This window comes from Amblyomma mixtum, chromosome 3 (assembly GCF_055824585.1).
Source record: "Amblyomma mixtum isolate Tamu chromosome 3, ASM5582458v1, whole genome shotgun sequence".
NCBI classification, from domain to species: Eukaryota; Metazoa; Arthropoda; class Arachnida; order Ixodida; family Ixodidae; genus Amblyomma; species Amblyomma mixtum.
Window position 1 is genome coordinate 179,250,010 of NC_143014.1, and position 72,072 is coordinate 179,322,081.

At 47.3% G+C, this 72,072-nt stretch overlaps 2 protein-coding genes, 1 long non-coding RNA gene and 1 pseudogene across 4 annotated transcripts; 1 reads left to right on the plus strand and 3 right to left on the minus strand.

Annotated features, from left to right (window-relative positions):
- Positions 1–434: 434 nt before the first annotated feature.
- LOC149352863 (putative RNA-binding protein 18) lies at positions 435–37,647 on the minus strand. Its single transcript, XM_089582076.1, has 6 exons — positions 37,605–37,647; positions 11,214–11,295; positions 10,977–11,068; positions 9,941–10,154; positions 8,751–8,821; positions 435–4,124 (listed from the first exon to the last, which is right to left on the minus strand). Exons 2-6 carry the CDS (start codon positions 11,214–11,216, stop codon positions 3,941–3,943), a joined length of 564 nt encoding a protein of 187 aa, XP_089438202.1. The 5' UTR covers positions 11,217–11,295; positions 37,605–37,647; the 3' UTR covers positions 435–3,940.
- Positions 21,154–29,115, plus strand: LOC149352864 (uncharacterized). Of its 2 annotated transcripts, XR_016290866.1 has the most exons (4): positions 21,154–21,714; positions 23,495–23,821; positions 25,660–25,745; positions 25,822–29,115. It is a non-coding gene; the product is annotated as an uncharacterized LOC149352864 (long non-coding RNA). The 2 variants fall into 2 exon arrangements; XR_016290865.1 differs by having other exon boundaries at positions 21,159–21,714; positions 25,660–29,115.
- A 4,021-nt stretch (positions 37,648–41,668) lies between the features above and the next one.
- LOC149352865 (uncharacterized) lies at positions 41,669–44,449 on the minus strand (annotated as a pseudogene).
- Positions 44,450–45,834: 1,385 nt separating this feature from the next.
- LOC149352866 (uncharacterized) lies at positions 45,835–51,200 on the minus strand. Its single transcript, XM_089577251.1, has 2 exons — positions 48,519–51,200; positions 45,835–46,530 (listed from the first exon to the last, which is right to left on the minus strand). Exons 1-2 carry the CDS (start codon positions 51,198–51,200, stop codon positions 45,835–45,837), a joined length of 3,378 nt encoding a protein of 1,125 aa, XP_089433377.1.
- Between the last annotated feature and the right edge of the window lie 20,872 nt (positions 51,201–72,072).

The window sequence follows — 72,072 nt, forward strand, 5'->3', positions numbered from 1 at the left end:
AGCCATGTGTTTTTGCATTTCCTCTCCAACGAAACATGGCTGCCGCAGCTGGGACTTCTTCCTGCATCCTCGAGCTCAGAAGCTGAACACCATAGCTACTAAGCCACTGCAGAGGATACTTTGCTGAATTTCCTGAAATCCATTCAATTTTTTCTTAAAATGGCGGGCAAGGGCCTCAGCATGTTTTCACTGCTTGACATGATTTTTATTCTCCTTTGCACAAGTGCATTGTAACCAGTGCTTTAAATCTCTGAATGATTTTACACCACTGATAGCTTCCTGGATAGTTCACAGTACGAGCAGTGTGTTCTGAATGTGGGGAGGGACTTTGGAAATGGGAGTAATAAATGTGTTGCAGCAATTGTGTAGTCAATGCATTGCTAACGAAAGTTTGCACGAATGCTGCCTTGGAACAGGAACAAAAAAGTGCAAAATTTGCAAGTCTTCAAAAATTTATTTGAAAAATTTTTTACACCCATCCTCCTTTGTAAAAACAGCGTCTTGCAAAAAACTGAACTTTTTTTTAATTGGGTGTAACGCCCCAAAGTGATTCAGGCTGTGAGAGACGACGTAGTGGAGGGCTCCAGATAATTTCTACCACCTGTGGTTCTTTAACATGCACCGACACCGCACAGTACACGGGCCTCTAGTATTTCACCTCCATTAAAATGCAACCACCGCAGATGGGATCGAACTCGCAGCCAGGATCGAACTTGCGGCCTTTGGGTCAGCAGCAGAGTACCATAACCACTGAGCCACCGCAGCGGCAAATCTTAAATTTGGAGTACAGGAAGTTGCACTTGTCTTACATATTGTCAAGTAGAATTACAAGCATGTAACAGTAAATAAATATTTTTGTTTTTAATTCACTTTATTGAGTCAAATCTCCAAGTTTCAACAATTTATGTTTTCAATAAATACACAACAAAATTATGTAAACTATTTGCTATAGATACAATCTTGTACTGCAGCTAAAAAAAATCAGTGAAAAAGGGCACATACTTCTGGAGAAAATGGTACAGGCACACACAAAGAAAAGCATGATTTGAAAAAAAAAAAAAAGTTTGAATTTTTTGGAAAGTGAATACCACAGCAGAAGTTTCTAAGGTTAGTCCTCCTTATTTTCTGCTGAAGCGTAGCCTCCGCTCGTCATGCCTTTTTGAGCTAGTTTCGCTCAATCTACAAGTTTAGCCATATTTTAGATTCCACTGTGCATATATATAGGCATTGGGGAAGTGGCGCAGAGAGGTCCAGGGGTGATCCCCAACCCATTGAGCAATCAGATCCTTCCCGCATTTTGATCACTAATGCATACAATGGCAACATCCCAGATGTCCGAACAGTCCTCACACTTTCAAAAATTCTTTTTGGGCGCCTGCCTTAAATCGCTTGGTTCAGTGCTTCAAATGGTACTTTCTGTCTGGCAGTAAACAAAAGCTACAAGGAGACATCCAACATCTTGCAAAGGTATGAGCTCTAATGAGCAATCACAAAATCAAAATTCGAACATTGCGTTTTGAAACAACACAATTTTCAGCAAGAGGCAAATTCGCGAAAGTTCAGTGTAATCACATCAGGCCAAGCCCACTTGCCTGCCGCATGCTATGAAAGAAAGCGTTTAAAAAGCATTCTGCACGAGACAATTCTCAACATATCTAATAATATTTGAAAGCTAATGAAACACGTTATCACATGTGCTTAAAATTTGAAAAGTGCTCTTTTTTTAACGACATCTCACATCCTACTTTGAGCACGTAATGGTTTTAGCTCCCATTCCTAGCAATCTCAGTTGAACATTGTCCTGAAACCAAGGTGAAGTTGATGCTGAAATTTAAGCCAAAACCAAAGTGAATTTCTGTCTGAAGAGCATTTATATATGACAGAAAAGAAAAAAAAATCTCACAGGACAATTACAAGTGCATAACGTGAATGTTTTAGTGTTAGCTGTGGTGTGAGAGCAAAGAATATTTATTGTGTTCTGGCCTCAACTACTAGGCTCCCTCCAATGCTCGAGTGCGTGTATTGCAACACACACTGTTCGCCTTGTGCACCATGTCCATTCCGCAGTCTCGCTGGCTTTCTTCTACTTTCAGTACCACAGACAACTGCAGAAGCGTCCTGGCGCACTGCCAAGTTTGTCGAGTGTGCCACTGCTGCTGGTCCTCCCATCTAAACACTAACACGGCGTGCGGTTATTGGTGCGCACCACCTTGTCACAATGCCAAGGCCTTTGCTGCAGACAGCACTGACGGCGACAGCACAAGATCTGAGGAATAAGCTAAAAAAAGCTAGGGAACTGAAAACATTCTATTTGAATAGGTGATTTCCTGATGATGAAGAGACCACAAGCACATGGAGCAGCTAAGGCAGATTGGGCAGGAACCACCAACGGGTGTGGAACGCTCAAGCAGGGGACTCATGCGCGAGCAATCAGCGATGACGAAGCAGCGCCGGCTGGCGCTTCGCCTTTACAGTCTAACTTACAATGTCCGCTGCACATGCCACCGCCGCCGGCACGAGACCTAGGAACAAGCTAAGAGATAATGCCTTAAAAAGATTTGTTCCGAGCTAGATTTGATCCCAAGGTGGTGTGGAGCTACCTAGCAGCACGGATGACAGACATTTTATCCCACTTGTCCATCACTGTTACTGTTTTAATGTTATTGGAAGCAACTGCATGAAAGAACAGGTAGTGGGATCGACTGCAGTGGCACAATGAGGAGGAGATAAGTGATTATCACCCTCAAAGGGCTACCCTTCCTCTTGTTCCATGTTCTACATGTTCCACGATTGTTTTGTGTGTCCACGTGCTGTGTGGCAGTAGTGCTACAGCCGGTTGATGAGGCTCAATAAACATCCAAGAAACACACTCAGAACTTGGACTGCTGCGATTTTGATGCTGAAGCAGAAAGGCACTCGACTGATCGGCAACAGCAGGATTATGTGGCTGCATGCAAACAGATGGCAGCAGCAAGTGGCTGAAGAAGAGGCTGAAGAAAACTGGGAAAACATTGCCTTCAACTGGTCGAGACGGATGCAGAGAGTGCGGCTAGCAGCATCCGAGAGCTACTCGAAAATTTCTATGCCGATCCCACAAAGCATTTCATGCTGGCACCTATTCTTGGTGACAAGGCAGACTGTTTTTCACTTTGCTGCTGCAAGCTTCTGATATGGCGGGGATGTACAGTAGGGCCACAATAAAATGGAGCATGTTTTGGCGTTCTCACTCTTTTCGAGTGTTACATAGTGAAGGCAGCAAAGTTTCTTCCACTTATGAATGAGAGGACCAGTGGCATTTGCCAGAACATGTATTAAGCGCTACCTAGTAATTTTTAGCTATGCAAGGTGAAAGAACAGTCTGATCGCCGAAGCGTGCTCCATATTATTATGGCCATGACTGTGCACATGTACAACTCAAAAATAAACCAGCTGCAATTTGGTGCCAGTCTTATGTTTCTGTATGCCTGTTGTGTCCTTGTTCTTGTCATGCCGTACTCTGTTCTCAATGACATCACACCAGTTGAGCCTGCCTAGTAGACAGTTGCAATAAACACCTGCATTTTGCAGATTAATCACAGAAGAGACAGTGAGACACGGCTGCTTTCAGGAAATGAGAAACTGGTGTAAGACTTGGCAGGTTCCAGCTTGAGTTATCTGCACTGATGACATATGTAAAGGCCTTCTTTTCTATTCAGTCACTTGTTTTCAATGCATCTTCAACATGTCATAATTTCACAGCAAGAGGCAAAGTGAGCACTGGAGCAGATGAGCACATATTCAGGGCAAGTTTATGACAGGCCACACTGTCAAAGGTTACAAAGGCTTAGTATACAATAATTTTGACAATGGAATGGAAAAGAAAAAGTGCCCAGTGAAGTGAGAACTGGGAGAGACTTGGTACAGTTCTGTGATGCTATGTGAGTGGCATAGTGAGATAATGTCATCTAGACATCCTCTGGGTTTGCCTGTAGGGTTTAGCCTGATGCTGAGCCACCGTTGGCTTCACTGCAACAACTTGTGATGGAGCAGCAGTAGTGGCGAGCAAGCAATGGCCCAGGTCCCTTTCTTTGTCTCTCTCCATGGCACGCAGCTTGGCCTCAATGGCATGAATCTGGCTGTTCACACTGCATGGGAATGTGATCCCACATGTAATTCAGCAATGCAGGACTTAATGTCACAAGGCAACAACACTAAACAGAAACCTGCAGGAGGGAGTGGGGTCACCGAGAGTCAAAATTTGCACCACAGTGGAATATCCCTTAACAGACATGAACATATCAGAGCATAAGTGCACATAACATGTGCCTTGTCATATATGTCGCAAAGGCAGCAGAATGCAAAAGCCAAGCATACATGAAGCATGAACACTGCCAGTATGCAGATATGAAGCAACAGATATTTTAATGAGAAATCAAGAAGTGCAATTAAGCGAAGGAACAGAGTATCTAAACTTTCATTTAAGAGGATATGGAGATCAGTACTCATGGCCTTCACCAAGACTGCCAAGACAATGACACCTGTGCCTCTGAATGAAGCAAATTATTAAATTTACCAAACAAGATCATTGGTGACAACTGGAGGTAACTCCAAAGAATCCCAGTGGCACTTTCTTGCACTGCACCACCTTGTGGAGCCATGACTCATATACTGTGCTGCATGCGGTTGCAGATTCTTTGCCTAAGAATGCAGGGTGTACGAATAGATCATCCACTGATTAATACTTTTACACAGGAGACTGCTGAATGCATTGTCTTCATTTCTCTACCAGTGGCTCAACCATATGACAAGGCTGAGAGCTGGGGCAGTGCACTGTTCTTTTCACAAGCATACCCAACATGTGCAACACATTGATGTAGCATGTAGTTCAATGGTACTAATGCAATGCAATAAAGTACTTCAGCTCAGTGCCTTTCGAAAAGCTTTATCCACTTGCCAATGAAGCAAGAACTGAAGTACCAGAAGCCAGCACTTGGGAAGCCTCCAGCATTTCCAAGAAAACAGCTTAAAACTATAGCCTCCTGTGTTACAAATGCAAGTCTGATCACTGCCCCTGCTTTTGCCTGACACCACCTTTGAGGTAGCACAGGCTGGTGCATTACAGAGCTCTAAGCTCGGAAGTTGGTTTATGGGGATTTATTGTCCCAAAGCGACTCAGGCTATGAGAGACACTTTAGTAAAGGGCTTCGTATATTTCGACCACCTAGGGTTCTTTAAGCTGCACTGACATCGCACAGTACATGGGCCTCTAGAATTTTGCCTCCATCGAAATGCGACCACTGCGGCTGGGATCAAAACAGAGCCTTTCAGGTAAGCAGCCGAGTGCCATAACCACTGAGCCACCGTGACAGCACTAAGCTCTGAAGTGATGCCAGGACTAGTGTCTGGGGAAAAGAATTATTTAATTTCTATGAGGGGAGGGGGCAGCTAACACAGTCTCAGAACCTTAGATGCATAAGAATAAACTTCATGGGTGGACAGTCTCCCATCACACTGCAATATTGCGGAAACTCTTGGGGAAGCTGCCTTGCAAGGCTTTCAAAAGTGAAAGGTAATAGATCGTTATACACGGGGGACAATGTTATTAGGTAGAATGCTAAGCCAACAGCACAGACTAAAATGATTTCTTATGTACTAAAACTTGCTGCTATGAATGCAATGATGATGTGTTTAGCTTTATAGTGCATAAGCGAAAAAGACTACTATGCACCACACACAGGGTTAGAAATGTCTGTCTGCTGTGCAGAGGAGCTGTTTACCAAGAGCTACAGTTTGTTTCAAACATTGCCTATTCAGGAATGGAACAGCTCTCAACAAATCATTAAATACATTTTCTTCTAAGAACAAGCTATGGTGAAAAAATAACATAACGAATAAGGTTGCCTATAGCACTCAATGCTTAATCTTCTGACACCAAACGTGCCAATCCTTTTATGATGAAAGTAACTGTTTTCAGAGTTTCCTCACTGGTTTCACATCAAACAAATTTCACAGCCTTCCAACATTCTTCAAAAGAGGAGAGAGTGCACATCTTGTCCACCTTGCAGCAGTGTACACCCTTTCTTGAAACAGAATTGTACCATTTTTTGGAGTAAATGCAGAGTTTAAGCAGAAAGACAACCCTGCCAATTTTTAAACAAAATCACATTTGCACATGGTGCAGAGGTCACAGACGGGCACAGGGAAAAGTTCAGCAATGAGCAAACTGGCCTTCATGTGCTTGTTTGTACATCACATGTCTAAACACAGAACAGCCAGAGCCACAATGCAGAATAAGAACTTGGTTTTTTGGGATAACACTGATATGGCGTCATTTCCTAGTGATGTATATATATAAAAAAAGTGACATGCAAACTGAAACTATGCACATTAGGTACTCCTAGCAATGCCTACGTGCAGAGGCCATGCTGATAAGTGGCAGTTGTGCAAATATTAAATATAATGGGGGCGCTGCTTTGACTTGTTAGGCAGAGGCATGCCAGAGATCTGTTCCATACAACACAGTCCCAAATGTTTGCAACTGTCAAATGCAGTGTGTACAATAAAGCTACAGACTATTTGGCCTCACTACTACTGAAAACACAATGTTATAGAGATATCACAATATAATAAACTGTAAAGAGGAAGATGGGCAGTGGCGGCAGCTGCACCTCTAGCGCACGGCAAGAGACCGTGGGGTTGATGACTGGAGCTCGGACTGCCATTCTGACTAGCTTTCCTTAGGCTGCTTCCCTGGAAATCCTGTTACAATTTGATGGAGGTGCTGGGTACAGCCTTTGGCCTATGCCCTGAAGCTTCCAGCAGAATCATCACGTCAACTATGTCCACCGATGCAAACCAGTCATCTGCCCCTTCGCCTACGCCCGTCGTTTGCTCTGGCGCTCTCCGACAACGGGGGCCTAGCCATCTTTAGCGGGTCTGATGACCATGACGTGGAGGACTGGCTTGCCTCCTACAAGCAGGTAAGTGGCCACAGCCGATGGGACAATGCCATGAAGCTGAACAACGTGGTGTTTTACTTGTCGGACATGGCCAGCCTATGGCCCAGAAACCACGAAGCACACTTTACCACCTGGTCGGCCTTTAAACGCGCCTTTTCTGATATCTTTGGGCACCCAGCAGTATGCAAGCTGCGCGCTGAACAGCGCCTGCGAGTGAGAGCCCAGCTGCAGGATGAATCGCTCACCAGCTACATCGAGGATGTCATCAACCTCAGTACAAGGGTGCACTTGTCTATGTCCGAGGCGGACCGGGTCAAGCACTTCCTGAAAGGCATCGAAACTGAAGCATTTCAAATGCTTATCGCCTGGAGCCCTACCACCGTTGCCAACGTATTCACCCTGTGTCAGAGCTACGATGACCTCCGCAAGCAGCGCATTTTGGTGCCATCACCTTCCGTGCAGCCTGACTCGCTTTCCAGCCTCACTGTGCCGACATCTCACAGCTTGACCAGATCAAAGACTTTATGCGTGAGGAGGTGGCTCGACAGCTGTCACTTCTTCACGGCGTTCAGGGACCTCCCTCCAACCTGGCTCCGACCCCCCTACAAACTGTGATTCGTGAGCAAGTGTCCGAAGCGCTACCACCTGTTTTTCATCCACCGGCTCCTGCTACAGCGCTGCTCACATACGGCGACGCCGTCCGAAGACCAAGGGCCAATGCCTTTGTCCTGTTCTATCCTCCGACAACGCTGCCTGCCTTTCCAACCCGGCTGCCCCCTGCTCGTGTTAACCCTGGGCGCACCCGTGACAACCTTCCAATTTGTTATGCATGTGGTGTCCCTGGTCACGTGACGCGTCTCTATCGTCGCCGTGTGCTACCACCCATGGATGACCCCCGAACCGATGTCTAGGTACCACAGCCCCCGCCATGTCCATCTTCTGCCGAACAGCTTGATGCATCCGATCGCCGCCTGTATACTTGCCGCCATTCGCCATTCCCGCGGGCAGCTCGGTTCTACCACTGTGTCAGGAAAATTAGTTGCCGCAGTTCCCGAGGCACAAAAGTTATACAAAAGTTCCTGAACTCGCGATGTACAGTTTCGCTCAAAGTGACAACAACAGAATCATTAATTTAATTCTGACTGCCACTCAGCAAGTACAGTGATAGGGAGAATGGAAGAAAAGGCAACATAAACATAGCATAAAACTTCATGAGTACATTAATGCAAAATGGCCTTCAAGGCAGAAGGCATTCGTTTCCAAGAGAAAGCCTAAACACAGCAAAAAGTTTATTATAACTATCGCAATACATGTTATTGAAACTGACAGGATGTCAAAGAGACATATGTTTGGTTTATTGGGGTTTAACGTTCCAAAGCAACTCGGGCTATGAGGGACGCTGCAGTGAAGGGCTCCGGAAATTTTGACCACCTGGGGTTCTTTAACACGCACTCACATCGCACAGTACATGGGCCTCTAGAATTTCGCTTCATTGAAATTCGGCCGCTGCGGCCGGGACAGAACCCGCGTCTTTCGGGTCAGGAGCCGAGCGCCGTAACCACTGCGGCACTGCCGCGGGGCAAAGAGACATATGTAGAGCAGGAAATACTGTACAGTACAAGACACAAATAAAAGTGATAATAATAGACACCAAGCGGCTAAGCTGTTTCATTTTGGGTGCCTATTTCAGCAACAGTACTAATTATTCCAGCTTCAACCTGAAAGGCAGGTGTGACGAGAAGCTAGGGTTCAACAGTCTCACTAAGCAACCGAAAAAAAAAAAAAAAAATATCAACATGTCAAAATGCCAACCTCAGAACTGGCTTTTGCTCCTTCTTTGTGATGCCAAAACCCGATCCTTGCCTGCGTGCTGACAGGTCATCCTGGAGGGTAAAAACGCACTGAATAAAGAGGCCAATGATGTATAACCATTTCATATGCATTATTCACTATAAACAATTTCATGCCTTAACCAAAAAGTTTCTAGTCCATTTGTGACTCTCACTTTCTAGAATGCCTTCTAAAAAATGTCACACTGAGGTCTAAGAGACTGTTGTAAAGGTGTGATAAATGACCTTTCTATAGCCTTTAAAGGGTAACTCAGGGGCTTTTTTGAACATTTTAGGTTGACAGTCACATGAAGTTCCTTAAACTCCTCTCTCCCCACATCAACAAACCATTTTCCAGAATATTGTGTGGAATCATTTTAAAACAGTGAGAGCAGCAAAATGAAACCGAAAATGAGCCCGTGGTCAGGGCAGATGCTTTGCGTGACACAGTGATGACATTAGTGACACTACAAAAAAACAAAAAACACTTCTGTGCATGTTGAATGGCTAAAGAAGTGACTGAAAACGATGACTACTTTCATACAATGCCTGAGATGACCTCATACAAGCCTAAAAAGTTTGTTAGTGAAGCAGGGAGTGGGTATTAACATACGGGGAATGTTTGCAAACTGATACTGCAATGTTGCCTGTAGAAATCATCTCAACCGAGACCAAAAGGAATGGCAACCTTTAAGATGAATTTGTGCTCAAATGAAATGTCGCATGGCTGCTAAACTTGGTGGAGGTAATCAGAAATGAGAAAAAAACCTACAGCGTAAGTTTAATTACAATATGGTAACGTTGAAAAACTCCCGGAGCAGCCCTTTAAGCAACTAAGCTGATAAAGCACCACAAGTTAGATACAGAAGTTTAAGGCTGAGCCTATGCTTCGAGTGTAGGCTCAATCAGGCTGGCACTATGGGACACGAAGTGCTGCATGGACCCCCAACAGCGGTCACAGTGGCGAATAAGGAGCTCTTGGTTAATACCAATAGCAGAAAAGTGACGTCAAGCTCGCTACACACAACAAGGTCTCCTATTATGCTCTGGTAACTGCAACAAAGTTTTTCCCTGTGGGACACATTTAAGGACCCATTTAAGCAGAACTGATAGCAGTTTGGGCTTCTGGCATCATAAAGTCTGCTTTTTTTCCCTATTTGAATGCACACTTACATTTGGGACATTGTTGGCCCACTTTGCAACAAGTGTCTTTGAAAACACTAGTTTTCCATGCAAGCAGCTGAGAGCATGCTCAGCTTGACCTTTGGTCTCGTAGGTGACAAAGCAGTAGCCCCTTGGGTGGCCCTTCAAGGGACCAGCCTTGTGGAAAAGGAAGTCAAATTTTTTAACATTGCCATACTTCTTCAGTACTTTTATAAGCTGAAACCTGAAAAAGAAAACAGGGCAGGGGGTTGAAGTGTCTCCTTTGAATTTTTCTCAGTAGCAGTGCACAATAATGGCATGCTTACAATGATTCCACAATGAATTTGCAACACTTCAGTAATTCAATTAACACATTTACATTGTAGCTATTTATGAAAAGTCAAATTCTCAGTATCAAACAATGTTAATGCATTTTTAAGCAGCAGAGTTGCACATAATAGTGCTACTTAAAAATGTACCATAAAATAGCTACAAATGTATACCAAGTACAGCGTTTCTTTAGATTTTCACTGCTCCTTACTTTCACAGGCTCAATAAAAACTTTACACAGCATGTGTGTTACAGCCTCCCTGAGTGAATAGCACTCTTGATGCCCTTGCTTTCCCAGTTCGGCGGGCGCAAGGGGTAATGACATGACGATATTAGGTGACACGCTGGGCTGTATTGGATCCTCAACACATAGGACACCTGTGCACACTGCCTAATGCTGCACGGCGTCTCATCACTTTTTGCTGCAACAAATATCAAATCTAGATATTTTACATACGGAAAGCATAGATACGCACTGTCGACAAACACGACGCAAACTAAGCGCAAAACTATGACCCGCGGCGAAACTTTTCCATGACGGAAGCAGCAGCCAGCTAGGCTATACAAACGAAAGTTAAAGGTTGTCACCGTCATTCACTTATGTAAAACCAAGAATATTAGCTGCTTACGCTGCGGCTGCTACAGTAATAGTTACTAAGCTGGACTCGCGATACGAAGATTGTGGCAAACAAAAGCTAAAATACATAACAATGACGTAAAGTTCACTCGAACTCACTCAGTCAGGCGGCTGTCAAGGTTTCCAATCCATATACGTTTGTCTTCTGTCTCGTGAGGCAGTGGTTCCACAGGTAGAGGTATCCTGGCATCCTATGTCAAACGAAGACGCAAGACATACCATTGAAACAGAAACGAAGTGCAAACCGAAAAGACAAGAAAAGCTGCAGCGACAAGCAAGAGTGCAGGCTGACCAGCGATAAGGATAGACGCAATGATGATATGCTTTCAAACTTACCATGTCAATTAAAAGTTTCAGGCCCTAATAAAAGCATAACGCAACATAGTCGCGCAATCGGGCGCAAATGCTCGTGGGAGCAAATATAACAGAAGCGTTTGCGGGTAGGCAGGCTGGAAACGCTGATTGGTCGATGAGATGCGCTTCTCCGTGACGTTTTTTGACTTCGCCCTCGTTCTCAACCGGACGTGGCGTCAGCGCGCCTTTCTCGACCTCTCCCTAGAGCGCCTGGGGAATCGCTAGGTGCACCCGCCGCGCCGCGCGTGCGTGGTGAGCGGGCATTCGTTTCGTGATCCTCGGCGCGCTCGTTTCGAGGCGTGTGCAGCTATGGCGTTCGAGCGTGGTGCGCTCGTCGGCGACAGCCAGCTGAAATTTCTGTGCAGTTTTTGCTTGCGGCTTTCGCCGTTTCGCCAGGAGCACGTGGCTAGTGTCGTGCTCGTATTTAAAGTTTTTGCCGCGGCACTACAAGGATCCGCATCAGGCGCGCTTTGAGGACCGCCGTTTGACAGCTACGCTGACGCGCTTGTCGGGCGTGCGCATTCTCAACCCCGAGGTAAGGACTGAACTACATTGTCGCAAGTTTTCTCGTGCATTGAGGGCTCACCAAATTTCGGTGCTTGTAACGAAACTTTGTTTTTGCAGCATCGTTCCCTGGATATGCTTCTCGGAAGCCGATGTCATTGTTCGCCGCCGACGCTGGGCCTACTGCTCGCCGCCACGCCGCTGTAGGTTGACGTTGAAGAGCTGCTCCAAACGGCCTTTTCAGGGCCGCTTCATTGCTTCCTGGAAGATTGCGGGCATCCAATCTCGCGGCCGTGTTCCCTCTCTTTGTCGAAATCGGCGCCAGACATCAGAACCCGCGCTAGGCCTCGTTGCAGGGTTAAACGAGTGCAGTGTGGCTTTAGAGAAGTTATGACTTGCGCTTAGTCTAGCTATATCATTCACCCAGTGCAGTGTGCCTTTGCTTCTTTAGCGACTTCTCACGCCTTGTCGAAATCGGATTTAAAGCTCACGCCACGCCTCGTTGAATGGGTTAACCGAGTGCAACGCCTAGCTTTGTTTTTGTGTTCTAACCTGTAAGCAGTCACCATTCTTCGCTCCTTACTTTTGTTCTTTTCAGTCGTTTCCTGAATCCGTCGAAAGAGCCGGGCTTGCCGGATGGTTGTTCGCTGTGAATGGAACCACGAGGCGATCGCATCTGCATACACAGCACGACTTTGTTCCCTCGTGTTTTTTTTACCAAGGATTGCTTCGACAGCTGGGGCAAAACGAGGACTGCGCACGCCGTGTCGTCGCTGCTTAGTGAAGAGGCACAAAACGGATGTCGTCCTAACTAAAGGCCCTTCTCGGGGCCACCTCAGTGTTTCCTTGCAGACCACGCGCTTTCCGCCCTGTGCACATGTTCCCCTCATTACCAATCATTTGTAAGTTGCATATCAATGAATTAATAAATCAATCAATGCACTTTATTTACCAGAAAAATCTGGCTGGTCACCCTGGGCTAAAAGCTGTGCACACAGCTTGACAAGGCCCAGGGGACCATTAGATAACAGTTTTGAACGTAGGAAAAACAAGTTGGTACTTTAAAAGAACATGGAAAGTACACCAAACAGTATAAGAGATAAACATTGCAATCGCGCATTACGGTAAAGAAAAAGAAAACACTTTGACAGCAGACATACAGTATCAATTTGCACTATAATACATACAAAAATTACGACATTCAGCATTATGGCACGAAATATAAGAACAGCACATAAAGCAAAAAAGAGAATGCAAGTTACAATAGTACAGATAGATTAGCTATTTACATTTGCATATGCATAAAATTAGTCCTCGTCTCCTTGGGCCTCCTTCAAATCCTGCAGAAGGCTTGAATTTGCAACTGCTAATAGAAAGAAGATTTAGAAGAACTTCAGTTTGGGATACACGGTGCATAGTACTTGAGAAAACAAACAATAGCGCCTACAATGACACACACAGAAGAACTATGCAGCACAAGCGCTATCCTGCGCTCTACAGTATGGAACTGTGACTGAAAAATGAACCTTCCCGTCAGTGAAATATGAGCCTTTAGGCTGTCTACAAATCGTTATTACAGAAAGAAAGAAATATTAGTGAATGTTGTGTGAGAGGCTTGCATATTACTCTGTTTGTTTATTTATTTATTTACCCCTCAAGGCCAGTGGCATTACACAGGGGGAATGGTAAATATACGAAAACTGAGAGAAAAATACAGTTGATTACATGAATATTAAACAGCGCCTGAATATACAATGTTAGCTAGTGCTACGCGGAACTGCTCGTAATTTTCAGTGCCGGCAACTTCTGCGGTAAGGTGGTTCCAGTCGCATGAGGTTCGCGGCAGGAATGGCTGCGAGCAGCATTTTCTGTTGCATGACATACTTCCAACTTTGTGATCATGATCAATGCGGCGGGATACAGAAATTGTATGGGGGATGAGGTGATCACGAAGAGCGGGATGATGGTACAGCTTGTGGAACAGGGTGATACGAAACACTTTTCTACGCGATGTCAGTTATGGGAGGCAGATATTAGACTTCATAGTAGTTATACTCGATGTGCGGTTGTATAAACAAGGATTAAACGCACAGAGTTATTTTGCACCAGCTCAAGATCATTAATGAAGTTTTCATGAGCAGGGTGCCATACACGTGTTACATGCTCGAGTTTTTATCGTATTAGTGTTTGATAAAGCAGTAGTTTCAAATTGGAAGGAACGTTAAAGAAGTTGCGACGTAAGTAGCAAAGCATGCGATTAGCATTTTCAATTATGTTCTCGGTATGAAGAGACCAGTTAAGATAATAAGTAATGTGGACGCCGATGCACTTATGTGATGAGGCTGATTCCAACGAAATGTTGTCGATGTAGTAGTGAGGTGGGACGGAAGTTGTTCTATATACACGCATGACTTTGCATTTGTTCATATATAGCTGCATTCACCATTATTCGCACTGAAGTCAGTGGCGGTCTCGTCAAGTAGTCCCCTGGTTTGTACGTTCACCTGGTTAGCGGCTGTCTTATTTCACACAATTCCACGTTCAACACGTTGATAGGTATCGTGTTCCTGCCTTGCCGCCACCGTTGTCTTGCCATGCCGCCGGCGCGGCGGCGACGGCGGTGCCATTGACCTGCGGTTGCGGTGGCCAACAACCTCATCGGCGGGGGGGAGGGGGGGGGGGGGAGGGAGCCACCCATTCATGTCTTTATCCCACCATGGGACACAGCGACGCCAGCGAGGGGACCATCCCTTTCTGGCTTGACAAGGAGCGCCGACCAGCCGCCTTGAGGACTGAGGGCGGAACAAATTAAGCCACTTCCCAGAACTGAGAAATGAAGGCCCCTAACCCCACTGGTGAAATGTCCGGGCAGGTGCTTTGACCTTAGTGGACATGTCGTGGCGGAATATCTTTGACGTCGACTCGTTTCCCCTGGTATCGAAATGAATATTGCTCGCGTAAACGTTAACATTCAAAGATTGAGTAATGGTACAACGTCTATACCTTTCGCCATTTATTTTTCAATAACAAAGCGGAAAAAAATTTTTGTGCAAATAAAATGAAAAATCGTTGTTTCTATTTTTTTTCTTTTTTTTTTATATACAGCAGTCTGTCCGCTCCCCCTAAAACCACTCTCTGTGACCGCCACTGACTGAAGTAATGTAAGGTTGTTAGTGTTGGTTATTTCTCTAAAAATGACGCAAACATCAGCGAATAGGTGAATATGAGAATCCATAAGAGAGCGGGGATCATTAATGTTAAATCAGGAACAGTACCTAGGGTCCAAGAACTGAACCTTGTGGAACTCCGGAAGACACCTCTGTAAAACAAGTGTTATAACCGATAGCAAAAACTAATTGTGAGCGATTAAGTAGACATTCAATACATTTCAATAAGTTACAGTCAATATTCAGATGTTTTAGTTTGTGATCCAAAAGGTTGTGACATACATCGTCGAAAGCCTTCGAAAAATCCAGAAATATACAGTCAGTTAGTGATGGTAGGTCTAGAATACAGTGCAATGCATGTGTAAACTATATTAATTGTGTTTCGCAAGAATAAGGTTTTCGAAAACCATGTTGCGCTGACATAAACAAGTTGTTCAATGAAAGGAAGTTAACAAGGTTGGTGAATATTATATATTTGAACATTTTGGGTCAAGTATTGGTAAGGGATACGGGACGATAATTAATAGGGGATGCTTTGCTGCCGGATTTGTAGACTGTAACCACCTTTCCGATCTTCCACTCAGTAGCAGCGTTGACTGGTCAATGCTGGAAAAGTTTGGTTAGTATAATGGGCGAATAAGCTGCAGTGCTTTTTAAGTAACGCAGTAATAACCCGGAGCGGAATGAACACTGAGTCCATCAATAAGCTTATTCACACCAGTAGGAGCAACAGTTATAGGTGGCATGAAAACATAAGTGGTGAGTTGTAGGCATATGTATACATCAGATATGGGTGTAAAGTTGTCGGTGATTGCGTGGTTAAGAATCGTGACCCAAACGTCGGAAGGGATGGGGTCGCCTAACGGGTCAGATAACGCAAAACTATCGTCGGTGGAAGGATTAATGACCCGCCAGAATTTTTGACATTGGTGGTTGCATGTGAGTGGAAGTGCTTTTAGCGCTTTTGAGCGCCTGAACATACATGTTGGAAGACGCTGAATACGAAGTCCGATCACTCACTAGTTGGCGAAAACTTTACGATGCGGTAGAGGCTTTCTTTTTGTTAGATAAACGTTTAATGTGATTATTACACCAGGGAGCTATTGAGTGGGTGGTGGCAGTGCGTTCAGGAGTGTATTGTTCTGTGAGTTGGGTGACTATAGCTGTGAACATGCTCCAGTTGGTTTGAATGCTGCGGACACCAAAGCTATGGGAAAGCATCGATAAAAAAAATAGTTCATTATTTATCGCCTGATAATTTGCTCCGTTGTAGTCTCGTATTATTATTTTTTTCTTTTGTTAGTGTTCGGAGTGGCTAGATTAATGTCAGAGTGCGTTAGCAAGTGGTCGCTGATGCCTGGCAGGTATGTAATAGGTGAGACTATGTCAGATCGATTTGTCAGGATTAAATCTAGCGTATTCGCCGCGTTGGCTGTTATAGTCCCTTGTGAGCACAATTGTTCTATGAGTTGGGTGACTATAGCTGTGAACATGCTCCAGTTGGTTTTGAATGCTGCGGACACCAAAGCTATGGGAAAGCATCGATAAAAAAAAAGTTTATTATTTATCGCCTGAAAATTTGCTCCGTTGTAGTCTCATATTATTATTATTTTTTTCTTTTTGTTAGTGTTCGGAGTGGCTAGATTAATGTCAGAGTGCGTTAGCAAGTGGTCGCTGATGCCTGGCAGGTATGTAATAGGTGAGACTATGTCAGATCGATTTGTCAGGATTAAATCTAGCGTATTAGCCGCGTTGGCTGTTCTAGTCCCTTGTGAGCACAAATGCACTAACGAGAATACTGAGCGCACATCTAAAAATTCGCGACTTCGAGACGAGAACGGGGACATTAAAGGGGAGTTGGTATTCCATGTTATCTTCGAAAAAATTAGATCGGCAAATAAAAGAATATTGAAATAGATCATGATGCTTTGTTTTTAAGTGTTTCCATAAAAAAGTATGGCAACAGATAAGGAAAGGCTTAGGTGATCGTGATCGAGGAGGTTAGAGTGAATTATAGTGCAACAGCTTGAAACAGGTCTTCACATCATTCATATGTACTAGAACATTGCAGGAGCCCGGACAAAGCAAAATTACACAAATTACGTTTGAATAGAGATCATGGCAGGAAAGTGGATGAAATATAGCTAAAAGAAGAATTGTGAACCGAAGCAAAGTATGTAATGAGCCAGAAATATGCCTATCAAAGAAGACACTGCACTGAGAAAATGGACAGCATGAAATAAATGAGCAGCACAAGTGCAGCGTACAGGCCTTTAAAAAATAATTTATTTTTTGTTTATTTACCATGTCCTGGTAGTGTTAGCTCCATAAAGCATTATCAAAATTATCACAATTTTCAGTTTTATTTGCTTAGGAGAACGTTAGAGCAATAAGAACTTGGTTCATAAATGCACTTCAAATATTGCCATGTATGAACTCAAAATATGTGTGTTTATTTATAACGAATTAAAAACAAATCACATTAATTTTTTTAACACGTACCTAAATAGATCCACTGGTTACAGCTTGCGTCAGACTTCTGTTGTGGTAAATAGGTCTCGCACCAACTACGGAACACAATCAATTGAGCACCAAATCATGTTGATGTGTAATTCTCATCCGTTTGTAATAGATGCAGCTAAAAATAGTTCCACGCGCAGGGGTTTTGAACGCATCTGTTCGTCTTTCTTTTTGTCTAACGTTGTGTCCTAGACGACAAAATGCTTACTTCTGGTTCCGTTTGATGTAACCCTGCTGGGGGGGAGTTCTATGATGCAATGGACTCGTAGATCGTTCATCGTGGGATGTCGTGCGGTCTGTGTGGAATATCGTGCAGTCTGTGTGATATGTCATACAATTCGTATGATATGTCATACGGATTATGCGCTGTGTCGTGCAGATTGTGTGGTGTTCTGTGGTGGATGGTCTGTGGGGTTGTTGCGTCGTGGAGCTTTTTTTCAGCAGGGAATGCTATGTCGGTTCGAACAACCCTAATGTATTGTATTTCTGTACCATTTTTGTATATGATTTAGTGTGTATTATTATTTTATTATCTGTATATATTTACAAGAACTGTTTATGATGCGTCTGTTGTGTAAGTGATGGCAAAGACAGCCTTTTTTTGTTGTATAATCCAATACCGCTCCTGCTGCTGTACCCAGGCGAGGACAAGACCCAGTCAGGAGGTTCAGCACCTCTTTTTGTCTTGCCTCGTGGGCAATATCTGTATGTTGTCCGAAGGATGAAATAAACAAAAAAAAATCATCGTACTCTTCGTCCTGGGCCACAAGAGCTAGGGCTTCATGAGATATTTATTACGGTGCATCAACGAAAATTTCAACATGCCGTCAGCATGCAAAGATATTATACTGGCGCTGAAAAAAACGCATTTTTAAAATTTTCACTGGCAGGAGGGAGTAACTTTCTTGACTGCGCTGCTTTCTTCCTAAGCAAATGAAAGACGTGTATGCCGACCTCTTATACCTGTTCTGCAGCAAAAACAATTCGAAAATATGTAGCGTAAGATATAACACTAATGCACTGTGAAGCTTGATGCCTTATTGGTCCAGTAGAGTGGAGAGCTGGGCGAGTTAATTGGTTCACGATTGTAGAAAGAAAAGCAGCGCAAAAGACGGGGACACAGAACTGGGAACACAGAATACAGGAACACAGAACACAGCGTCGTCCTGTGTTCCTGTTGTGCGTCTCCGTCCTTTGCCCTTGTTTTTTTTTCCTTAATTGGCCATGCACTTGTGGCAATTTAAGTGCACTTCCTGTGAATTTTGCACAAAAGTAGTGTATTTTTGCATTCACCTTTTTACACGCTGAGTTGTTTTATCTTTTGGTCACTTCAGAAGGGAGGAGTTAGTATAGAAGTAATTTACTTGGAGAATACAAGGAAATATATCTTGCGATGAATTTTCTCATATTTTAATTCTGCCTGATGGTAACGCATTACGCGTCATACGGTGTTACAACCAAACGCCCAGGGCTCTAAGTTGGGCTAAGCATGTATCATATATGTGGAAATGCGATATGGCTGTGGTGCGCTGGGCCTCTTGCATGCACAGCAGGAAGTGATTTGTGTCTAGACCATCCAGGAGGGAATGTACAAGGACGGGAGGGTAGTACAAACGCTAAAAAAAAAAAGCTAGCTGGGGCTGGAAACGCATTTTTGGTTCTAGCAAGTACCAACGTTGGGGAAAAGCAACCAGTTTTGGGCGCCTTGTAAGAAGAAAGGAAGGTTCTGGGAAGCGGAGGCAGGGCTGCGTACGGCGCACGCGAGGTCGCGGGGTCACGGAGTCGCGCGAGATGTCTATCTTGCAGCAGCACATCGGGAAAAGGTTAAATTCTTCCACTCGCCACTCGCAGCGTACCGCAGAGCCGGCAGCCTTCTCTCTTGTCCGCCTACCCGGCAGGAGCTACTCTCTCCCGTTCCGGCCGGGGAGACGGACAATAGTCGCGGGCGAGAGCGAAGGGGTGGCCCCCTCCACATGAATGGCATTAGAAGAATGTCACTGGCGCCTCCACTTAAGCTCCACTACGGCTCAGCTCGTACTGGTTGCTGCGTTTCGCCGTAATTGCTTGTCAGCGAAGTGAACACAGCACCGTGCCTTCCCGTGAATAGTAGAAGCAGGGATGTCGCGGCCACATCGGCATTCGCAGGATAGCGCCGCCCTGTCGCTTATTTGCTCGCTTATCCTCTGACAAGTCAAAAAGTCTTCCTGTCGTGACACGCCATCCATGGCTTACGACACCACGTCTGTCATTCTCCTTCGTACTTCAAGCGTTTCTATTCTTGCTATGAAAGTATTAGCCGTTGCGGCCACCAATTCAAGCAGCGACAAAAATTTCAGCGCCGCAGGATTCGTAATGAAAGAGTGCCGCTTTTGTTTCGATCAAGCCATCATCAATGAACAACTTGCATATTTAGAGTGATAAATCTATACCTTTATGCGTTGTGTTTTGTGTATAATCCCAAACTGTGATCTGGAATGCGAGGTCAAAATTTGAATGCCATTGAAATAAACTCCTTTTCCTGAAATTATCTTTTTGTGTCGTCGCCGCTTTGCAGGTCGGGCCGAGCACGAGCGTGCTCAGGGTCCTTCAGTGTCGGGCCGGGCTTCCTGTCGGTAGGTTAGGTCCCGGGCCGGGCGCGGGTTCGAAATTGCGGCCCGTGCACAGCTCTATTCAGGAACCTAATCACATTTCCTTTTGTGAAAAAAGAGCTATGTGCAGAGTTTAAATGGTGCAAGTATGAAGCTACAATGAAGTCAATTACAGACTTCTGTGCAGCAGCTAGAGGAATTTCAAGAGCATGCTATACGTGATGCTATACCTCAGTCACAATTGATGCAGTCAAGTATTATTTCGTATATTTTTTTTTACCCAACAGACATGAAATGTCTGAAGATGAATATGTACCAAACACATCGAAACATCAGTTGTGATGCCTGAAAAAAGTTGTACTGCAACATATAAATGCTCAAGTCTCGATAAGCAGGAATACTGAAGGGGAATAAAAACAGTTTTCTTTTGTTCGGGCTCACGCACCTGCTACAAACATATTCTTTATACATAGCAATAAAACTTGAAATAACTGTTTAAGAAAGCCTTTTGGTCAATAGTAAAGCTAAGTATGACTGAAAGGAGTCCGCAAGAAATGCACAGAAGCAGGCATGCAGTGTGACAGCGCAGCGCGACAGGTGCGCTTTTTAATCTCGCGCGCGCTCTGAAGAACATGGGTTTATGGTTTATTGGGGTTTTAACGTCGCAAAACGACTCAGGCTATGAGGGACGCCGTAGTGAAAGGGGTTCGGAAATTTCGACCACCTGGGGTTCTTTAACGTGCACTGACATCGCACAGTACACGGGCCTCTAGAATTTAGCCTCCATCGAAATTCGACCACCCCGACCGGGATCGAACCCGCGTCTTTCGGATCAGCGGCCGAGCGCCATAGCCACTGAGCCACCGCGGCGGGTCGAAAGACATGACGGGGACACGCCGAGCAGGCAACGCTGCAGTGCACGCTGCCTCCTCGCCTCTCGGCTCCTCGCGAGCAGCCCCGTCCGCTGACGAGCGGTGGCGGGGAACAATCTAGGGAAAACTGCCTGTCCCCAACCGGACATGACGTCACTAAATATCACGTGACCTATGACGTCACGCGTATGACGTCATATTTTTTTGACCAATCAGCGTTTCCAGCCTGCCTACCCGCAAACGCTCGGAGGGCGTATTCAGAGGAAGGTGATCCTCGTTGCGATTGGCCAACCGAGAACAGACGTCACTGCTCTACTCTACGTCACTCTGTGGGGACTTTTGGGGAACACTGCGCTTCAACCGACAGGGAAAATCTCAACTCTTCTTGAAAATCCTTGCTCAATATCCCAAGGTATCCCAAGGTGCATTTCTTGCTCGCTTGTTTTTTTTTTATTTTTTTGCCTTGAGCATGGAGACGGACACGTGCGATGGCGTTGCTTCAGCGGTTTGCGACAAGGCGTTCTTCAATACTAGTAATTTAAAAACACCCATCAAGGATATTCATGGGGAAGGACGCGGTTGTTGCTGCGACGCGTCTTTTCTTTTTCTCTTTCCTCTGATCTCTCCTCTATCTGCACGCGGCAGCGGTGGTGGCTCGGCTCCAGCCAGTAGGCAGGCCCATGCATCCTTCTCCCAGTCACAACAGCATGTAGTAAGGCACGGCCGTTCTTGTGCGACTTACGTCCGAAGCATTTTGTCGCCCTTCGTGATCTGCGACGGCACCACGACTTCGAGGAAGAGGTGGAGAATCTAGTCTTCGACTCTAATAAAGGTAAGAAACGAAGTCTGCATGCACGCACGCTGTGATTAAAGCAATAAAGGGCCAAAGCGGGATGCAGTCGCGCGCTTAGATTACCGATTGAAAAGTTGCAGTTTATTGACTTTTCGAGTGCGCGCATTTTAAGTTTGTAAACACAAAGCGCGTTCTTTTTTTTTTATTTACGGGCTTACACTCACCTGGGGAAACTTGCACGTGGTTTTGTGCACAAAAACTTAGCGATGACATGCACGTTTTTTAAAGGAACCATGAAGATTTCAATGGGCTTGGTCTAGTGCGACAGATCTGCAGAGGTAGCCTTTGCGGGCATTCGAGTGAAATGTGAAACGTAACGTACTATAACCTTTGAAAGCCATGACTTGTCATAGTCATTTTGCACTTATTTGTAATGTAAGGTGTATAGTTTGTACAAAGTTTAGGTAGTCAGAGTTTTGACTCCTAATCATTCTGAAGTGTAGCATGACTCAGCACTTTACTAGTAACATAAGGTGTGCAGAGTTTGTACAAAGTTGCGTAGTCATGCCTTGCACTCATGACTCGTCATTCTGCAACATAGCATGACTGTGCACTTTAATGCTTTGGCATTCTCGCTGGTAAGCAGTCTTATGTGTGTCTGCAGAATTTTTTTTTGGTGTCCTAGCTCCTCCATAAGCAAAGTGACAAGCAGTGCACTCTCTTTCATATTTAAAGTGGCCACTGCAGGAAAAAAACTGGTCCTTGCAGCAGACTCGCTGCTACAGGCCTTGCTTATGCTTTGTTGCAGGCATCTGCAATGTCTCGACAGGACACACAACATTGTCGCGGCATGCACTGGCTTAGCAGCGCTGAAGCCATGGCAATCGCAACATGCAGAAGTGTGTAGGAAGAATGCCCAGCATTGTTCTGCCTTTAGAAGTCAACAGCGCTGACCTGAATTTGTGGTCAAAGGACAGGGCCATGTAAAAGGTTGCTGTGCAGGAATGAGTTTTTGCAGGGTGTAGTAAAATTGAAATACTTCCATGTAACAGTCCGTGTAATAACTTAACCTGAACTTAATAATTTTCTCCAAAAATTGTTCCCCATGCGCTATAGCAGGAAAAAACAGTAAGCGAATGACTGATAAATTTTTAACAATAAAAAAGCTGGGAAATGCAGTTTTGCACTGCAGGCAAAAGGCTAAAAATTTGAAGCTAAATCTGTGATTGCCATGCGCACTTGGCAGAGGCAGAGCGCCAGTAGTAGTGCGAGAGTACTGCATATGTGCCCACTCCATAGCACATGCATTTTTCATTAGTGTATGTAAAAAGTACAAACTTTAATTTGGCCTTGCTTTTCAAAAAATGAAAGTAGTGTGATACACAAAAAATTGACAGAGAAGTTTTGCCGAAATTTTATAAACGTGCAAAAGCAGAATTTCATGAACATTGCCTTGTCTTGTTACTTTACTGTTGGCTTTCTAAGGATGCCTTATGCCGTTATTCATGTGCTATCATTGTGTACACGTTTTTATCAAAATGGAGCCCACCTTTGTTCACGCCTCAATTTTTAAAAATTTCTTTTTAGTCATGAGTGGTCATGGACTTAACATCATATGTTGGCATCGTGTCATAACTATGTTGCAATGCTGCTGTGAGGCTGTGGTTGCTGTGTCGCCGTTGCTATGCTCTTGGCACAAACCCACATACACATTGCAGGATTTTGCTCGGGGTTTACCGTTCGGAATTGTGCTTTCACACTAATAATTAACTAATACTATGTGGAGTGCTTAGTTATGTTTACAATCTTTCTGTTTCAGGATTTTGCGCCTGGAAAGACGGAGAAGAAAGCAAAACTTGCTGCCATTTTATAGCTTCTACAGGAAAGAAGGAATGTGCACCAAGGGTTTTTAAACGCTACCTGCACTGCCACCATTCCGGCTCGTACGAAGAGCTTCCTATAGAACAGCGCCAAAGGCAGGAAAAGGGGCAAGGAAGCTGCAAAATCAGCAAACACTGCTTTGCTACTCTAGAGGTCATGGAGAAAGAGGGCAAGGTATATGTAGTGTTTCAAAAGAAACACTACGGACACTTCAATGAGGCCTGCCACCAAAGGCTGTCCCAGGATGATGCCAGAGGGCTTGCAGGTTAGCCACTCCTCTTGTACAAAGCATTTGTGCATGCTGTGTTGACTGTACCGGAATGTGAAAACGTTTAGAAGCTACACTCCACCAACCTTTCATAAATGGGAGACGAAAGTGCAATAGAAATGTATTTTAGGGGGAAGATATTGCTCATTAACTCGAGTGATCATTTCAATGATTTTTATTCTTCTGCGATGCATCTATGGCACAAAAGAGGTGGGACAACACGAAAATGCCTATTGTAAAGTGGGAGAAGGCATGTCCCACAAAACGAGGGAGCGGAAGAAGTTATAGTAGGGCACAGCTTAAGAACCCAGCGGCCAATGCCCCTCAAAGGAAGCCTGCCATCCAATGGCGTCGACCGATTCTCATGATGTCATGGTTAATCCTAGGGGGTAGCACTGCAGGAGGGTGGCAGATGAAAGGGGATTAGTTATGGCTTTAATTGGGTTAACTGATGAAAATCAGCTGACGCCATTGACTGGGGGGGTCTTCTTTAAGGGCCATCTGCCACTTCGTTCTCGAGTTGTATCTGACTGTAGTGCAATTCACTTGAGCCTACTTGGTCGCATTGAAGGGTGAAAAACAATTGATCCACGGCACATTGCATGCACAGCACAGTCTGTACGAACTTCATGCCGTTTAGTTTAGAGATGCTTTGTGGAAGGGGTCCAGTCTTTCGAACTGAACATAATTAGGAATGTCGTCTAGCACTGAACTACTCCAATGTCTGTTCTTTTGTTTTTCTGCTGGTTTCATTGACTACCCTAGGTCTGTCGCTCAATCGGCTGACGTTGAACTTCATCCGTAAGAAGTCGGCTTGAGCTCTATGAAACGTGTCTTGAATGACTGACAGTTGCACTCGATGCTAGCCTCTTTTTTTGGCTGCCTGTCAAAAGCGTAGGCATTTTGTTGCTGATCAAAGCAACGCCACCAGTCTAATGGTTGTATAAGGGCCATGTTTTTTCTCATAAGACAGATCGTCTGCAGTGAACTTTCATTAATTAGAATTATTTGGCTGTTTTGGCACTTCATCAGTAACGCTCGCAGGAACGGCTGTGGTTTGAGTGTCCAGCTACTAAGCTGGAGTACCCGGGTTAGAACCCGGCTGCGGCAGCTGAGTTTCGATGGAGGCAAGAGGTGCCCACGTGCTGCGCAGTGTCAGTGCCCAAAGATCCCCAGGCGGTCGAAATTATTACGGAGCCCTCCACTACAGCACCTCTTTCTCTCTTGCTTCTTTCACTCCTTCTTTCCTTCATGGCATGGTTGAGGCAGTTACTGCACCATTTCCTTTCCTCAAAAACCACTAACATAAAACACAAGCCTGCACAAGAGTTGAAATCGCAAAAAAAAAAAAAAAATGAACAAGCAGCATTTATATTTCAGTTTATGTATGACTGGCATGCCCTCCAATTGTCTCTGACTTAGCAGCAGTCATTCAGGTGTTGAAACTGAAACAGCATGAGAAAAATATTCACTTAGAAATTATTCACCTGGCGTAAGTGAATTCTACATTGTGACTCGTGCACACTATTGTCTTGTGCACAAGTCCAAAGAAACAAAGTTCGCGTTCAAAAATTTGGTGTCTCTACTCCTTTAAAGGTTGCTGTCAGGCGAATCGGTGCATTTTTTGAATATGCAGAATGAAATGGGACAGGATGAGAAGCACATGTCCTTATTCTTTTCTTGTCCACATTTTCAGTGCTGTTATATTCCGCATTTATAACATGCTGTATATAACTTCCCTGTTTTGCATTGCAGTATGCAAGTTTAAACACTCAAGCTCATAAAAATAAAGTCCATCTGGCTTTGAAACAACCATTTTGTTGTGTGCTTTGCAGTGCCACAAAAGTGAAATGAAAGTAAGATGAACTGTGTGTCACCTGTGAAAAGGAACAAAGTGGAAGACGAAGGAATCCGACCAGAAGTATTTGTCACTTTATTACATGGCTGTAGGCAGATGAACCAGAGATGTTAACAGTTTTTTTCTGTACCATTTTCAGGCCGGTTAGCAGAAGGAGTGCCAGAAAAAACCATTGTGCACAACATCCGAGCAGGTACAAGTGGATCAAGCCCACGGATGCAACTTGTGACCACTAAGGACCTCCGTAACATTGCAGATAAGTTTAGGATTGGAAAAACAGAGCAGAGAGATCCAGACGATTTTAAGAGTGTTGAATTATGGGTCGAAGAAATGAGGGCAAAAAATGAGTCGCCACTGTTGTATTACAGGAAGAAGGGTGACCCCAACAGTCATGATGGTGACTTTGAGCTAGCATTAATGACGTTCCCACAACGAGAGCTCCTTTATGAATTGGGGGCAGCGAAACTGTGCACTGACTCCACCCATGTCATAAATAAGTACTAACTCCAACTGACAACCCTGCTCACAATTTCTCAAGATGCCTTTGGTATCCCGTGTGCCTACTTGATTTCAAAAAGGGTGAACACGGGCACTGTGGTGAGGTTTTTCGAGGCCATCAAAGAAAAAAACACAATACCATGTCAGGCATTTATGTCTGATGATGCCCCTGTTTATGGCAGTGCATGGGAGCAGGTGATGGGTCCCTTGAAGAGTCGACTGCTTTGCAGCTGGCAGGTGCTACACAACTGGAGCACGCACCTGAATACAGTCACAAACAAGGACTGCAGGAGTACAACAAGGGACATGCTGCACACTCTGATGAAGTGGACAGATGAGACTGAGTCTCAACAGTTGCTCCCTGCACTTCTTGGTATTCACTCCAAAGAGCATCAGCTTAATTGCCTTTGGCTTTGTCAGAAATTTTGAGAAAACATATGCAAAGAGGGCATGTCAGTGGGCTTACTGCTATCGGCAGTACATTGGATTAACAACAAATAATCACTTGGAGTCAAGGCACTGAAGTACTCTCACTTTGGTGGCAAGGTAAATGGGTGATTGGATACATTAATCAAAGTACTCTTCAATTTCACATCCGAAAAACTTTACAACAGGTGTCAAAGGAGGAGCAGACCACCGCAAATCTGCCCTATTTAGGAAGCATTGAGCTTTCTAAGTCCAGTACTGAGAGAGTGGGAGATGGCCAGTGGCATGTAAAGTCACAAAGTTTGGTGAACTTCAAGCACACAGTGGAAAGAACTAGCAAATCGTGCAGTGGCTGTGAGCTTCATTGTGAGCAGTGCGAGGCTTGCGACAACATGTACACAAGTACGTGTTGACCATGCAACGCATGTGCACATGTGCAAGCACATGCATGCTGTTGCTATAATGGAGCTACACTTGTGTCAGATGCAGAGCAGCCAGAAAGTAGCATTTGACTGTGCTGGCATTTGTAGGCCCTGCCAGCTGAAGATGGCAGATTTCAGGTGAGGGATTAGGATTATGTTATGAGCTAGTTGGCAGGCTATTCTGACAAAGTGCTTTAGCATAGCAAGCTCAAGACACAGCAGGGAAAAGGAGTGTCATTTGCTAATTTTCTTGAAGCCCACATGGTCATGAGAAAGGTGCGCCATCATATCCCATATCAAGCAGCACCATTGATGGTACACTACAGGCCTCTGGTATTTCTCTTCTAGTCATTCCTTTTTCCCAAAACTTTCCTCCTAGGAATGGAGAACTCATCCCGCCACGGCGCCTCAGTGGCTCTGGCGTTCTTAGACTGCTTACACGAAGGCTGTAGGTTTGATCCGGCCATAGCGGCCACATTTCAGTGGAGGCAAAATACAAAGATGGCCATGTGCTGTGCAAAGTCAGCGTGCATTAAAGGGCCCCAGGTGGTGTAAATTAATCCAGAGACCTCCATTATGGTGTCCCTCATAGCCCATGTGCCGCTCCCGAATGTTAAACCCGACAATTAAGAAATTGAGATATTTCAGGCCCCTCATTCCCTACTCAGAATCTGCTTGTGTGAGTACGCCCTCTCTGGCACTGCTCAACAGAGAACTTCTGACAATTGGCAAACATTTTTCATCTTTGGGAAATTAGTGCACTCATTTTCTTGTTCATACCTGCCTTGCATTCACTATAATTTTATTTCTTCGTCATCCCTGCTTGATTTCATTTTGTCTGCATGTGATGCACTCATAGAGGCATGCGCTCTTCAATAAAATTAGTATGAAGTGTCGCTCCATGCTGCATTCCTCTTTGTTGCGTCATGCTGTCACAGTGCACCGCCCTTTTAGGACATCTTGAGAAAAACAGCGCTTGCAGACAAAGGACCAGAACAAGAAGGACACACAAAAAAAAAACAGCGCAGTTGTGTGTCCTTCTCGTTTCCTTTGTCTGCAAGTGCTGTTTTTCTCAAGATGTACCCCAACCAACTCGCCCAGCAACACACCTTGCCTTTTAGGACAGTTGACAATATGTGGTTCTATAGTTCTGCAATGCATATGAGAAAAAGTATTCTTGACAAAAGGCTAAGCCGTAGCTGTCATCTTGCACACTGAAAGCTGCAGCGCAAAACTACTATTCATCTTATTTTGCAAAGAGAATACTGCTGCAACAGAAAAACAGTATTACTCATTTTTCAGAACATTGCTGGTGCAATTTGTGACACGAACTTATATTGCCATGGTAGAAACAGCCGTGAATAGCCTTCCCTCATATGATAAAGCACTTCATAAATGAACTTGCTTGGCTCTTACACAGTGTCTCTCCACCAGCCTTCCAAGCAATGAGCCTTCTGTTGTGTGATGGGAACACTGTGCCAACTTTGTTGCCTAGAAATTCTAAAATGCCCCTATTTGTTGAGAAGGCAGCTTAGATGAAACATATAGTGCCCAGTTAATGTCATTTCCTTTTTACTCATTAATGAAAAATGCTTCAAAGCCCAACTGCAACGAAATTATAATTTGGCTAGAATGCCTGTTAATGTGCTGGGTGTGTCATAAAACTAATCGTAACAAAGTTTCATGCTTCTGAGAAAACTGACACTGTTGCTACAAGTGTTTAAAAAGCTGTGTAGTAGACAACGTGGCATGTCCATATAGGCAGATACGGATACCCGAGTGCCATACGGCCTCATGTCTGGCCCATTGGGAATGAACAGATTAAGGACAGTGTAGAGTGAAAGGCTAGGGGCTAAAATGTGGCTTGGCAGTCATGGGTATGGTGCTGCGCCAAAGTTGTTAGGAATTTGTTTCAATCCTGCAGATGCTGATTTCTGTTTCCATTCCAGGTTTTTGTACACCATATTTACTTAAATAATGGATGCATTTGCATAATAAATGCTTTCCCTACATCAATCATCAAAATCTGGGGAAAGTTCAACTGACCACACCATGTTTTACACCATGTAATAAATGCACCAAACTTACCATTCTAATTTTTTCCCACAAGAAACTGCATCCATGATGCAAGTAACTGCAGTATTACAGGTTACAGAATGAAGCACTGCCAGCCGTATTATGTGGCCGCAAGACTGCCTGGTGCCATGTGAAGAGGAATGCTCCCAAGGCTCATCACATCACATTTACTCCAGTATCCACATATGGCACCCGTTTCATCCTGCACGTCACATTCACCTCGGGCTGGCGATAGCCTGCCAGCTAGATTAAGAATGTCACAATAAAATGTGTACCTAACTGAAAACTGCGGTTGTATATATTGGAGATTTTTACTGACTTGTGGCAGTCTACCTGGACAGGTTATGGTAATGCAAGGCAGCCCATTATGCACAGCATATAAGTGCATAGGCGCCACAACTTCGCATCTTTTCCAAGGGTTCATGTTTTGCACTATTGGGTGTGACCCGACCCATCTTTCCACAATCCTCGCGTAGTTAATAATAAAGTGCTCCTAATCCTTTTTTGACAGTCAAAATGTATTTTCCTAGGCATATTGGCAATCTTCAATTTGTATTTCTCCACAGATTTGGTACTTCTGAGAAGTTGGACGGTCATTTTATAAATGATATATTTTTAATAAGCTAGCAGATACTATTCTTGATTTAAACATTTGCAGGCATATATACGCTGCCATTGTTTGCCTTGATAAATACTGTGTCCATTGTGTAATCATAGTACAAACACGTTAATTGATTCTAAAGGATGTTAATGCTGCTTAATTACGCTGTACAAGCCCAGCTGTGGCTTTGGAAAGCTGCCCTTCCTTGGACTCTGACATTAAATATAACTTGTACTTGGGAAAGACTAATCTTACTGTGAGTGTAACGACAAAATTAAACAAATTCCATTAGACGCTGGTATGACCCCGCCTGCGGCAGTTGTATTCTGATGGTGACACACAAGAGGCCCAGATGCTGTGCGATGTCGGAGCACGTTAAGGGCCACTGTTGGTCGAAATTACTGGATCCCTCCACTGTGGCGCCCCTCATAGCCCGAGTCGCTTTGGGACGTTAAACCCCATAAGCCAAAGTTAGCATTATGTTCCTGCCGGACCGAGCAGCCGCTGACAGGGTCAGACTGTACGAATGGGTACCATCAATCACTGCGTGACACCCCCACTCCACTCACCCGATGAAATCCCATCCATCAGTGACACATCCACTCCACCCTTCGACTCAGATTTGCAACCGCTTGCCAACCGCCTCCTCCCGCCCTCTCTTCTTCCCTCTTCCCTGCAATTTCGTGAAGGTGGATTTCACTCCCTCCACTCTGTCACCTGAGGCTTCAGACCGACGGATTATTCCAACATGGGGGGTTCTGATGCTGATGCACTAAAATGATATTTTTGAAAGACAGCTACAGTTTGTTACATGTTAAGGAAAAGAGTACTCGCTGTACCATGCAAAATGCGAGATCATTCCCTGGTGTGCACACACTGCATCACAAGGAAGTATATTTGGCACCTAAATTGAAATGTGCAGTATAGCGAGCAGTTAGCACCAGGTGCTGTACACAGACACGAGCACAAAATGAACACGCTTATTACCAGGCCCTCTCTGTGCACCCTCCCTATACATAGTGCGAAGACTGCTTTTGAAGCTAAGGTTGGTCACATTGCAAAGAAATAAAGACAGCATGAACATGAGAACCGGACACACAACACTGACAGAAATCTCGACAGTCGGTGCTGTGTGTCTGGTTCCCGTGTCGTCCCTTTCTGTTCGGCGACCAACCTTAACTAGAACAAACAACTTGCCCGAACCCTTGCTTTTGAAGCATTGCATGCAGTAAGTAGCACGCAGTACAATGCACAGACTGAGCCATGTGTGTTATTGTATCAGCAGTAAACCACGTGCAAAAAAAAAAATCAACAGCCAATAACTACAGTCGGTAAAGCGAAATTTGAGCACAGCTCTTCACATATTTTAGTTTTGCAGTATGCTGAAGTAAAGAATTCCAGAGGGCCACCTGCCCCGGCGAGAGGCAGTGATAGGTGACATTTCGCCCTGAGCACTTGGCTATCACATACTTTGTACACAAGTTCTGTCCCGCCTCATACGAACACCATCATATCTTTTTCAATGAAGGCAAATACACTGGCTTACACAAACATCGAAATTACTTGCTATTACTTCTTAATAAAGTGTTCAGTGTCGCACTGTCACGATGCTATATATCAATTTATGCATGCCAGGACATCATCTCTGGCTGACAAAGATCTGACAAATCTTGCTTTTTGACAGTATGTGGGCACAGAGTCATTGATTGCACAGACCAAATATGACTATACCAGCAGAACGAGAACTCGGAGGATTACCTTAGAACTCGTGTGCCTTTGAAAACATGCAGTGAACATGGAAACAATTTTATTTTTAAGGTGCGCCGCCCAGCGTATGCACATGCGTTCAGTGCACTCTTTCTGCGCCATGAAGGACGACTCGGTCTCAAGAGCAGAAGTACACACTGCCAATGCATTCCAGAACATTTAATTCAGATAGGTACTACATGAGACGTAAGCAACGTATCTATAGCGTTAGCACCGTGCAGCTTTATTGCTTCGCTCTGTCCCGAGCATTTTTCAGTCCACTGAGGTGGTTGCGAGCCACAAGTGGGTTAGTCTTGCGATTATTCTGCCGGCAATTGCTTCTCTCTGTAATCTAGCAGACCTACGCCACCTTGCACCCACAACAGTCGTCAACTGGTACTGTCGCAATTCGGTGTCCAGATCAGTGTCTTGAAGGATCGAAGGCTGGCTGGAAACGACATGCTGCAATGTTCTCCAACCCTTGCATCACGAGAAAGTCAATGCGACGACATATCACAGCCCACGCACTGCATCGTGATGATTATAACAAGAGTTATATGCACAGATATTTTCCAGAATGAGCTGGAAACACCCAGATCAGGGACGCCAGTACTGGACGGCGCGGGCTTGCGTCCTGCTCACTCACCTTTAGGGACGCATGGGAGGTAAACACGCATTCCATAGGCGTTCTACTGGTTACAAACAAAAAAGTGGCAAATTTAAAGAACTACACACGCCACAAAGACGAGACACCGACGAATACTTCACTCGCAACAGCCGCCGACCGCGACTCGAACGTACGTAAACAACCGCCATGTTGTTTTTTTCTTCTTTGCTAACTGACTGTAGGGGGCGCTGTAAGAGCGCTAGCATCATCATCATCGCGAGCTCCCTCAAAGAAAATTAAATACAAATAGCCGATACCAGCAATAAACTAGAAAAAAAAAGCATTGAACGTTAAAAATTGCAACATAAATAAGAAAGTCATTTATGCAGTTGACGAAAATCAACACACTCATTCAAAGGAAACGCCAATAAAATTGATTCATAAAAATAAAACAAAAATATAAATATGCATGTTTTCTTTTCCTTGGTTTTGACTAAAGCTAGGACGTGCGACTATTTTTTGGCAGTTTTCTAAATCGGGTCGCCCAGTGCGACCATAAGAAAATTAAGGCAAGAAAACTGAAAACGTAACAGGGGCACTTAAGGGTCAACATTGCGTCGTCAACAATATGCACGCTTTCTCTCTTGCTGCTCATCCCAAGCTTGAATGCATGTCAATTAGCTGTTTCAAAGCAGAACGGTCTTCTATCATTGTAGCGGATTGAACCGAACCAAATGTACTGTCATGAACAAAGCGGTCACATAACTTTCACTTATGCAGCTCAAACTCACATTATTTATTATTTGAGTTTAGTTTTAATGACATGAAAGAACCACAAGTACCATTATAAAAGGTATTTTTCATCAGAGCACTTCGGATGGACTAGAAGCCTTACTCCCAACAGTGTACAATAAAGCCATTCACACAAATCATGTTGGCAGCAATGTTGGAACTGTGCGCGTCCACCTTACTTGAAACTGCAAGGGATGCAAGACAGACAAAATTTTACCATTCAAAATCATAATGTGCCGAGATATTGCTGCAATCTTGAACGTAACCACGCTTGCCATTACAATCAAAATGACTCAACAGCACATGCAAACATGAGAATTTTTTCTTCACAGACATTTTGACACTACATTTAGTTCACTATTTATGCAACTTCCGTTTATTTGCACGATGGACACGAATATTCACATGCACGCCAGTCTTAGCATGAGTGCCATGCATACGTAATTGTCGATATGCACCCCGTCACACATTGTGCATTTACACATAAAAATACCCATGAAAACTCAACAAGTGCTCAGCAATTACTGCAGCTTAAATGGTCAAGCACACAGAACACGTCAAAGTTATGGTATGGTATAGAATATGGGGTTTAACGTCCGAAGGCAACATGGGTTATGAGGAACGTCATAGTGCAGCGCTACGGATTAATTTTGACCACATGGGGCTCTTTATCGAGCACTGATGTCACTCAGTACACAGGCGCCTAGCATTTCGCCTCCACTGATAGGCAGCTGCCGCAACTGGGATCGAACCCGTCCTTGGGAACAGCAGCGGGCACCGTAACCACTCAGCCATTGCAGCGGGGCAACGGCTGACCACATTATAAGCAACCAAAAGTCCAGGTCTCTGCTTTATGTCTTACATGTTGCCTAGGTATCGTCTACTTTTACTATATCTGCAATCTAAAAATTAACGATAGACAACTTCCCCACTCCATCTAAATTACTATAATTGTCCCATGCCCTTCTTGGTTTGCTACACACTTAAGCTTATAATTTTTGGCTAGTTTTATCAAGGTGTCATACAAGTGTAACAGCTGCCACAGTATGAATTGTGGATTCTAAGAGAAAAAAGAACTCACAAATTTTGCACTACTTTGAACAAAAATATTCAGCCAATATATGCACAACAGGCATACACCAATAACATTTCTACCGCAAAACCGTGAACCCACCGTACCGAGGGCCAGTAATAGAAAATCACTGGCCGCCGCGGTGCCTCAGAGGTTATGGTGCTTGGCTGTTGACCCGAAAGACGTGGGTTCGATCCCGGCTGTGGCGGTCGCATTTCGATGGAAGCAAAATTCTATAGACCCCTACAAAAATTTTATTAGTCACCCCTTGTCATGCTAATATGCAGGTACCAATTATTTCTGTAACGTACCTCTTATCATTTCTGTAATACCCGTTACTAGGTCTTCAAGAAAATAATAAACTGAAATGTAGCAAAGAGCTGATGGTTGTCTTTTCATAGAACATTCTTCACAGCAGCTCTGCTTCTGAAAGGAGCACCTCATTCTTTGTGGACTCAACTAGTTTTCTTCTATTTTAATCACCATGAGGTCAGAGTACTCCAGTAACACTCTGACTCCTGATATGCTACACTCTAGTGAGCCAGTTTCACAACTCTCATAAAAGAATGATGAACTCAAAGGTCTGCCACAAGCATGTCATGGGCTACATCTTTAATGGTGTAGAGAAACCAAATTTTTGGATGCGCATTTCTCTTTACACTGATGCACTAGGCAATGCTGTACACAAGCCACCATGTGGATTTTAACTTTGTCAGCTAAATAATTTACAATTTAATTTTTTTTTCTCGTGTCATCTGGTTTCGGTTTTTAACAGCCGAATGACTGCTCTGAAGTCAGATACATGTTCAGGTCACATGAGGCATGCAAAAAGAGATATAATCGCTGCCTGTTCACTTTATGTGACTCCAACTCTTAGACAGGTTTGTGTACGAGTTGATGCAAATAACAATGAACAAAGCTGCAACAATACTGCTGTCTTTGTATGCCTCACATGACCTGAACACATCCCTGAAACCACAGTCGTCGTTCGGTTGTTTAAGCTAAAGCAGTGCGAGAGAAAAAAATGCAATTATAAATATATTGCCTTTTGTTGTCGCAATCCATGCAGCTGTCTAGTCTTTCTAAAGTACTGCACATCATTCTAACCGAAAGAAACGACTAAAATTTTGTTGTCTCTACTCCTTTAATACCTACTGGGCCTTGACAATATAAAAAGCACCTAAACATATCTGCGAACTGAGCTGCCAACCTTCAAAAATGTATCCACAAGCTCTTTTCACATTGTGCTTTTAAATATGTTGCCTCATACTCGTGATATACATATGTTCTGACTGTGCACATATACAAAAACAGTAATTCAGGAACCAGCAGACCCACCCATTCAGCAGCATGGCAAGCGAAGAATGAAAATTAGAATGCAGCTAGAAAGAAAAGGCACACAGCTTTTTCAGACCTTCTAATTTGAATACCTCAAACTTATGTGGCCAACTGTAAATGTTTCCTTACTGAAATCTCACACTCCTTTAGACATTTGCCATAAAGCAGAGAAAAATTTGTCAACATGCTTCCCTCTAAAAGGAACAACCAAATATAAGCAGACAAGCCATGTTTACATTTCATGCATTTTTAAGCTCTTCACTGTATGCAGAGAAGCATGTCACATGCATGGCGTGTTGATGTTTGGTTTATGCTGCTTCTTCACTTTATATTGAAAGGTCATGGCTACTCTTTTTTTTTGTGTGTGTGTCCATTGCCCCACAGAGCTACCATCTATGGAGCAAGCTTATTTGCATTTAAAGGTCGCTTGCCTAGTCACTGCTGACTCCACACAAAACAGATTTTCCCCTCAAAACTGGCAACGTGCAGTAAAAGCAGGCGTGCAATTAATGTGACACCTCATACACTTCGTAATGATGCAGTGGCCTACAAGGCCAAGCCAGCATGCTATTCATGTATGCGCACAAATTATATTCACTTATACAATGCTAATGTCAAAAAGAAACCCTTCTAGCTACAAATGCTAGCACAAAGTTAACGCAGCGCATTACGGCATGCATGGCATCCAACGTCCCTGTACGTACAACATACTTTTACTAATAAGGCTAAAACAGTGCACCTGCACAAGGATAAAGGAAGATGAGACAAAACGCAGCGTCTTCCTTATGCAGGTGTGCTGTTTTTGCCTTATTATGTCATACCAACTTGCCCATCAGTCTGTGTTTTCACTAACTGGTGCAGCAGAAAAAACAGCTAGCTGTGAAATTTGGAATGCATTCATGGCGTCTAGAAATTGAAGCTCAGAAAATGTAACACACAGAAAGTGCAAGAAACTGATCATCCCGAGTGTTTACGTTTCTCTCTGTGTTGTGTTTTACTTACCCCTCAATAACCCAACATCGTTCCCAAACAAACCCAAGGGCCACACTAGCTACGCGGATGCTGAAAGCCTAAGCCAAGCCTCCCACTTCATCACAAACCATTACAGAAATGACAGAGCAAGCAAAACAAGTTTCGGCCTTGTCTGGCTTTATTCCAATGCTGAACGTTACAAGAAATACACCAAGAACCACACGTTCTACTTAATGAGTATAAAAACACTTCACCAAATAGATAAAAGAAAAGCAGCTTTCTACATATTCAAAGGTTCGGTGGTGTGACCATACTACGACATTCGCTAAATGCCTATCAGCGAAGAAAGAGGCGAACGGATCATAGTTCATGTGGCACGATGCGTCGCGTTAAGTCTCTCCGTGGGCAACGTTACGGCGTCGTACAAAGCAGCTGTGGCCTACCGTGTGCTTTGCGCAACATGGGTGTCAACGCGAAGTAATCCATTACAGCTTGGCTAGTTGGTGGGTAGACACTGCAGGCATATTAAACATTAAGACGGAAGATGTGTTGTCCTTTCAAAGGCTAGCGTGTAGTACGTCCAGTCCGCCTTCCTTCCGCATTTTAATTTTTTTTTAGCATAGCTTGTCGCCGGTGGGCATACATGCAGGACTCCAGGAACATAGTTTATATGTACCGCAACTGCCAAATGGCGCGCAGTATCCACCATTTTTATGCATACGAGCTCATCCTATCAGTACGTACAGGTCAGAATCAGTTACGCGCAACACAAGGAAACATAATTTTCGACACTCATCCAATGCTTCAAACCATTGCCTCCTTCTAGAGGAGGCAATGTTCAAACACGAGATACAATACCGAAAGGTGCCGAAGAGAACTGAAGTGACCTCAAATTCAGTCAAGCACCGCCTTGCAAAACGTCTCTAGGGGCTTCCGATATCATACCACGGCTGGAACAGGTCGCACTGCAAACTTGCATAATAAAGACAACACTAGGGCACTGGGGCACAAGTCCGGACGTTAGCGCGGTCAATATTACTCGCCATTGCACCAACCTTTGATGACTTTCACGGCAGCACTTACTCCACACGTCAATGCACCGCGCGGTAAACAGCCATCGCAGCCATGTCAACAAACCACCGTGGCGTCGGCGATGACAGCGATGGTCACCGTAGCAACCGTAAAGACTCCAGCGACCTAGAAACTATGGCTAGGGACGTTTCAAAATTTTGCGACGCCATTTTTACCTAATTTTGCAACAAAAAGTACCCAGAAATGTACCTAAACAAACGCCATTTTGAAATGACGTCATTAAAAGTCACGTGACATGAGGATCGTCTTCCTCCATTTAGCCTTACGCGCAAACGCTTGTAATATAACAGCGTCGCACAGACGGAAACGGAACTGGCGCGAACTAATGTTCCAGAGTTGCCAATACATTGCGCTATGAACTCGCCAAACGAGGTCAAAAAGGAAACGCACCACTCTTGAGTAGACGGGGAAAAACGGTGTTTATTTTTCAAAAATTCGTCAAATGTTTTTGGCTTTTATATACTTTTTTAAACCAATGTTTCTCAGCCAGCTGCATGGTGTAAAGTGTAAAACGCGGCGAATTTAAAGTTGATACAAGCATACTCGGACCACTCAGACTGTCATCATCTATGCCTGGGCGCACCTTTGTGTTGGCGGCATAGAGTTGACGGCACGCAATTTTGAGAATGGTCGCTAAGAGCGTTTGACGCAGGAAAACCTAAAATATCCAAAGACAAAACAAAGGAGGTTCGACGACAGCGCTTACCGGGCACTGGCGGTAAATGTGGAACTTTAACTCGACGACGAGTCTAAATCTGTGCATGTCGCTTGAAATCATCCGGCAGTTCGTTTTTCACGCAAGGGTTAACTACCCGGAACCAGAAAGAGTAATCCATGAATTTTAAGCCATAAGGGATATTCTGCCGGGTGGTCTTGAAGCCTTGAAATACATGCGGATATCCACAGAAAGCGCGGGAAACTCCCGCGGACATTCCTGACATGTTTTGGCCGCGCTTTCTGTGTCCAAGGGATGTCCGTAGGAAGTCCTGAGGGATTTTCATATGCTTTAACAAGGATATTGGTCATATTGGTCAAATAATGGTGAATTTTCCTCGGGAATTTTACAGGCCCAAGAGAAAAAAACTTGCTGTGCCCACATGGAAAATATTCGCGGTCTAGTTTACATTTTCTGTGATCTAGACGTGAAGAAGACTATAGCTGATTACAATATAGTTGCTTGGCCCAGAGCTGACAGTTTTAGGGGTAAAATCTGTATAGTGTCGCGCGCTGTCACGGCGACCATTTTGAATAGCAAAGTGTTGTGAATTGGACACACCGATCTTTTTTGAAACATCCCCAGGACTTTGCTTACATTCCCATCGATCCCAACTGCTTAAATTGTGGCCACATAGCAACATAAGAGCACATCCTATGGGACTGTGAGGAAAATCCACCTCCAAAAGACCTTCTTAGGCTCCTGAGTGAGCCGTAAAAGAACACGCAGGCCAAGCTTGTGGAGAGGTTGTCCTCCGTTAGGGGACCACTCATCCCACCACATTGATCTTTTAGATAAATAAAGTTTTTTTTAAGGTCAATAATGCTTCTCCAAGCTAAGTCTGTATGCGAGTTGCGCACCGTGGTTGCCACAGGCTCCGTTCCGGGCTGAAACGTGTACTTAGATCTACATTCACTTATGGTAATGTAGATTTAAACACACGCTCGTAGAAATAGCAACTAAACTTTATGCACAAAACGCTGGCCTGTTTACCTGACATATTTACGTCGTACTACTGTGGGCCAGCGCTGTCAAGTTTCGCTCTCGTGCTTGATCGCTTGGTCTTCGGCAGCTTTCCGGCAGTATTAATGTAGGTGTTACGACAACCAGAAACGCAACAGTAAACAGAGTTGCATTGTTTTACTACGCGTTTTCGGTTTGTTCCTGCAGAGACCCATGATGTTATAACGGCACAACGTCGGCGGTATCGGCAGCGTCGGATCCAAATAACCGCATTTTTGCCGCGCGTCTGCCACGCGGCGCCACATGTAAGGCTGAAACAACAGCGCACGAGACCTATAAAACATATGACTAACATACGGAACACTATACGCATGACATACTTCACTGCATAACAACAGGGCCACTTCGTAATGGTCGTCCTCTTCTGTCCTCGGCACGGCCGTTACAGATGCGTGGCCACTGCGAACTTCTCCAGCCCGGCCACGTCCGCTGCCGCCTTGAACGCGCAAGCTGCGCTTCGCTTTCTTCTCTCTGAGATCTCTCGCTCACGGGGGTGGGTCATTTTTCGTTAGGAAATTTCATTAGAAAACTTTACATGTTACTTGCGTCCAATGTCACTTATGGCATCCTGCTGTCCGGTAAAAGGCGAGCTTAGTTGTGGCGCATTGTAATGCTGGTCGCTCTTGTTGACTCATGTTCCTTGTAGAATGTTGATTCGAGTTGTGGCGGATCACATTTGGCGGGTCTGGTCGTGCAGGTTTGCTTTGCTATTTTAGCGAAAGTTGCACACATGTTATTTAAATGTTTAATTAAGGTCAGAAAAACGTTATTCCAAAGTTTATTGTAACGTTTCACTATCGCGAGAAAACAGTACATCATAATAATTAATGTACTAACGTTTGACCGAAACTAAAAAATTGGGGGGGGGGGGGGGGGCACTTAAGCTCTGCCTGAAGGGTATGACGCGGCAGCGTTAATGTATTAATGCCATATATCCGGAACTGGTCGTTCTCTACTTAACATTCATAGACCTCCTGGGAGCCCTCATACCCCTCCTGGCGCAGTGGGGCAGCGGTTAAACCATGCGCCACTGCGATGGCAGCTGGGTGTTGACACCTGTGTGGCTTGCGCGACCGAGGTTGCTGTTCCCGAGCAACCTCTCGCGACCAGTCAAGGCTCTTCTACACCATAAATAAATAAATAAATAAATAAATAAATAAATAAAAAATTCACCGTCACCTACCACCTGCCACACAGCCCCTGCCATGGTTGTTGAGTGAGCAAATTCTTGGCCGAACCGATATAGCAGAGAGAAGTGAAGCTAGACTGCATTTTTTGGCCAATATATTGTTACGTAAATGTAGGCACACAAGAAGTAGTCACTGAGGGATGCTGACAGCAGCTCACAGCAGCTCAATCGAACCACTACCGGCCAACGGCGGATCGATAGCCGGATCGAAGGTCGATGGAAGAGAAAAATTTGGCTCCGTGAAGGCAATCCAAAGCGTCGTCAATTCTGGGGAGAGGATACACGTCCTTTTTCGTGATGCGGTTAAGGTGCCGGTAATCAACGCAAAAGCGCCAGCTCCCGTCTTTCTTTTTAACTAGGACAACTGGTGAGGCCCAAGGACTCGACGAGGGCTCTATAATGTCTTTGGTAAGCATTTTGTCCACCTCCTGCTGAATGATGTTCCGTTCTGTACTGGAGACCCTATACGGACGTCTGTGGATAGGAGCGGCGTCACAGGTGTTAATGCGATGCGTAACCACAGAGGTCCGAGCCAAAGGGCGGTTGTCGAAGTCAAAGATGTCGTGAAATGAGGAAAGAAGACACCTGAGGTCGTGAGTTTGTGCTGGTAAGAGGTCAGGGGCAATCATTTTTGCGTATTGGTCAGATGGTGGGACGTCGGACTCGGGGCATTTCGGCGAGGGAGGTACACAGCCGGTGACAGCTGACACAACGCAGTCGGAAGCAGGGCACAGCGTGGCGAGCGACATGCCTTGGGGAAGCGGCTGAACGTGCGATGAAAAGTTGAGGATCGGGAGGGACACTCGATTGGCAAACATAGTGACCACTGTATGTGCGAGGGCAACACTCCGTGTGAGAGGCACATCAAGGGCTGGAGTAACGATTTATTGGCCATCGGGAACTGGTGGGATGGAAGAGAATGATGCGTAAGTGACGGCTTCGGGGTTCAGGCGGACAAAATCCACGGTACATAGGCGATGAACAACTGGAGCCGGTGGCTCCTCGTTAAAAGGTAGGGCGAGCTGAACGACACTTGTGGCGCAATCAATGAGGGCAGAATGTTCGGAAAGAAAGTCAAGGCCAAGTATGAGGTCATGTGGGCAGTGTTCGAGGACAGTGAAGAGAACCGAAGTATGGCGGCCGGCGATTGACACACGGGCTGTGCACATTCCAACGACAGCGGAAGTACCGCCATCGGCGACACGAACAACAGCGGAGTGGGCAGGACTGAGCACTTTCCTTAGGCGACGGCGTAGACAGGCATTCATAACGGAGACGTGCGCTCCCGTGTCGATGAGAGCGGTAACAGGGATCCCGTCCACGTCGACGCTAAGTATATTCCGTCGGGCATGTAGAGTCAAAGGAGGATTTCCAAGGTCGGTCGCCGGAGCAGCATCACCTCCAGACGCTGCAGCCATCAGTTTTCCGAACGGGATCGAGCATACGGGCCAGGAGATGATGGGCGGCGAGTTTGGGGCGACGGAGATCGACGACGGTAAGGAGACGACGAGCGGTTAGTTGGAGGGGCCTGAGCGTCGGAGCTTGCGAGCTGTGGTTCATGGGGCGACGACGAGCGGCGGGGATAGAAAGAATCAGGATAGCGGCGGTAGGTCGATGACGGACGGCTTCGGCAGTGTCGGGAGATGTGACCAACTCGGGAGCAGTTAAAACAGATGGGCCTGTCGTCAGGTGTTGTCCACTCATCCGGGTTGCGGCTGCGGCGAGTGTGGTACGGATGTCGGGCACCGAGCACGGGAGACACATGACGAGCATCTGGGCTACTAATGGAGCATACAGGTCGGATCCCGAGATTGGCGCATTCTTGTCGGACAACAGCCTGTATAAGGGATACTGCAGGGGCACTGTCCGGTACCGATAATTGGGAAATTGTGGGAGACACTGCCTCTAGTTCTCGGCGCACAAGTCGTGTCAGGCTGTCGGATGTTGGCAGGGAGCACGGTTGGGATGAGTCAACGCAGGACGACGTTGCCGCCGTGTTCGGCAACCGCGTGAACTGAATACGGCGACTTTTCGCTTGTTCAAACCGGCGGCATTCTTTTAAGATGGCGTCAACCGTTCCACAGTCCTTGTACACCAGCAAGTTGAAGGCGTCGTCTGCAATTCCCTTGAGAACGTGACCGACTTTGTCACTCTCTGACATGGCGGAATCAACTTTCATGCAGAGGGCTAAAATGTCCTGAATATAAGACACATATGACTCTGTTGACGATTGTGCGTGGCATGCGAGCTCCTTCTTCGCAGCCAGCTGACGTCCGAATGGCTTACCGAACAATTCGGTAAGCTTCTGCTTGCACAGGTCCCAACTGGTCAGTTCTTCCTCGTGTGTCTCGAACCAGACCCTTGCAGTGCCCGTCAAGTAGAAAATGACGTTGGCCAACTTCATGGTGGGGTCCCACCTGTTGTGTGTGCTCACACGCTCGTACAGCGAGAGTCAGTCTTCGACGTCCACGCCATCGGTACCGCAGAATGTGCCCGGGTCTCGAGGGTGGGCTAGGACGACAGTTGGCGTGGCAGGCGCGTCGGTAGCTATCTCGACGGATCGGCTCGTCGGCTCGTCGGGTCAACGGCATGGCGGCTCGTACCCCGCGACTCCACCAAGAGATGTTACGTAAATGTAGGCACACAAGGAGTAGTCACTGAGGGATGCTGACAGCAGCTCACAGCAGCTCAATCGAACCACTACCGGCCAACGGCGCACAGATCACACTTCGTCCTCTTCGCGCTCATTGCACGAGCATAGCACTGTCTTCTTCGTTGTCCACTGACAATATTATTTCACGACTGTGCATACGCTGGAAAAAAAATTAATAGAACAAGCAAAACAAGGCAAATTCTTCGTTTAACGAAAAAGAAGGCGCCTCGCTGGATGATGGTGCAGGCAGGAACTGTTTATTGAGGCACTTTCTACACCTTGCATGCGATGACGCTTGCGTGCACTTCAGCGCGCCCTCAGTACGCAGTCATTAAGCCAGGAAATGTCCATCAGACTCAGCAGCTCCAGCCATGCGTTAGGGTAGTGAGTCACATAGAGCAGGCACGGGGTCTATGTCGGCTTTGAACAATTTCCATCCCCTTTGACGACTTCCCAGAATTCGTCGGGAGTCGCAAGGTGCAGACCCATTCTTGAGAGGTTGCTCTTCATTACTCCCCAAAGATTCTCAATTGCAATATTTTTAACGGCGCAAAAAAGGTACACACACATGAATTGTAACATGAACCAACAAGCCCTGCATCAAGTACTTTTGCAACGCAATTCTCAAATGTTGAGGTCGGCTCCCTGGGGCGGCAATTGTAGCGTCATGACGCCGACTTCCTCTAGGTAAGCCTTCACAGATCGGGAAGTATGAGTAGGGGAAAGGTCATGTTCAAGATAAAAAAACCGTCCCTGAAAGGGCCGTCAAACACGTGGGGAAGGGGCTTGTGCTCAATTATTTCAATATATGCGTCCGAACAGAAACGTCCGGGAATCAGATAGATGAGCCCGAGTCCTTCCTTGTTCACGACATTAACACTCCTGCGGCCACTTCCTTTCACGGCCTGTGTACAGTAAGGGTCATACCTATACGAAAGTAAAAACAGCTGGTTGGTGTTAATATATGGGAATAATACCACATTCTCGGTGCAATTTCAAGTCAGAACTTAGGGGCTACGCAGAAGAAAAAAAGCTGCTCAGTTAATTTCTTGCGAAGGCAGTAAGCATTTTTGCGCATTTGTGAGTAACATGAAACTGAGCGGAAAGTCCACCGTGGGCATCCTTTACAATCACACGCAAACCGTGCACTGCATACCTTGGGCAAGCTGGACGATAGACACTTTGCCTTTGGTCCCGCTGGGTACGGAATGTCGACTCGTCGGTGAATGAGACTTGACCCCAGTTGTCCACTGTTCACTGGAGATGCTCGCGCGCAAACTGCAGCCTTTCTGCTTTGCTGGCGGCCGAAAGCAATGGCTTTTGGGCCGCGCACCTGTTCGTGAGGCCTGCTTCACGGAGCCATTTTCGCACAATCTCGTCACTTGTGTCCAAGCCGACAATTCCCTTTATTTGGCCCGCAGTAATGAAGGGATCCGCAGCAGCTACAGCAACGATGGCCATATCTTTCTCTGGGGTTGTCTTGGCCGCGTCCCCAATGCGACCTTCATCACGAAAGGCCTGAATGATCCTGTTAACTGTTGCCATCCTCACTCCAACTCACTAGCTATCTCCCTTCGAGATTTCTCCGCTGTCGCCAGTGCTACAACACGCAGCCGCGTTTCTTCCGGGATGCGTGGGGAATTCTTGCTCCTAGACAGCTAGTGCAATTTCGACTGGGCGACTGCAATTTATACACAACCGTAGCCGGTTTGTCACCGAATGTGCCAGCGTAATGAGTTTTGCGGCTAGGTAAAAGCTACCGACATACCTTTATCGAACTTTATCAAAGATTTGACCACCCTGTCGTTCGCTGCTCTTTTTCTTTCCCGTGACGCCGCTGTCACCAACCGGGGGTGAGGGGAAGAACGCGGCCGGGGTTGTGTAGCGATAGTGGGAAGAGCCAGCAGACGGCAATCGCTGTGTAGCAAAACTTGTGAGCACGCGGTTATTCTCGCTGGCTTCACCGCTCCGTGCAGCGATAAGGCGCTGGCAAGCAGTTTGGCCGACGCTCGCGCGGTACTGTTAAAGAATTGGCCGGGTGCACTACATGTTGGTCGTGAAGTCAGGCTCCGCTTCACATATCCATATCCTTCAGCGCTTCATATCCTTTGGAAAGGAGTGACAGCGCGTGTCTGCCGAACGCACTATTGCTACAGCTTTGATCTCGGTATCCAGCTTCTCTGGTCATAACTACGTGAGATGGATTCGAACGAGACGCCAGTGATAGTACCAAGCGACGTACGATACTACCCGCCCTTCCACTGTGTGGAAAGATGCGCTGACGCAGCTGATGCAGGTTGCTGCGGCGCGCCGGAACATGCGACATCACGGCTGGGGGCTGTCGTTCAGGTGTCGCAGCCACGTGCACTGGCTCAACCAAAAAATGAATGGCAAATGTGCCCACTGATAGTGAAAATTTCAAGGCACTCTCATTCGCAGGAATACAGAAATAGAGCGGCTAAATTTTAATGCAGTATCTCTAACTCTCCGAAAGAGCTTTAATATCATCGACTGACATGCATTCGCAGGGCATGTATTTTTGTCGTGTCTATATGGCATCGATAAATAACATTTGCACGGCAGAAAGTACCGAAGTCGGACGACACAAGAGGCTGCACCAATGCAGCTCGCACGAGCGCGGTTTCCGGCAACTTTATTGCCGCAAGGTGACCGTAACCCTCACCAGTGGTGGCCTGCAAGGGCGGATAAACTCCCGATGAGCTGGCCACGGCTGCTGTTCCGCCGACTGCGCCCCAGCGTAGGCCGGCAGCTATACGAAACGGCACTCTTATGAGGCGGCCAGGTTCCTTCTGATGCCATTTGATTCCACGAGGCGCTCCTGCCTCGTCATTAGGCATCAGGATGCACGACTTTTTTTTTTTTATGGACAGTGGTCTCTCCGTCCAACGGACAGCGTGAGCCGCACCGTGTTAGGGGTGGTGACGTACGTGAGTCCCTATCGAGTGCGCTGACAACGTCCTCTGGGGGTAAACGTGCACGGCCCGTCCAGGATGCACTACACTTCTGGCGGGCACGACGCTTCTGACAGGCACGACGCCCCCAACGGGCATGACGCTTCTGACAGGCACGACCCCCCCAACGGGCATCACGCTCCTGGCGTGCACGACGGTGCTGGCGGGCACGACGGTGCTGGTTGGCGCGACAAGTCCCCTCATTGTCTGGAAGCCGCTGGATGAGGAAGTCCTGTGCACGGACGTGGTTCTGCGCACAGGTGTCGTATGCATGGGTGTCGCCAGTGCGGGAGCAACCGCGACCCGCGCCGGAATGACGGTGCTGGGTGGCGCGACAAGTCCCCTCATTGTCTGGAAGCCGCTGGATGAGGAAACCCTGTGCACGGAAGCGGTTCTGCGCACAGTTGCCACATGCATGGGTGCCGCCAGTGCGGGAGCCACCGCGACTTGGGCTGGCAGAGCCTGCGAGGCGGCTTGGTAGGCCTGGGGATAGACCGTGGTGGGCGGCAGGGAAGAGCTGGTCGCCACCACGCCGACGACCGCCGGCTGCGGAGGCGGCGCGGCCAAGTTCAACTGACTTGCGCTCGCCACTACGGTTGTCTGTTGCAACATCCTGGCCGAGGGAGCGCTTGATTGGACAGGTACGCATACCGCCTGCAAGAGAAGACCCACCAAATTACATTGAAGGAGGACATGTATTCCTGTCAGTCGTGCCGACATAGCTCATTAATCATACTAGCTCTGAAACTCTTCATCTTCTCAAGACATCATTTTTATTTTCAGATAGTCGTTTGAAATTTGAAGACCGATATATTGTTACCTGCGCGCAGACTAACTAACTGCTCGAAGGCTGTTGCGCACGGCTGAAGAGTTGCAGCACTGGAATAAAAACTGCAGGACTTTGGAGAAGAAATTGAAACAGGCACTGAAAGGAACTTTGGCTGGACGACACACAACACTGAAACGCCATTTCTGAAGCGTTTCAGTTAGCCGCCTGAGCCAGCGGGCAGCGTGGGCGGCATCAGCCAGCTGCACATGGTAAACAGCGACAACTTGTGTCATGAAAAATAGCGAATGAATGCTGCAGTGTTTTACAACAATGCTTGCATCGCCCGAATTGACTACATGTGTGCTATACGCTTCCGACGCGAACTGGTCAAGTCAAGTAAAGCGTCTCAGAAGTGAATAGATTTGGGCATGCTGGTAGTTATCGTTACACGGAAAACATAGCGCGGAAGCACGACAGGACGAGGAAGATGACAGGACGAGTACTAATTTTCACCTAAGCTTTTATTGTGGATCCGGATCATACAAATACACATATGAATATTGCAAAAGGAAAGCAGAGCGTGCAGAAAACGGGTGAGACACTGCCACGTACCGTATACGCCATGAAATCAAGCTCTTCCCTTGACAGTCCACAGACGGCCTACTGACGCATTTATCACCTGCTCGTGCTATCGCAGTAGCTTGCACGATTTCCCAAGTCAAGCCGTTGCGGCGGCGATACAAAACGATAGTATTTTCTTACACAGGACGTCAAGGAGGTTGTTCGTCGCATTTTACAATGAGCAGCCAGTTGGCCGTCTGTAGCAATCTTAGACTTTTACGTTGTGCTCTTGCATACGCACATGCAGATGCACGGCAGATGCAAGAGCATAACATAAGAGGTGCATAAGAGGTGCATCTGCAAGCATAAGAGGTGCGTCTGCAAGAGCATAACATAAATGTCTGTGACATTCCTCCAAAGAGTAGAATGGGCAAGAAAGAAGAAATAACAATAAAACTGCCCAGCCCGCACCTGTAACATTGCTACAGACGGCCAACTGGCAGCCCATTGTAAAGAAATGTGACCCAGAACCACCTTGCCGCGCTCTGCACGTAAAGACGATCGTTTTGTACCGCCGCTGCAACGGCCTGACTAGGAAAATCGTGGAAGCTACCGAGATAGCACGGGCATGTGATGAATGCGTCAGTAGGCCGTCTTTGGACTGCCAAGGGAAGAGCTTGATTTCGCAGCGTATACGGCATGTGGCAGCGTTTCATCTGTTTTCTGTACATTCTTCTTATCTTGTGCTGATTCATATGTGTGGATATATATGCTCCGGGTCCGCAATAAAAGCTTAGTTGTAAGTTATCGTTTGTCCTGTCTCTTGCCTCGTCCTCGTTCTATTGTGCTTCCATGATATGTTTTCCGTGCAACAAGTGTAGCCGGCTGATGACTTCTGATTGTATATAAAAACAAAAATAAATTACTTTTTGCTCTAGGAGATCGCCATTCTTAGAAAGTGACAATGCGCAGTATGCAGTGTGTCTTGCAATATGTCTTGCAATCTATTGCGCATTTTTTTTCTCAATAACTCCAAAGGCCTTATCGTGGTCAAGTGTATTGGCAATAATGTAGCGGCCGCTTTCTGCTGAAGATTGTTAGCTGGATTAGTCTTTTCTTGATTTGCTTTCTGCAACGGTAGCTAATCACATACTCTAGTTTATGCGTGCGGCGCTAAAGCGAGGGTTTTTTACCATTACTCTGATGAATGTGGCGCATATGCAACACATTCGACTGCATGTCGCAGTCAGTATCTGTGCTTCTCCTCTTAACAGCCTCGGCTGTGCGGTGTGGATAGGGCACGAGAACTCACGCGCATCGGCTGCGGTGCCACAAGGACAGGCTGAGACACAGGCATAGCCACAGCCGCTTGAGACGCATACATCAGCGGCATCCGAGCTTGGGGGGCCAGCAGTTGGTGGGAAGACGATGCCATGCTTGCGGTAAAACGACTCCGCCCCTCCGACTGTAACATTGTGAGCGAGCTTTCTCGGTGCATGGAAGAGCTGGCCACGTGACTTGGAGCTGCGCCGACGAAAGGACCAGGTAGCAGTGAGGGCACCATCGACGGCGTAGCCACCATCGCCCCCATGCTCGCCGTAGGAATTCCGGCCATCATTGGCACTCCGCTGGTGACAATGCTAGTCGAGGAGGATACGGCGTGGAGCCTCCTGGGCGTCTGTGTCAACCGGGATGAAAAAGAAGACAGCTGCTGCATGGGCGGTCCGAAAGGGGGAATGATTGATGTGCCCTTGGTGGACATGGCAACAATTCTTCGCGATGTTCCAGGCGGCAACTCGGCGCTTGAATACATCTGCAAAAGCCTGGCGAGTGGATGGCCCTGGTACTGCTGTCTGTCTCTTTGGTACTGGGGAGTTTCTTCACTCTCGAGGGAGCGCCTTTTGCGGGCCCTGTGGGAAGGGGTGATCGGTTCACTTTTGGCTCTTCGGAGTACACGAATGGGACGTTTACAGCGAAAAAAGTACTTGGCCAACATGAAACAGAACGGAATAGTTATAATGGCAAGTAAGATGGCCAACAGCAGCGATGCCCAGTAAGCGACAAATTCGAGGACGTAGGTGTAGCAGACAACATCCATGAAGGAGGTGAAGAGAGCGCGAAGGAGAGAGCAGCGCCCTGCGACTGAGCTTCCTTTCGGTTGCATGACAGTGTTCACGAGGCCCTTGACAAATTGGTTGTAATACGAGGGAATTATGGGGAGCAGGGCTCTTTCAACGGCAGTCTTGTCCAGCATGGCGGCCTTATCACTGTGCCAGAGGCCGGACCACTCGTCGAGATCTACGTTGTCACTTCGGTTACTATTGAGATATTTCGCTGGCGCTGAAAGCGAATTATGGGGAGACTGCATAACATTCGCGAAGAAATCAGCATAGCGCGAGAACGAATTTTCTATGTTGCCGCGTCTGGGTTGAGACGACAATTCTTGCAACACGTTTTTCAAGTTTAAGTGAGGCAGGAACACACCTTGTCGATTAGAAGTTCTGCCATGGCTAGGTTTTGGACCCAGATCAAGGATGGAAACAGAGTCATTTTGGCAGCTTTCCATTACTTCAGAAGGCATTATTCTGGACAACAAATGGCTGCGGTTGCTAGCTGGCCATAGCCTTTCCAAAGCATCGTCCAAAATGACGTAATTTTTGGTGAGGTAGGGCTCACAGAAGTGAGTATACCCCAGTGTGCTTCCAACGAGCAGGAACATCGATTTCCATATGGCCACGATGACAAATAGAGTGAAAGCGTACGCTGTCAAGGTGAGCTCGCAGCCTATCAAATGGGACAAACGAGTTCTTTCATGCGGGTCAGTTTCGCTGTTGTGTATGCAAACGCCCATCAGCATACCCACGATGAGGAGACATAAGCTCAAAATATGCAGGATGACGATCCAGTAAAGATCAGACTCTACGAATGATGCCAGAGACTTGAAAGGACCTTTGCTGTCTTCGAATGCATGCACGTCTTTCTCAAGCTGGTTGATGCTATTGTGCGATGGTAGAACGTTGCAGTCACTCTCATCCATCATGGAAGCGTAGTCACTGAGAATTTCATAAACTTTTTGGCGGTCACTACGTGTCGCAGCCGCCACCGCTCGCGAGACATCCCCGAAAAGCTGCTCCTGATCTCGGCGGACATGAGCGCACAGATTCTCCATTGGTTGGAACTTGCCACCCATCCGGCCGTTGATTCGTGTGTTTCCTATGCCTCCGAAGTAGCGCTGGTCACTGGCGCATTCCTGACCCCCATGGTAGAGAGGAATTCTGACATCTGCCGTTGCACTACTTGATACGAAAGACTTGAATGCTTCGCCGAACCCATCTCCCAAGACCTTTTCCACTTTCGGCATGCGCGCGGTCCTCCTGTTCAGTGAAATCTGAGCCACCGTCAAATTGACGAAACCGCGAAGGCCGTTGAATGTGGACGCCAGTACGGCAGGTACTTTCTCTGTCGCGCTGTCGGCCATGCTGTCACGGGTGCTCACGAGACATAGCAGCAGAAGCGTCATGAGCACGAAAAGTATGCCAAGCACGACGAGGAGGAACACAAAAAACGTCATGTAAGAGGGTGTCACCCGGTGCCTGAACTCGCCGGTGCCGCAGGCGATGGCGCGGTGCACTGTGTTACCAAGAGAGGTGAGGCAGAAGAACACCATGACGGCCCAGAGGAATGTAGTGAAGCTGCCAACGCTTGGCTGATGGTAGATGATGTTCTCCTTGACAGCATCGTAAGTGGGGTTGGCCGCGGCCTCTTCGAGTACTGAGGCATCGTAGGGAGGGTTCGCGAGCCTGGAGACGATTTCGGAGCCGATGTCGGACATAAAAGGGGACGAGCTTTCCTGTTCCACGTTGTACGTTTCGATGTCGGCTTCGCTGGAACTGCTGGCGACAGTGCTCGTGTTGTAGTCCGGCTCGGTGGAATTCGTTCGAATGGAAGGCATCAGCGCCAAGAGCAGCGCCAGAACAAGACCGCCTGGCGACATGGCGACGCTGCACTCACGTCAAGCCTCGAGCTGTACGGCTGGATAGCCACTGGCGCGGCAACATATTGCCGGCGCCTTTTCCTTCTTCTTTTTCTAGCTGTACAGCGGCGTCAGCCTAATTTTTATCGCGTTTTTCCCCACCAGAGGGGCAGCCGGCCACAAAACATCATGAGCATGTACGAGCGAGCAAAATGTGACAGCTTATGCCGAGTGGAAATAAGCAAAATAATATATAAGGGATGACGCTTGAAAATTGCACAGACAGTCTTATTCTAACGATGAAGAGCTGGTGGACGTGATTTCTGCCGCGGCTATTCTCGTTGTTGACCGATTGGGGGACTAGCACTGTTATTTGTCATGATCATCGTCATTTTTACTGCAGGCCATTTTTATGCGCTGATTTTTGCCTCAGACTTAAAGGAATGGATTAAATACATGGGATCAAGTGGTCTAGTGATCGAAGTCCAGAAGTGACCGAGGGTAGTGTACTTATGTTCACGCCACGCAACACAGGTTACTCTGTTGTACACTGAGAGGCTCATTGCCGCCAGGTGCGGGACCTTGGTTCACTGCTGTGCATGGTACAAGCACAGATAGGATGCGCCTCTATGCCATCGCTGAGCGTCGAAGCACTCTACACCCATATTAGGTGGTCAGGTTCGTTCCTTCGTCGCGAAGCACACAGGGCATCCATGGCGGGCGCAAACCAGTCTCGAAAGTGAGGCCAGTTACGATTGAAAGCAGGAGTTAGGAACATGCCAGCTCGTACCCTACACCATCTCCTCAGCACGGGTAGGACCTGGAGGTGTTCATTTACCGGCAACAGGAGGTTGGCATTACGCAGGCTGAGGAGTGTAGGCGGAGAAGAGGTAGAGGCCGCTAGCCGCGTCGCTGAATCTGTCTCGATTTGTGACTGAGGAGGTCACGTGGGATCCACTCAACTTGAACTGGATACGAGATCTGAGCCGCGACATGATAAATGCTCTGGCTGGGACTGCATGGGACTGCTAGTGACACGCCGTAGTAGGTGAGTTGCTTGGAGGGCGTCAGTGCAAATCCCGATGCTGGCTAGGGAGAGTAGGGGCATGGCAGATGGGGTAATGAAGAAAGCGCTTCCTGCATAGCTGCCAGTAATGCACTGAAGGTGGTACAGTAACCTTATATCTATAGGTCTGATTTAGGGCAAGCTGGCCTGGACAGTAATTAGCAGTTACTTTATTTCTTTGGATCCTGGGATTGGCATGGAGAATGATGAAGTCGCGATGGAGGCAAGTATCCTGTTCGACAGTGCGCTAAGAGACGACGCAGCATGAACTGACTGTGTGCGGTGAAGGTCGGTAGGTTTGTTGTCGCCCAGTTGCACGAATTCCCATAGGGGTAGAAACAGTAGCGGTAGAAGTAGCAAGGCGTGCGACGAAGCGAAAGCCACGCGAACATGCGTCGAGTGAGCAAGACTTTAAAGCTACACCTGTGGTAAAATCTGCAATAAAAAGATTCAGGTTTATCGTCGACTTTACTGCCGACGGTACATGTGTGCCCCACTGCGCGCTCTTGGGGAAACGTCCGCTGGCAGATACAGGAGTTGCGAAATAAGTTGAACCAGTCAATGAATAAATACATGCACAAACGTAAAGAAAGGGTTTAATGTAAAAATACAATGAGGAATTTAAGCAAAAGATACTGCTGGCACCGGTGGCGAGTGGTCTAAAATGGACAAAAGGTGCGTGTGAACCACATCGAATTAAGACATTTTTGTGAAAGTGCAGAAGATTGAGTGGGTGAGAAACGTTATTGACTATAAGGAGAGTGTCGATGCTCCTCCTCACGGGCAAAGTCCTCATCCCAGGGCTACCGTTACGGCTGTCATGATACTGCAAGCCAGATTAATCAGCTGTGGCTGGTTTTGCAGGTCCGGGCTCGACAAAGCTTCCCATGAACGAGGAGAGGGTATATGGGTGGACGGGTGGAGGATGTTGGGGATGGGTGGGAATCCTGGTGGGTTAGAACATTCCCATAAGTAGTAATAAAGGGATGGGTGAGAGTTTTCGAGGTACCGAGAGAATGTAGAACAATAATGATCAAGCATTTAGGCCAAGCAGGCTAAATTGAGCTTGGGCTACTCGCCTACTTTCAGAGAAGAACCTATAGGACTGGCAAAATGATCAACAGTCTCGGCTACCTCACGGCATTAACACAGGGCACAGGGAGACATGGGATCTGCGCGAGAAAAATTCAACGCAGGCGTACGCTACTGCGCCATTGAGAAGGAGACGATTGCAGCTCAAAATTCCTTAAAATATTCTGGCCCTCTGTCGCCCTCACTCCATAATTTTCTTCGACTCTTCCTCATCATCACTTCGAGCAGTTTTGCCGTTTTAATTACTTTTTCATACAGCCGACGTATGCCGGCATTACTAATTAATAAACATATAATACAAGACCTCAACGCCCTATTCAGGCGAGAAAATTGCAAGCTAATTGTGCGAAGGCTTTATGGTGTGATATGAGCTTATACATGTAGGTGCAGCGGCGAATTCGACCATATCGCTTGACTCGTACATGCATTGAACTGCTTCATGCGGAGCCCTGCGTCCGTAGGCATTAAGGTATTTCTAGAATTTATAAATTGGCCAGCTTGCCTGCTTCTTGCTCATGCGTGAATTCGTCTCCTTTTGCCACTATAAGACTGTCAGAGGGTAAAAAGAAGAGAGTGCGCTGCTGCCACCAGAGTTCCCTTCAAGCAGAATACTCAGAAAACGAGAAAGTACGATAAAAAAAAAATGACCGATAATTTAGCGTGGTTAGGACAGATACGAATTAGGTGCACTAGCATTTAGGATTTCATGCTGTCGTTGGTCGTTCACTACCTTACATTCATAGACCCCCGGGAGTCGTCATACCACTCCTGGCGCAGTGGTGCAGTGGCGCCACTGCCCTGCGATGGAAGGTACTGCCACCGGTGGGGCTTGTGAGACCCGGGTTGCTCTTCCCGGGGAACCTCTCGCGACCAAACAATTGATTGAACTGCGACTTGCCACGGTGAGCATCGGTGAAACCGGTGAGTGGGAGCTCTCGGTGGCGGATGGGCCAGCCAGGTCACGTGGCATTGTGATGTCATCACAACCTGCCCATACAGAGGGACCGCACAGACAACGGCTAAGCGGCTGAGTGGAAGCTCTAGTGCAAGCGCACTAAAACACAAAGAGTCAGCATGGCACGGCGTGTGGATGACCCGGCGGGAAATTACTCTGAACATCCGGTTGGAGTGATGAGGGCGCTTCCTTGCCCAAACTGCGCTGGAAGTCAACACCGAGAGGCGCTCCGCATATTGGTATATGCGAATATGTCTTTAAATATGAAGCTCGTCGTCGTCACTGATGTGAACAAATAGCGTCTAGGAATGAGTGGTATAGAAGAAAACTTAATTTTATCCCTGGCTTAATAAAAAAGTGTATATGCGACAGAGAATTTTTTTCAGCCAGAAAACGAAGGAAGAAATATTTGGTAGTTAAAGATGCTCATTTCAGACCGGTATGTTCATCGTAGAATGTGAGTGCGGTCACAAGAATAAGTGCGAGTGAAAATGAGCTCTAAGAACGTGTATATTGCGGGTGATAGTGCGCCATAGTAATGCGATGGATTGGATGTCGACTTCTAAAGCGTGTTGAGCTTAAAGGGTTTAAAATAACGCACAGCTGGCCTGCACGTTCGGTGCGCTCATGGTATTACGCTCAAGAGCCGCTCGGCCTTTCCTTAGTTCCTGAAGATGATCTGCGCCGCCTTGGTAATACAGGTTTTTTTTGCAGTACAGATCGAGATGACTTCAGGAGTCCATTACCTCATCCATTAAGAATCCATTACCTCATCACTGCTGTTCTGTTGGCTTCCTGCTGCTTTGAATAAAACAAATATGCAGAGCTACAGTACACTTCTTTTCGTAATGACCCCGTATTAAGAGTGTCCAGCATTAGGTTGAGCTTAAACGCCTTTTCACAATGCCAAAGAACTGTGCGGTAATCGAACTCTTATTTCTTTATGAACATCTTCATTTCTTTGTTTTATTATTCTGTGATGGTATAAGCATCAAACGTACTATTAACCGCTATACTGCTACTACTACTTCGTCTTGTTTCAACTGGTGCAGCGGTCCTGGTCAACAATGTTTAAACCTCCACACCCGCTCCCTCTCCACCGAGGGGAGCAGACCCGAGCGCGGAGAGTCACTGTCCTCAGCCGAAGGTCTGGTGCAGCGGTCGGGCTCTAGTCACGGAGGCGGCACCGTGTACAGTTTTGTGCGCGCGGGCTGCGCAGTCACCGTCGTCGCTGCAGGTACGCGTGTCACCACCGGGCTCGAGGGCCGACTGCACACGGATCGCGTGGACACAGAGTGCGTGGAGACCGACTGCTGCTGGGGAACGGCATACGCGTACTGGTAGGCGGCTGCCGCCTGGCAGGCGGGCGCTGCGAACGAGACCGGCTGCGCTGCAGCCACTGTCGGTGTGGCGGCAGGTGCAGCGGCAGCGTAGGCTACAGGCGCGGACGTGGGCGCCGCGTAGTAGTAAGGCTGGCCAGCGGCCGCTACATAGCCCGTAGTGGGGTATCCTAGGGGGTACCCCGTCATGGGCATGGGGAAGGCGCCGCCGGCCGGGCTGCCGTAGAAGTTGATAGTCATGTGCGCTGTGGCGGCCTGCTGGTTTTCGGCAGGACCTGAGCCCACAGGACTCGTGGTGACCTGCGTGGAAGAATAGGACCGGCAAGAGCCTACTGGCACTTTGGTTGCTGTATGAGTGTGCTTCCATGTGCGCTGCAAATATTCTCTTGAAAAGAACACATATAAACACACAGATGGCAACGTCTGACCTGCCGCGGTGGTTTAGTGGTTAGGGCGCTCGGCAACTGCGCCGCAGTTGCCGGGTTCGATGCCGGCCGTGGCGGTCGTGTTTGGATGGAGGCGAAACACAAAAGGCACTCGTGTTCTGTGCGATGTCAGCGCACATTCAAGATCCTCAGGTGGACGAAATTATTCTGGAGCCCTCCACTATGGTACCTCTTTCTCTCTTCTTTCACTCCCACCTTCCTGGCAGCCGCGGTGGCTCAGTGGTTATGGTGCTCGGCTGCTGACCCGAAAGACGTGGGTTCGATCCCGGCCGTGAGAGTCGTACTTCGATGGAGGTGAAATCCTGGAGGCCCGAGTACTGTGCGATGTCAGTGCAACCCCAGGTGGTCGAATAATCCGGAAACCTCCTCTACGACGTCCCTCATAGCCTCAGTAGCTTTGGGACGTTAAACACCATAAAACCAAATCAAACTACTTCCTCCTTTCCCTTACGGCGCGGTTCATATGTCCATCGAGATGTGAGACAATCACTGCGCCATTTCCTTTCAAAACAATTTTCCAATGCCCTTGAATGTATAGTGTCAGTATCTTTAGTCGAAGGTTCAACAGAATTCTGCCTGGCGAAGGAAGAACAGCGATTTGCAGGTCTATGGTGAGTGTATGTGCATTTATTCAAGTGAATTGCATGGCCATTATTCATCACCATCCCAGTTACGTACAGTGCACGACAAATGCCTCTCCCAATAGATAGCTTGCTCCTGACGTCACGGGCACCATGATAGCGAACCACGCATAACTTCGGCGGTGCAGGCCAAAACAGGTTCCCAGATTACACCGGACATTAGAATAATGTAACGGCCTTCACCGGCCAACGGTATTACAAAATAAATAAATTAAAAATGTCATAAAGTTGTTCTGTATGTAGTTGCAGTAACGCTGCATGTTTCATTGAAACGTTGTGTTAATGTTAAAAATTAACAAATAATGTTATACGTTGTATCGTAAACATTAGTTCAGCATTTAAACTAATCATTGTTCTAATACTGTGTTCTAAATGTTATCATAACTATATAAAACAACATCACAAAAATTTCAAGCATTGTGTCCTAGAACTTATCCCATTGTTCTTACAGTAATGACGTTCTTCAACTAGCAGTACTTTACAATAAAATCTCTTAGACTTAGATCGCCATAGATTGCGTGCACAGTCCAATTATTTTCTTAGAAAACCTTCCTTGTTATCCATTCGCCACGATCACTCGTGCGACACCCTTGGGTCATAGCTATCACCCTACTTTCACCTCGTGTACCCTGGCGCGCAAATGTCCTAATCTGCCTTTCTCACACGGCCGCTCTGCGCATGCGCGCCTCTCCTCCTCCAGATCCGGTGGTTGAAAGCGAACTGCTAGCTCCTACTGCGCATGCGCAGTTCATGTGAGTGACAGGCGCATGTGACAGATGGCGGCAGCTGTCGAGTACACACTTGCAACTTCGCAGGCGCTCCTCGTGGAACTAGATCGCGCCTGCGCCTCCCACGTGCGTTGAGCCCCGTTCCCCTTTCCGGTCGTCCGCTGACGTCTGCTCTTTTATAGCTGTCTTCTTGGCTGCGTCGGACAGCTCTTAGAGGAAGCGGCTTGAACGCCGGTCCGGCCGGACGCTCGCGCGGGACACATTTCACTGTTACTTTGAGCGTTTGGTGGTGGAAATAAATACCAGAATGCCGCAAATCAGAACGAAGGTTCCCAGCAGGCAGAAGCTCCAGCGCGACCACTCGATGGCAGCACCCAAGAAAAAGCCTGGCTTATTCCAGGAAAAAGGCGGGAAATTGAGAAGAAAAACTATCTAAGAGCGCTCGATGCCCTTGTTCATCGTATTTCCCTTCGTATCGATCGTCCCTTACTCTGTACCGTCCGTTTCACACTTTGCCATGTAAATAGTTCGAATAGATCTGACTTGTTTCTTTTCATGACCTTTCCTGTCTTCGTCATTATTCCTGTGGGTAAACGACCTGCGGACCCGAGCCACAACACTACACAAGCTAGACTCCATGGTATCCATTAGGAGGTGTGTGTATGAGTTGCATGTATGGGTTGTGCTGTACTGTAAAGCTCAACTGTCGCCGTCGTTGATGGTCTGAGTTGTGTACCTTCACAATTGGCTGGCCTGCATGCTCTTGTAGGGAGGGTCACTTTTCCATTTTAGAGAATGTTGCATTTATGTCGTTTAAATGTTGAAACAGGGTCAGGACAAGGTTATTTCAATGTTTATTTGTATTGTTAAAAAAGGACATTAAAAACCACTTGTTAACGTTTACTTATCAAAACTAATTGACAGACAATTGCGGTAGTCGGTAATGCGAAATCTGAACGCAGCTCTTCATACGCCACCTGCAATCGCTGGAAGGTGGCATGTTACCCTGCTAGCCACAGTCCGGGATCTTCCCGTGGCAGTCACCTTCCAGGTGACATTTCGCTCTGCTACTTGGACATCCGGTTACGCCGACAACACCGATGGCTACGAAGCAGAACGCAGGAACGGGCGCCTATGAGCTGCGCTCTAAAAGTGACATTGTTGCACCTTCCTCTTGGATTATAATTCTTTAACCTGAGAGACCATCGGTTATCTTCCCTTTGATTTACGTGTACTGCACATGTCGATTTCCTTTTCTGTATTTCAACTCGGTTTTATCAACTCGCGTTCCTTAACAAACTCTGCTATCTTCACATGTCTCTTAACGCTACCCTTATCACTTTCTATTCCACCGCTCTTTGCGTTGTCCACAATTTGATCTCAAGCCTGGGTGTGCAGGTTGCTTGGGTGGTGTATGTGGTTGGCAGCTGGCTTTCCCACTGCGTCTCTGAATTCGATTTCGCCGTTTCTGCTGCGTGGGCTTCTAGTGGGTGCAGTCCTCGTACAGGATGGAGGTAGGTGAATAGGTGGTGGGTGGCGTGCGTTCGGGCGGGACGGGGAGGTGGATCGAGGATGTCAATGGGTGGACATCTCCCCATCTAAGGGGGTGAGGTGGGGAGCTAGGGCTGGTGTCTTCACGCTCCGGACCCCGACACACGCCGGCATTTTTTTGGAAGTGACACTACTAACTCTATCGCAGTAAAATAAGTCAAAGGCGAAAAATGCGTCTGAATCGCGGAACAGGAAACAGAATTCCACCTGTGGCTATCCTGTACACGCCATGGACTCTGTACAGCGTCAATTGGAACGTCCCAGGCTGCAGGCAAATCCCGCAACCCAGAAACGAGCCGCGATTCCCTATGTCCCTGGCATCAGCGAACTTTTGGCGCGCATATTACGGTCATACAATGTAAAGACCATGCATGTACCCGCTCAAAAGCTGAGGAGTTAGCTTGTGCACGTCAAAGACAAGCTGAATAAGGAAAAGTTCCCAGGTGTTATTTATTCGATCCCATGTGCGGACTGCCCGTCTGTGTACATTGGCGAGTCGGGTGATTTTGAGCGGAGACTACGTGATCACAAGAGTGACGTCAAAAACCGGCGCGCAGATCAAAATGCACTTGCCGAGCACTCAGTATCCGCCAAACACAACATAGACTGGGAAGAGGCACGTGTGATTGAAAAAGAAAAGGACAAGATATTACGCCTCTATCTGGAATCGCTGATTATTCAAACGACAGCGCATACGCTTAATCGGAGTGACGGAAACTTGCCCCCAATCTACGCCAGGTGCCTGGGTTCGCTCTTGCGTCGTGTATAAAATGGACAACGCAGCTACGTTCTGCCTAATTGTGAACAAGGCTCCCGTGGGGGAGCCGAAACGTCATCTCATCTTTTCTTTTGGTCGGCGACTTCTAATTTCGTCAGGAAACAGAAAGAAAGGTCTCACCGGGGGTGCAGGTGGAGGCGGTGGCACGACCAACGGCACAGTTGGCGGCGGCGGCGGCGCCAGTACAGTTGGTGGTGGCGTGAGCACCGTCGGAGGCGTTGTCAGGAGCGTTGGCTGCTGTGTCACGACTGTCGGCTGCTGCGTCAGGACTGTTGTGGACTTCGTCAAGACTCTTGACGGCGCTGCTAACACGGTCGGAGGTTGTGTCAGTATGGTTGGCGGCGAAGACACGCACACGACAGAAGGTGAAGGCGCCGCATGACGATTTGTGGACACTACAGTGGTACGTGAATGGCGGTGCAGGTGTGGGGCGACCGCTGTGTGTGAGTGCATTTGATGCACCACGCGTGTACTGCGCGGGCTGTGCAAGATCATTGGGGCCGGCGGCGCGCCCAGGATACACGACGGTGAATGGACCGGCGCGGCGGCCATCACCGGCAACGGTGGACTGTGGTGGTGACATATCATGCTCCTAGAGAAGGCAATGGGCTGCGGGGCATAGCTTGCCGTCGAGTGAATCCTGCGGATGTGTTGAAGCGGGATCCGGGACAAAAGCGATGTGAAGGAAGTTTGCCGCCTGATAGCTGGTGCGTATATATGTGCGAAGGGGTCATAGATGCGGCTTGACCGAGACTGGTATACGACTCGGCGCGTTACTTCGGTAGTTGGTTCTTCCTGCGTGGTGAGCGATAGGGACACACTGTAGCCACTGGATGTGTCTACCTGTGGCGGCAGCTCTGTCAGAGAGCTGGACTCTTCGAATTCTCTGACCTGACGTTCTGCTAGAGAGCTTGACTCTGCGAATTCTCTGACTCGACGCTTTTCCCGAGAACTGGACTCCGTGACTTCTCTGACCCGACGCTTCTTGAATTTTTTTCTTTTGGTGCGGAAGAAGTACTTGGACAACACGAAGCAGAATGGTATGACAAGTATGGTGGCGATGGTGACCAGCATCAGCGACGCCCAGTAGCTGACCAGTTCAAGAACGTAGGTGTAGCAGACCACGTCCATGAACGACGAGAGGATGGAACGTAACGTGGAGCAACGTCCACCGCCTGTACTCGCTGAGGAGTGCACGGCGTCTACAACTCGTTCCACAAAGCGGCTGAAGTAAAAGGGGGCCATACGAAGCAGAGTCTTTTCTACATCGTCCTTGTGCAGCTGCACGTCGGTAACATCTAGTGCGGTTAATTTCCCCAGACTCTTCCTGACGTCGCCCCGACATGTTCTAGTGGGCTGTTCTAGGAGCGACGTTGACGCGTTTGGAAGACACAATACCTCATCCGTTAGAAAGCTTTCGTCGGCACTGTTTATGAAGCTGTCGCGGTGAGAGCTAAGAGGATTATTATGCAGCTCGTATTCCATTCGTAGGCGCTGTGCGGGATCGTGATAGAAGTTTCGCTCAACATATTTGCGATGAGTCAATTTCCGGCTAAGAGCGAGACTCGCAACCGAGTCATTGACGCAGTTACTCATCACCTTGGAAGGTGTTATCTTCGATAGAAGAAGGCTGCGGTTGTTTGAAGGCCACAATCGTTCCAAAGCGTCGTCTAAAACGTAATATTTTTCGCTCATATAAGGCTCACAAAAGTAGCAGTAACCAACAGCATTCACAGTCGTCAGGTACATAGCATCAAATATGGCAATTATTGCGAAAATCGCGAAAAGAAACGCTGTGATAACAAACAGGAAACCAATTATGTGCGACAATTTGCTCCTATATGGCGGTTGTGCGGTCTTGTCATGAATAGCGACTCCCATCAGCAAAGTGATAACTAGGGCGATTAAACAAACTAACAGGAGTGTGTTTATCCAAAAGAAATCATTGTGGGCGTCTTTGGCGAGAGTAGCGAAAGTGCCCTTGTTGCTTTCATACTCGTCGATGGATTTTTGGAGCTGATCGATGCTCTCAACCGAATTTAGCACAGCGCCGCCGTCGCTCGCGTCGGTCGCGAAAGAAAGGTCGCTCAAGAGCTCGGAAAGTTCTCGGCGGTATTCAACGGTGGACGCTTCCACCGTTCTCGCCATTTTGTCAAAAAGCTCCTGTTGCGAGCGACGAAGGCGGGTACACTGCTGGGCGAGTGCGCTCGTCTCGCCAGGCAGCCGAATTGCGTCGCCAGCGACATAAGCGGGACCGAGACGCCCGTTTTTATCGCAGTCTGAAGCCAAGCGAAACAGCGGCACCTTGCGATCGGTCTTCGCGGCTCTTGCGAGGAAAGCTCCGAACGCCCGATGGAAACCGCCTTCGAGGACATGCTTCATTCGCGGATTTCGGCCGTCGGCTCTGTTTGACTCCATCGCCGTCGCGCGCACAAATTTCCGCAGATTGTCGAACGTCGAGGAGTAAACAGCCGGTACCTTGTCATCTGTGCTGTCAACAAGAGCACTGCGGCATCCCATCAGGCAAACTAGCAGGACAATCATTATAAGGAGCAAGGCAATGACGACGATTACACAGAATATGTAAACGCCCATATTGGATTCCCTCACGTGGTACTTGAACTGGCCCGTGCACATGATGTAGAGAAACTGTATGATAGCCGCGATCATAAAGATGGCGAAGAAGATTATCACGCCCCAGATGACGGTGAAGAACACGTTCACACCTCGCTGGTGGTAGGTGATCAGCTCTTTGACAGCACCAGCGTTGGGGTACTGGGCGGCCTCTTCGAGCACACTGGCGTCCTCGGGGGAGTCGGTGATGCCGAGCAGGATGCCGGTGCCGATGCTGGACATGAATATGCACGTGGAGCCTTCGTCCTCCACGCTGTACGTCGCGATAGTGGCACTGGAGTTGCTGTCGGTCTCGTTCTGCGAGGCCTCTGAGGCTCCCGCAGACGGACATGTCTGCCACAGGACCAGAAGTGCTAGAGCCAGCCGCCGGCCGCCGTTGCTGCAACTGCTTCTCACTGCCATCCGACTCCTCGCGCCGTGACGCCAAGGTCTTCCCTCCAGGGATGTTTCTTCTCTTCTATAGCAGCTAAGATGCAGGCTTTAGCCTGACGCACCAAGAAGCAATGTTGCTCACCGCAACAACTTCTTCTTCTTCTTTGAATGACCTGGCACGTGCTTACGGAGCAAGATATGGCGAAGATGCCAGAGTGCGAGTTTAACAACTTTTATGTCATTTATCGAAAACAAAAACAAAAGCTAATATCATTTGCTGAAAGCGCGAATAGCTCTTACGAAATCAAATCAACAGGATATTAGAGTTATAAAAATGAGAAATCATTACTGTGGTATCTGCGTAGAGAAGAAAATGCTATTTAAATATAGCTATTGAAATGTCATCTATCTGCCTGACTACGCCCACTTCAGGCCACAGGCCTCTCCCATATCTCTCCAGTTAACCCTCTCCTTTACCAGCTGCGGCCACCTCATCCCTATACCGAAAAACAAGCGGGAATTTCTTACCACTTATGCGGGAGAACATCCCGTTCCTCTCGCTCGTAACGGCTCCCACAGCTGTGACAACCTCGCGAAATACTTGCGCAGACCTCGTCTTTGAGAACCAGGCATTGGTGCAGCAAGTCGAGCATATATCCATCTATTTCTCCGTCCACAAAGCTTCCTTCTTGACAATCAAGAACTGTTAGTGGAGTGTTTCTTGAAGAAGGAATATGTGTGAAAAACAAGTCTGTAATTGTACATACACGTATCGCTCGAATTCTTGGCCTCAATCTATCGAAAAGCTGCGCTCAAATTTCGCATTAGGAAGTAACGTAATCGTCGGCAATTTTTTTCTTCGGCGCCATGCGCAGGCCGTCTGCCTCTGCTGCAGGTCGAGCTCTCTTAAATTATGCTCTGAGAATTCGAACTCCACTTTTAGTGCCGCATTATACCCGGTTGCGGCGCACTGCAGCGCACAATCCGGCGTGAGAACGGCTTTGTACTGTTCGCGATTTCTCGAGGAAAAAGTGACATCATCCGCAGAAAAAAGTGAATCCACAATAGCGGCCTTAATGACTTCGTTCCGATAAAGCAGACTGTCCTTTGCTAGGTACTGTGCATTTCTTGGTACCTAAAGTAGTGTATATACTTCAAACTTTTTCCGAGACCACCATGATGCTGATAATCTTGCTTAATTCGCTAGTGATTGTGCGCCTTTTCGCGCGCTATTCCTTCCATTTGATGGCATTGCTATGTGTGTTCTATTCGTGATTGTTGGCATACGGAATGCGCCGATAATAGCCGCTTTAATTTCCGAATCTCAGTGTGGGTTTCTGGGAGAAACGTATGCATCGTAGACATTAACTTTTTGCTTGCAAATACGCGTGCTTCTGATAAGCCGCAGAATAGAAAACATGTTGATTTTCTTAGCCTATATGGCGCTCTCTCTCCCGTGTGCCCCAGAGCTAGTGTAGTAGCTGTAACAACGTTATACCATCGTCTGTCTAGGGATGATACGGGTTATTAATCTTTAGAGCGATTAAGGCGTTCATTCTACCGTGGTGGCTGCGCAACTCGACTGCGATTTCGAGGTTTAACGCCACGTGAGGAGAGAGTCACATAAAGATGTTTTTTTAGGGCGAGCTTTGACTCGTCACGGGCGGAATCGTTACTATATACATCATTGAATAATGTTTTCAATATAACATTAGATTCTTAACTCCGTAATTTATAGAATAATAACAATTCTGTACGTGAAGTTGATTACCACAGAATGACTACATCGTTTCTGATCGGGCTTTACAGTGCTGAATATTGATTCAACACGGGCATCAGAAGCACTCAAATGTTTCGAGGAACTATTCTAGATGACTCATCGTGAAAGCATTATCTTTCCACTACTTCATCTGATCATCCCTTCGCACCAGCAATCATGCAGAAATTTTAAGCCGAACCCTGGCAAGTCTCATTTCTGGAGTAGTCAATAAAATAACGAACAAACTAGAAGATAAAATTGTTCTCTTTCAAGCAACCGTGAAATTGTATTGACCATGCAATAAAACCGCTGCATGTGCATCACTCCGAGGAGCCAAGTTTCAATTTTTCGATCTTAAACTTGCTTAAAAAAATGGAACATCGTCGTAAACAACTACATTTTCGCGAAAATGCAGCGCTAGGTGAAATGTTTTTAGCGGAGTGTCATTGTGCAGAAAAATACTGAAGAATATAGAAATTTAATGCTACTTTTGTGCTTATAAAAACTGTATCGTATTGAGGAAGACGGAGTACGCTTTGACTGCTCATGCCGCAAGCGCTCACGTTCAGCGCTTTCATTGCTCAAACGAGAAAGTGAAAAATGTGGCTCGTGGTAGAGTCAAGCATGTCGCATCACTTTCTAGTGGTTGTGTTTAATACAAGGAGCGTTAAAAAATGCGCAAACTTGTGCGCGTGCCAGCGAACACATCGGTCTGGCGCGCGCGCGATGGCCTTCGAAGGGTGCCGTGCGCAGCGCGTGCAGCCGGCGGGCGAGGATAATCGAGGAGGAAAGCGCAGGAGTGGAGGAGAGTGTCGCTACTTTCAATATGCGGCGAATGCTTGCAGCGAATAAAGTAGCGGCGGACAGTGACTTTAGCGGCGGAGTCAGCGGAGTTGCGCACACGTTACGTAGTGCGTTTCTCCGCACACAGCATTGCGCGGGTATTTTAGGCACCATAGCGCGGGTGAGGTGGTGCCGATGGCAGCTTCGACGCGATAGAAGGTGTTGAGTTGTGGAAGCTACGGAAAGAGGGTAGCTCGCAGCGTCAGACCTTCGCCTAGCGGCATGGCCGAAGGCGGGTCTCACGGCTCTGCGGCCGAACGCGCTCGGATCCAGGTGGCAATACGAAGGGCTCGCACTCATCCAGAGCTGCGAGCTGCGGGGCGATAGTATTCTGGATGGTAACAAGACCCCGTGGTATATACGTGTAAGGCGCGTGGTACAGCATCGAGAATGCCACAGGTGAGAGCCTGGGTAACAGGCTGCTGGTGCTGCTGACACACAGCTCCCGCTGAATTTCACAATCTATGCAACATAGCGTAAACATGTAATTTCTTATGTGCTCCTCAAATATTTCCGCTCTGGCACATCTTCGCATAAATGAATAGGATGCCAACGTGTATAAAGCTCTGTTTAAATTGCGATTAAGGATATGAAAGACGTTCAGGCTCTCTCACTGCACCAGCACAAATTTAGCTAGACTTTAGCCGAGTTACTGCATTAAATGTCAGGGTACTGAATTTGGCAGGGTCAATGCATATTTGCTAACTTTTGTTCCCCTCTTAGCCAAGTTTCGCAGTTAGAAGCGAGCAGTGCTTCCGGTACAAGCTTTTGTTGACACTTGTCTCAGCAGTCGATGCATTTCCTTACTGTTCGCCTGCGTTGCTGTGAACAACATGTACAGCGGATCACTTTGATCTCGTGTTCAACACAAGATTCCGAGCTGCTAAACCTCAAAATAAAGACAGGAGACCAGCAACAGAGATCAAAGGAGAATAAGTAATCTTGGGGTAAGCTTTAATCATAGAAACGTACTAGGCAATAAACTATTTATTTACAAACTGAAGTTAAAGAGATGAAAAAAGGTGCTGACGGACACAACATGATATGTAACAAGACGAGACAAACATGCTGAAAAGTTCTTTGTCCGAAAACGAGCCACTAAAGAAATAACCATACTGGCAGTTAAAAAGTCCCCTCTACGGCTGCGGCAGTTGAAATCCTCCCTTAAAGGCCCCCTGCCCACCCGCGGCCAGCAGACACTCTCTACCTCACTTTGAGCGAGCCTCCTCTCCTTCCATTCCCTCCTCGAAATTTTTCTCTCCCGCTCCTCGTCGAGTAGGCTCGGCAAGGCAAAATCACCCCTTCCTTCTCCGGTGTAAGCCGGAGGCGTGGTGTCTGTGGAGTGCGTCACAGGGCGACGTCATGGCCCCGCCTTCAATAGAATTCTTTTCTTGGTTTTTGCATTTTCTCCGCACACTGAACGATCGAGAGGCGCGATCGGCTCGACCACCTAGACTTGTTAGCGAGCGCATCCTTTCATACATCTGTTTGTCATTCCCAGTTAACGAGCCACCTTTTCATTTTCTTTTAGGCCTCCCCACCGTTTCACGAGCGGAGGGGCGGAAGTCGGTTGTGTTCGAAACACACGGCGAAGCGCGGACCCGGCAACCGCCCGTTTGCTTTTCTCCATGCGTGTTTGTGTTCTGTGTGTTTGTGTCTTTTCTCCGCTCCAAAGCATATGTCATTCATTGGAGTCAAGGCGTACGCAAGATGCACGAAAGATAAGCGGTATGTGTGCGGAGCGGTAAAGTGGGCGAGCGAGGGAAAGGCTCTGCTGCACTACTAATTAAAACCTTGTTTTGGGGGGCTCGCATAGAAGAAAAGAAACTGAGAAGGGAGCGCGCACGCAGAGCGTCTCGTGACGTGATCACGGCGGGGGGGGAGGGGGGGGGGCGAACCAACTCCCTCAGTTTTACTGTTTTTTTACTTTTTATGGCTAGGGTTCAAGGCTGTCGCCGCACGCTCCCTCCACAGTTTTTTTTTTTGTTCCTTCATGCGGGTTTGTAGGCATGAGCCAGAACAGAAGGCGCTGCGGAAAGCGTTGTGCAGACGACGCGACGCCAAGGCTACGCCCAACCTTCTCCCGTCAGTCAGAACGATGCACCAATGGAGTGCCTTTAGCGAAAGTAGCCCCCCTTGACGTCAGCGGGGTGCAGAGTAGTGGGCCGGGCCCGTTTTTGAAGGAAGGAAAGAACGAACGGGCTTTGATTTGAATTTTCGCAGCTTTTCGGGGCGCGCATGGCTCTAGTATTTTGCAGAGGTTATCTTCGATGCCTCATCTATGCAGTGGGCTTGTTTTTCAAAAATGTCCGGACCCTGGTCAGTGGCCCTTTAAGATCTCGTAGAGGGGAATTGCTGTTGAAGATGATTGTTGTAGGATTCTTGACGTCTTGCAGATTCGAATTGCTCAATCACATTGCAAGAGGACACTTCAGGAGAGGTCAACTTTTTATAACACTTAAAAGCACAAAGGAAGATACAAGCAAGGAGAAAAGATATTTACACTTGACTGGCTCGTACTTCTACGTGACGAAACCAGCCCTCGGTCCTGCCGAAGCAGCGGGTTTTAAATCCTATGTCCCCGCCCTCGGTGGGAGAATAACCAGTCAGGTACTGTACAAACATCCACCCAATAACTTATTGGGGAAAGGAAAATACAACCAATGAATGATTGGGGAAAGAAGGTAGCCCCTCGCGACACCGTACACATATGTACACTTTCTACTATCACTGCTGCGAGCTGCGAGAACATTCACTTTCCCACTTTCCCAACGCCCGGGTGACCCAAGTTCCAGGAAAGCCACTTCAATCCATCTGTTTCTCATCGTCGCTCCTCATGCCTGCAGCTAGCGTGACAATACGTCAAAGCACGCCGCTGCCGACATAGCACAAAAGCCACGCACTGTGACGCGGGTCAGCCTCGCCGTACACACGTGCACACAGGATGCCACCTAACGACTCCGTCCATGAGGGGAGTTTGACGTCTCCTGTAATCCCCCGCCATTCGGCGCCTCCCTTCTCCCGCTGGGTTGACTGACCCTTTTCTGTGCGGTTGTGCGGAGGGCCCAAGAGAGAACGTAATGGGCATTCCAATAACGCGACCGGATGCGTCGAACAAAACACGGCACCGCGAACTTCACTCCTCCCAACCAAGAATGTCAAACGGACACTTGTTGTCAGTAGGGCACTGAAGTTCAGCCATGGTGTCCAACAACAAAAGTACATACGCACGCACGCACACGTACGTCGGCTGTCCGGTGAGTCCACACACACGCACACATGCGCCGGCTGTCCAGTCAGTACACCAGCACGCACACATGCGCACACAGCGGTCATTTCAACCCGCACACACAAGGCTGGAAACCAATCTGCACATTCCAGAATCCACCATGTCAGATCTGGGCCCCAAAATTGGCCATTTGGCTCCCAACCTCCTGCACCCCGAAATGGCTGTCGCAGGGTTTAGTGATCAGAGTATCACCTCCAAACATGTGCATACAAATAATCAAGGAATTATCTTCTATATACACTAACCACTATCGGGTACTCTGTGCTGCGGTCGCAAGGAGAGCAACAAAACGATTGCTCATGCCTGGCAAAACAGCTCTTCCTCGCCCTCTAGGCGAGAGAGTGCATCGGCACATTTGTTTAGGGAACCCTTGATGTGCACAATCTCCAAGTCATACTTTTGCAAAGCTAGTGACCAGCGCATCAACCGCGCACTAGTGGACGCTGAGCGGATGAGATAGGTGAGTGGGTTGTGGTCTGTTGCCATCATCACTTTCACCCCGAATAGCCACGTATCTAGTTTTCCCAGTTCCCACACGACTGCAAAAGCTTCTCTTTCAATTGCGGACCATTTGGCTTGAGCGGCCGTCATCTTCTTGCTCAGAAATGCAATTGGCCTCTGCTCACCGCTAACTGATTGTGACAGGCACGCACCTATCGCAATTTCTGATGCGTCCGTTGTGAGAAGGAATTCTCGGTTGTGATTAGGTGCGACCAGTTCGGGCAATGACGCCAGCACCGTCTTCACCTTACAGAACGCCTCCTCCGCCTGCTCTTTCCAGGGTATTATGTTAGGGACTCGTTTATTGGTAAGATCAGTTAGTGGGCGGACCACCTTCGAGTACTCCGGCATATACTCTCGGTAATAATTGAAGAGGCCGAGTACGCTGCGCAGTTCTTTCTTTGTCTTCGGTGCATTGAGTCTCGTGATTGCACTCACTCTGTCTGGATCAGGGGAATGAGACCCGGACCCAACAATATGACCTAAGTATTTGACTTTCGCCTGCGCAAATTTGCATTTGGCTGCATTTGCTGTTAATCCTACCCCTTTCAGCGTCTGGAGCACAGCCCTAAGATGCCTCATGTGGTCCTCCCACGTTGTCGAGAAAATTGCGACGTCATCAATATACGCCATTGCATATGAAGTGTGTTGCTTCAAAACTTCATTCATAGTCCTCTGAAAGGTTGCTGCCGAGTTTCGCAGCCCGTACGGCATCACCTTCCAAGCGTATAGACCCTGAGGGGTGGCAAACGCGGTAAGCCTCTGGGATTGCTCGTCTAGTGCAATCTGCCAGTACCCACGAGTCATATCTAATACCGATATGTACCTGGCACCAGCGACTTCATAAAGCATCTCCGTCATGTTAGCCATTGGGAAGCTGTCGGGTTCTGTGATCGCATTCAGTTTTCGAAAATCTATGCACATTCTCACAGAACCATACTTTTTGGCTACGCACACGACTGGGTGTGCATATGCGCTGTCCACTGGGCGCACAAAATCCCATTCTAAAAGCTGCTCCACCTGACGCTGTATCTCTTTTCTAAACGCAAAAGGCACCTTATAAAGGTGTGCCTTTTCCTGTTTGGCATTAGGAACCAGAGTTATCTTGTGAGAGCCGATTGTACATCGACCTGGACGGCCGGAAAAAACCTCAGAGGCTGCATGCAAAACCTCGTAGAGCTCCCCTCGTTGTTTATCTGTCAAAACTTCCCTGGGTAACTCAAATTCTAGCGGCCGTTGCCCCGCTCGGACAGATGGCGTCTCATGTACCTCACCGAACTCACTGTCTGAATCGAAAACTACGCCCACGTTCTGGGTTCTTGCAACATACGGCCGCAGTCTATTCGCGTGTACCCATTTGTTCCCCTTCATCAGCCTCAACTATGTAACTGTCGTCTCTCTTGCTCTCTTTTATCACGGCCGGTCCCCTCCACTTCGGTTTTAGTTTTCCGATTTGCCCACTCTCGAGGATGATAACTTTATCTCCCGGTTTGAACTCCTTTGGTCTCGCTCTCAGGTTATATTTGGCTGCATAAGTTCTCTGAATGGCTTCGGCTCGTTCATTGACTCTCTTTGCTGCCTCATCCATTCTTTCCCTAAGCTCGCTCAAATACTGAGCCGCCGATTTGTTCAAACCCGTTGGGGGTGTCCATTCGCCCGTCCACGTCTTGTGGAGAATGTGAAGTGGTCCATGCGGGGTACGGCCGAACATCAATTCAAAAGGCGACCTCCCAGTTATGTCGTGAGGAACTTCTCTATACGCCCAAAGCATGCACGGAACATGACGATCCCACTCACGCTGGTAGTCATTCACAACATGCCGAAGCATGGCTTTAAATGTGCCATTCCACCTTTCTACGATCCCATTGCTCTGGGGGTGCTCTGGTGTGGAAAAGCGCATCTTAACCCCAAAGCGTTCCATTAGTTCCTGGGTTAATTTCGAGACGAAGTTGGTCCCCTGATCGCAGAATATTAACTCAGGTACTCGATATCGAGTGAGGATCTCTATTAGCGCCTGACACGTAGCCTTGGCTGTGAGATTACTTAACGGCACAACTCGTGCACAAGTCGACAACGCTTAACGCGTAGCGGTGCCCGCGTGCCGATACTGGCTCAAGTGGTCCTATACAATCCAAGTACACTACCTGAAAAGGTATCTCCGGCCTGGTCAACGGTGTGATTGGTACTCGATCTCTGACTGTTGTATGCGAGAACAGCTGGCAAGTGTGGCAGCTACGACAGTATTTCTTAACGTCGGCTACCATCGTCGGCCAAAAGAAAGCGCTTCTAAGTCTCTGCTTAGTCTTTTTCTCCGAGAAATGACCAGCGCTTGGTCTATCATGAGCCAACTCTAACACTTCTCGTCTCCGAGATTCGGGTAGCACTAACTGCTTGTACAGTTGTCCATCAACCTTCTCTTCATGAAAAAACAGGCCCTCATGTACCTTCATCCCGTGAGTATTTTCTTCTGCCTGCCTCCATGCTTCTCGCAAAGAAACATCGTCTCGCTGCTCCGCTTTGAAATCCGGAGAAGAGGATGCATCTTGCGACATTGCTGGTTCCTGAGCTATGGCGAAGGCTGCGGCTACTGCCGGCTTCGCATTCTCCTCTTCCTCAAACTCTACCGCGGCCTTAGATTCGCTTCCATCTAATCCGTTTATGGTGCTAAATTCTAGCTCGAGTGCAGTCCTCTCGTGTGCCTCTTTCGCCTGCTCCTTTTCAGCCTGTTTTAGCCGTATATGCGTGTCCGGCGTCAGCAACGCTCCTACTCCTTCAGCTAGCGCTGCTGTGACTGCGCACAGCGTCGGCACCTGTTGATTAACCGTTTCCCCTTTTCCGTCTAGGGACATCGGTACGTACATCAGGTCAGCATCTACTGTCTGGCCGAAAGCGCCTCTC

Coding starts and splice junctions, on each gene's coding strand:
- LOC149352863 (XM_089582076.1), bottom strand. Junction 10,155..10,976: donor CTTGACAGCCGCCTGACTGA/GTGAGTTCGAGT, acceptor TTTCTTTTTCAG/GTTTCAGCTTATAAAAGTAC. Junction 4,125..8,750: donor GAGCAAAAGCCAGTTCTGAG/GTTGGCATTTTG, acceptor ATTCCCATGCAG/TGTGAACAGCCAGATTCATG.
- LOC149352866 (XM_089577251.1), bottom strand. CDS start 51,200: ATGTCGCCAGGCGGTCTTGTTCTGGCGCTGCTCTTGGCGCTGATGCCT. Junction 46,531..48,518: donor TGGCACCGCAGCCGATGCGC/GTGAGTTCTCGT, acceptor CTTCTCTTGCAG/GCGGTATGCGTACCTGTCCA.